Source organism: Protomyctophum parallelum (genome assembly GCF_964188405.1).
Source record: "Protomyctophum parallelum genome assembly, chromosome: 23".
NCBI lineage: Eukaryota > Metazoa > Chordata > Actinopteri > Myctophiformes > Myctophidae > Protomyctophum > Protomyctophum parallelum.
The window spans coordinates 19,773,571-19,834,518 of record NC_139715.1 but is presented as its reverse complement, the minus strand read 5'-3'; the positions used below and the strand labels follow the sequence as shown (position 1 = coordinate 19,834,518).

The 60,948-nt window shown below is 39.4% G+C and overlaps 2 protein-coding genes across 2 annotated transcripts; both read left to right on the top strand.

Moving 5' to 3' along the window:
* Positions 1–3,829: 3,829 nt before the first annotated feature.
* On the top strand, positions 3,830–6,450 carry LOC310854188 (C-X-C chemokine receptor type 2-like). Its single transcript, XM_083758727.1, has 2 exons — positions 3,830–3,887; positions 4,708–6,450. Exons 1-2 carry the CDS (start codon positions 3,881–3,883, stop codon positions 5,799–5,801), a joined length of 1,101 nt encoding a protein of 366 aa, XP_083614853.1. The 5' UTR covers positions 3,830–3,880; the 3' UTR covers positions 5,802–6,450.
* A 3,900-nt stretch (positions 6,451–10,350) lies between these two features.
* slc19a1 (solute carrier family 19 member 1) lies at positions 10,351–29,063 on the top strand. The gene is made up of 6 exons (XM_083758309.1): positions 10,351–10,415; positions 12,418–13,065; positions 21,825–22,635; positions 24,324–24,516; positions 26,426–26,567; positions 27,042–29,063. Exons 2-6 carry the CDS (start codon positions 12,772–12,774, stop codon positions 27,228–27,230), a joined length of 1,629 nt encoding a protein of 542 aa, XP_083614435.1. The 5' UTR covers positions 10,351–10,415; positions 12,418–12,771; the 3' UTR covers positions 27,231–29,063.
* The last annotated feature ends 31,885 nt before the right edge of the window (positions 29,064–60,948 follow it).

Sequence of the window (60,948 nt, the reverse complement as noted above, 5' to 3'; positions counted from 1 at the left end):
TCTGACTGACTGACTGACTGACACACACACACACACACACACACACACACACACACACACACACACACACACACACACACACACACACACATAGCTGATCACAGTGTCCACGAACAAGCCATTCTGGTTGGATTCTGCGATTATCAAGTTTGGCAGGAGGATGGAAACAGACAAGACTATGAATTACTCAGCGTTGGCCTGTAATTACATAAACACCTATGGGATGGCCATAGTAGTGATGCAACACATTGGCATGAGAGCACAACTATGTGTTTTATGGGTATGCGTGGGAGGGACAGAAGCATTATTACCTGCTCAACAAAATACAAACCATGGTAACGGACTATTAGGCGTCACCACCTACCCCGGCCTCCCGGCCGGGCGGCGCGGAGAGGAAGAAGGTCGTCTCTCTTCATTGTCTCTAGGCTATATGGCAAGTCTGCTTGGTCCCCTATCATTACTGATACTATTGATGTGAGGTTATCATTTCTCTCTCTGTGCTTGAATGTTTCTCACGCCAGTAACAAGGAATGTTCAAGTGAGCAAAGCACAACCATGTAGTTGTAATTCAGGTTGTGTGGAGTAATAGCCATTCTTCCAATTTATGGCTGAAAGCAAGCAAACATGTGTCTTGCTTGTAATTTCTGTCACACACACATTGTTCTTTTCTATGTGATGCAATGTGGATCTCACAGGTCAAGTGGATGACAGTGCAGTTGCTCCATTTTCTTTTTTCCCGTCAAGTACCTAAACCGCGTGTAACAATACATTATGTAATACATCATTGCATAATGAAGTGGTTATTACAGAATGTTTTTTGATGAACATGTATATGGTGCAGCCATTATGTAATAAGCAACCAAAAGCAATCAACAATCTATGAAATAGAATGCATGAAATGCATTCTAGCATGAAGTGTCACTGTATTCCTTAGCTCAATAGTAATTGTAATTGAGGATTCATCGACAGAAGCAATAACACTGAAGTGTTGACTCAATGGAAATGAGGGCGCCGTTTTTCCTTTGTTTGTCGATGGGTTCTCAGATTGCAGAGTGAAACATCTATGCTTGGGCGGCCATAACGGAATACTTCGCCTGGGAAACAGAAGGTCCCAGGTTCGATTGCCTGCCCCAGCTAACCCCAAGATGGGGTGCCATGATTATTATTCTTTTTTCCAGATTTGTGTTTATGAGTACTTCATTAGACCTTGGTGTGGTTGTTATGTGCAATGATGTCTTCCCTTTGTATTTAGGGTTTCTTGATATAGTGACAAGCATTATAAAAATAGCAGCATGCGAACTACAGTGAGTAGCCAATATACAGTATATATAGACTCACAGTTTCACCTGCATGGTAAAGTTACTTGAATGAAAAACAGAACATTGACTATAAACAAGTACATTTACTTATGCACTGTACTTAATTACAATTGAGGTATTTGTACTTTACTTGAGTATTTCCAATTTCCAATACTTTTACTTCTACTCCACTACTATCTTGGATCCAAATATTGTGCTTTTATTCCACTACATTTATATGACATTTTTAGTTACTAGTTACTTTGTAGATTGTGATTTTTATTACCAAGCATACATTAACCACTTCAGCCCTATAGGCCTACGGTACATTTAGGCCATTTGAAAATAGCAGAACTACTCGCGATGCAACGCATTGTGAGATTGTAGATCTGCTATTTTCAAAAGATTTGTATACATTTGAAAACTTGTGAAATGGGACATTCTGCATAATGAGAACCTTTACTTTTGGTACTTTAAGTACATAATTGATGCCAATACTCTTGTACTTTTACTCATGTTCATTTTAAATTCCGAACTTTTACTTGTAACAGAGTATTTCTACATTGCAGTACTCAAGTAAAACATTTGAGTACTTTTTATAGCACTGGACTTAACTGACTGTGTCCTCTATTGTCAATGAATTACCGGTAAGATGTATTTAGTATTTAGTATTTAGTATTTTTCTCCATTGTGTATTCCCTTTTGATCAGATCACATCCATGTCTGCTGTGATCTTGTTCATAGATGTATGGTCAAAATCTAGTTATTACTTAATCTCACATTCTGTGCAATCTCTTTAGGAGAGTCTTGCACACCAGCATGTCCTAACGCATGCTGCAGTGCAAATCAAACATACGTCAAACATTGTTTGTTGTTCGCAATGACTTCTCAATTTTGAGTGGTGCAACCACTCCCTTACGGAGCAATGTGGGTGGGTGCGTCTGAGCACGAAAACAGCATGGTTGTTTTTCACCACCTGTGCGCAACCTAACACACAAACACACACACGCACATATTAACTGTATATATGGTGAATTCGGGTGTGCCAGTACAGTACAGTGACAGTCCAGTACAGTACAGTAGAGGGTACACTAGAGGGACCCCCGCACGGTAACTCATTACTCATTTCACGGTAACTCATTTCTTTGTTTCTGACTTGGACAGCATAACAAGACACTATGGATTCTCCCCAAAACCTTCAAATGAGTAATTCATTCCTTATTTAAATGTTTGTTTAGCAAAATAATTGCTAAAATACACATGTTTTGGGCTTCCATGGGACAATTACGTTTTTGATTGATTGATTGAAATATTTATTAACAGTTTATAGAATTTACAGTACATTTTAAGCACAAACTCAATACAAAGACTGTTAACTGTGAGTGGACGACCCAATTAAGCATTACACTTGTTTACAACAGGGTCCACATTGTTCAATTCATCAAAACATTTAGAGACATACAAATAGACACTTCTATGTAGCTAAAGAACAGAACAGGAATTCATCATATAGGAAGCAAAAAGGGAAAAGAATTCATCATATAGGAAGCAAAAAGGGAAAAGATACATATACAGTGAGGGGAAATGGGGTGGGGGGGGGGATTCAGATTTTACAGAGGCCAGTTTCGAATTGCAGCCATCCGTAGGTGCCCTTTGAGAGCGGTTTTGAAGGAGTCAAGGGATTCACATGTCTTAATGACTGTTGGTAACAGACGCAACTCAATTGCTGGATTGTATAGATTACAACACCAAAACGAGAAACGTGCCATGTTCCACAAATGCCACGGTGACATCCTGAAGTGTAGGAACCTGGGGTTTTGTAAAGCATCAATCGATTGCCAAATGGTTTGCAACATGGAGAAATCACTGCGCTGTACTCTGTCTTGGTCATGATTGGTTCCGCTTGTTTGCTGCAAGAATTACTTCTCAGGAACAATAATACCTTATTGTTCATGTTGTGAGATGCAAGTATGCAACCTAGTGTGTTATAAGCCCATCCAATCTACTGTAAGGTTTTTATTCTTATTAGTCTTATAGTATGTATTGACCTACAGTAGGCTCATGTAATCTTCTGTATAGTAGGCCCATGCATCTTACTGTACTGTAGGTCCATGTGACCTATATTGTTCTGTAGATGTGACGCAACACATGCATTCATCATTAAGGGGAAACTGGTTTTAATAACTTAGATTATATATGTTGAGTATGTATGTTTGTCTGCTTATATCCATCACAACAGCATGCTTCTCAGGCTATAGCTAAGCACATTGGAAAAATATATAGGCTATTTAAAAGTTATCTCCTAATTTGTGATTTTATTGATCAAATTAATACAAATGAAATGATAAAAATAATGTCCCAAGCTTTTGAGATGAGATCAATACTGAAGAGTAGAGAATGATATTGAAATATTTGATGGAGAAAGTTCATGACGCATGAGTAGATGGAGGGATATTGGGGAAGTTAAATTGTGGCAACCGGTGTTGATGCTTAAAATGATGCCTATAAAAATCCAGCCCATTTGAATAGCATCTCTCTTCACGTGAAGACTCTTCTTCTCGTCTCAAATCCAACCTTACCCTATGAAAGGTTAGTCTCCAACTCATTGTTTTTTGTAAGTTGTTCAAATTAGAATTGATATGCAAAAATGTATTGGTGGGTTTCATTCATCGTCCCACATTTCTATTGGTCATTTTATACCTATAATATTATACCTTATAATAGTAAAGTAGTGAAAAAACGATGCTGCGACAGGTTGTGAGATAGTACATTTTACGTTTTTTGCAATATACTTTGACATGCCCAAAATATGCCAGGTTAAATGTGGTTAAATCTTATCTTTTTTAAATATTTAACCAATGAAAAGTATTAAGAAGAGCTTGTGACTAAATGATATATATTAGTATATATATTAGATATTTATTATCCATGTAACTTTCTTTAAGATTAAACATATTATATATATTCATGTGTTTTTGCACAGTTAAACTGTACAAGTCACTATAGGAGACGGGAAGATCCTCTCCCTTTGTCTCTCTCTCTGTAACGTGATGCCAGCCGGCAGCACATCAGGACAGCCACAGCAAGACTGTTTAATTATCTAAGAATAAGCTGTGCATGATTGGTTAGACGTTAGATAACTGACAGAGCTGCCTGGTGACGTTCATCTGTGTTATAAATTGAACTGAAGGAGGGTAACTCCTTCCAACACTCCTTCAGCTAACAAGCGCAAACACATCGATGTAAGCTTTGCATTGCAAGACCAATAAACAGACTAAACTTCTTCATTTCTATTGTCATTGTTGTTCGTAAGCCACAGCCTGGCCCTGTATTTACTCAACTGTTTTGGATTTAATTTGATGTGATGACCATAAAACCATATAATCGTATACCTCTCTTCTGTTCCCAGCCATGTCCATCACCTTTACCGTTGACTATGATGATTATGATTTGTACTATGGACCAAATGGCACCAACTACAGCAACGATACCACCTTCATTGTAGACCCTAGGACTTTAAGCTGTGAGGCCAGAGCTGTGGATTCTGTAGCAACTGTGGCCGTGTTTGCGGTCCTCGTCTGCATCTTCCTTTTAGCCATACCAGGAAATGTAATTGTGGCGTTGGTGATTGGCTCCAATCGTCAGTCTCTGACCCCATCCGATGTGTACCTGTTTCACCTGACCGTGGCAGATGGCCTCCTTGCTCTAACGCTGCCATTCTGGGCCGCGGCGTCGCTTCAAAGCTGGGTCTTTGGAGACTTCCTCTGCAAGTTCCTCAGCATTGTCATGGAAGCAAACTTCTACACCAGCATCCTCTTCCTGGTCTGCATCAGCATCGACCGCTACCTGGTCATTGTGCATGCCGCAGAGTTCGGAAAGGATCGCCACTGGCTTTGCAGTCGGGTGGCCTGTGCAGTGGTGTGGGTATTTGGTTGCACACTGGCACTTCCAGCGCTTTTTAACGATGCTTTCAAACCGGAGGGCTCGGATAAGCTCATCTGTGCTGAACACTTCGACGTTGAGAACGCTGTCTCCTGGAGACTTGCCACTCGGTGGCTCCGCCACATCCTTGGCTTCTTTATCCCGCTGGTTGTCATGGTGACGTGCTATGGCATCACCGTCGCACGGCTGCTGCACACACGTGGCTTCCACAAGCACCGTGCAATGCGGGTGATAGTGTCCGTGGTGATCGCATTCCTGTTATGCTGGACGCCGTACCACTTGACCGTGATCTTGGACACGCTCCTGAGGGCGGACGTGGTGCAGTTCACCTGCGCCACGAGGAACTCGGTTGACGTGGCTCTGTTCGTAAGCCACAGCCTGGCCCTGTTTCACAGCTGCATCAACCCTGTGTTGTATGCCTTCGTTGGAGAGAAGTTCAGGAAGAAACTAAAGGCGTTTATTCAGAGGACTCGCAGAACAGAGAGGCTCTCCGGAGGATCCAGGTATAGCAGTAGCAGGTCTACATCACAAACCTCTGACGGCAAAGGGGCTATCTTCTGAAACTACTCTACTACTCTAACTACTCTAGCCCCTCTCAACGTGGGGTCCAGCCCAGGGACCCTCAGGGTTCCTTGAGTATTAAACTTTACATAGAAATCAGACCAGTCTGAAGCGAGTGGTGCAACAGCACCCCCTATTGGTACTCTAAATATCGGGACATAGGGACATAGGTTGGGACATTGCTGTTCTTTGGAGTGGTTGCACCACTCAAAAAGAAAGACCAGGTGCACTTCCTCTGGAAACTGCCCTTTTCGGCAGTAGCCTTCTTCAGAGCAGACTCTGAAGAATGCTACTGCCGAAACGCGTCAGCGTTCTCAAATAAACATGAGAAATTGCAACTGAGTCAGTCTTGCATATTTTATTTTGGAGTGCCGCTTTTTCCATTTAGTTGGTTTATGAGTTATATTAAACTTTACATCTTTATTCCTTTTTTTCAATAATTCAATTTGCACCATGGTCACTTATCTTTTAAAGTTAATTGGCATAGCATGGGTGAAAAAGTTTAAAGTGAACATTTTTAAATGTCACGACTCACTTTTGTCCCCAACAAATCAGTTTTCTCACCACCTTTATTACAGTGAACTTTCACTATAATTCACCAGGAGTCATGATCTGCATCTGATGTTTTTTCCTTTTTTGTACAGTGTATTGTACATACAATGCTAGTAATACTAAGCCATTAAACACTTTGTCTGACTTATTATTATTCATTATGATGATTAATATTATATTATTATTGAGATTATGATGATGATTATTATGGGTGAATCAAACAGGGACACTGTAAACTATTTAATTTGTTAGTAATTTCAATTGCCTATAGCAAGACTTAAATACGCCTATATTTTTAATAGATAAATATAGGCCTAGTAGTTAGATCTAACATAACCTTTTAAGAATATATAAATATATTTTTGTGACTACAATGATTTGATCTTGACAGTTTAGCTTATTTTCTTTCACTGTTTATATTTGGATAGATAACAGACACTACTGATACCTTGCCAAGTTGCCTCGCCTTTTTTCATGCACTTGACTGGTAATTCATTGAAGATAATGGACAAAGGGGAGTGGGAATGGGACTGTGGGATAATACTGCCACCTAGCGATCATCTTTAGGTTAGGCCTCAGACCCCAAACTAAAGAATCTGTCCAGTTGGTACCATAGGAGAGATAAATGAGCATTTTTGGTGGTTTGGAGGGAATATTGTCGTGGCCAGTGGCCTTGTGGGGTTGGAGGGCACATCAGTTGTTACCATAACTAATTTAAAATTGTCTTTAGAAACACCTAGGTTTCTGTAGAAGGTTTGAATGTGCTCTACACCAAAGAGCCCAGAGTGGGAGGGCAGTTTGCTAACCAGAATTGTTGCTATGTTTGTAAAGAAGATATTCAAGTAGTTGGCCACATCAAGCTTGTCAGTGTGTCGTTCGATTTGATGTTTATGTAATTATGTTTGAAAACCTGGTTCTTAGTTTCTGACCGCAGCCTAGTTGATTGTTTAGTAGCTTCCAGAGCTCACGAGGATTGCTTTTGTTATCCTCTGCTTTATCATTGATAAAGTTACTTTTAGCTGATTTAGTCATGGTAGTTACAATGTTTCTTAGCTTGTTTCGTTGGGTTTTTAGGTTGTCCAACTGAGCTTAGAGATCACTGTCAAAGCTTTGACTTGCATTTTAGAATTGAGTAGATTAGTACCTATATGGGAGGTCAATATGTGACGTCACGTGACCTACTGCAAGAGCCTAGGGTGCGTTCGGAAATGCGCACTGGGAATGTGGTCAGTTTGTTGAGTGTGGTGGGCGGTGATGTCACAGAGTGCGTTCAGTCACATGCCTTATTTACGAACGACCACAGCTGTGACACATTCACACTGGACGACCCCAGCTTCAGGGTAGGGTCGCTCAGTGCGGGCACTCGGCACACCTGGTGCGCAGCGCACTGGATTTTCGAACGACAACGCACCGAGTGCACTGAATAAACGAACGACAAGAGAGCACACCAGTGCGTTCAGGGCGCATTTCCGAACGCACCCCTCTCACATATGGAAGCATAACGCTGCCAAAATTAAAATGAAATGGCAAATACGAAAAGTCAATTGAAATAAGAGAAATGCGATTTCATTTTCAAGTCATTAACGCATTTCTTGGTACAAAATTAAATCTAAAATGCAATAGCATTTACATTTAATCTACAGATGTGCTCAATCTATGACACAATTCAAACTATAAATAAAATATCATTTGAATTTCAAATTTCAAAAAATGCCAGCTAATTTGTGGCCAATATTAAAATGAAAATGCAATTTAGAGAATTCAAATGAAATAAGAGAAATGCTTTTTAACCTTCAGATAATGAACGCATTTAAAATTATACAAAGTCTTCCCATAAACAGATTTGCAGAGTTTGGAGAGAATGGGCTGCCCATAGAGACACCTTGTTTCTGAAAGTAAAATACATTATCAAATTTAAAATAATTCTTAGTAAGGACCTCGTTTGCTAAGTCCATGACCAAATCACTGGGAGGTGACTGGTCGTCTCTTGACTGCATATAATGTCGAAGGGCTTCTAGCCCTTCTTTGTGAGGTACATTTGTGTACAGACTAGTTACATCCATAGTGCATAAAATATCTGAGTCTGTTATGTCTTTGATAGAATTTAACTTATTCAGAAAATCGGTGGTGTCTCTCAAATAGGAGGGCAGTTTAAATACCAGGCTATTAATATGAGAATCAACAAACTGAGAGAGAGGTTCAGTTAGAGAACCATTACCCGCCACTGGGCGCCCTGGAACAGGTGTTGTACAACTCTTGTGGATTTAGAGTATAGCCTACAGGATAGGGTGTTATTACCATAAATTTGTACTCATTTTTGTCTCCACCAGGCCGAAGGCATGGGGGGAGAGTATGTTTTGCACTCGTCTGTCCGTCCGTGTGTCCGTCCGTGTGTCCGTCCGTGTGTCCGTCCGTGAGCAGCTCATCTCGGCCACCGTTAACCCGGTCGATGCCAAATTTTGCACACACACTCCCTGGATGCCAACGATGAACCTCTGCCCCAAACTTTCCAGAACGGCCTGTTATAGCGCCACCAGGAGGCCGCTTTGTGCAAAACAAGTTTTTGCACAGTACACCTACAGATTTTGTCCAAACATCGTGCAAATTGGTACACAGTCTCTCTAGAGCCATTCAACGAAACGGGTCTTTCAGATTTCTCAGACTCCATCCTGATTGGTTAAGATTGGCTTCCAAAGTTCACAGGAGTGCTCAGTTTCAAACAAAATGCTGCAAATCATGAACACATCGCGTGATTTCCGTGAAATTGTGCACACACATTCCCACTAGGCCGAGGAAGAAATGCCACATGAACAATTTCAACTCAGCCTCAAGGTGGCGCTATAACTGGCCGAAAAGTGTTTTTACCTCTAATTTACTTTTCTTGCCCTTTTATCCAACCACCAGATGAAGGCAAGCTGCAATGTCCCAGAAGGGCACTTTTTTTTGTCCTGTACAGGACTATAGCTCCGCCTTTATCGGCTCTACGGATAACTATAGACAGATCATTAGACAATTCTTGCAAAGCATTTCTCTCTTGGAAAGATAGATTAGAATGGCAATGGTCTCATTAAGGGGAAAACATAGAAGTCACATCTTGGTCAACTAACCTACAAAAAGTATTTACAGAAGGGTTAAATGCAGGAGGAACAAACTCACTTTTGGGCTTGAACTTCACACCTTAGAAAGCATGAGTGTATTTCAAACAGAAGGTATTTTTTGACTGGGGCCCTGGGGGGTCATATTTTGACAGCAGAAACTGCCTGTCATAATTTCACCTCCCTTCAGATAAGATTGGACAGTATTAGGATGTTGATATTCATTTTGTATTCATCTTTAGGGCCCCAAATCTATATTGCTTAATTTCCCCTCGGGATGAGGAAGGATGAATAAATAGTATAGTATTTATTTACTACTATGTATCTAGTATTCAACCATCTGGATTTGTAGCTCAAAACGTCCAACAGAGCGCACCAGTGGGAGAAGTGCACGGCATCATTTCTTTCACTGATAGGCTAGTAAGTAACTACCGTACAGGTACATGCCATACACACAGTGGTTCTCAAACAAACCTTTTCATGTCAAGGACCCCCAATTGACACTAATTAGCCCACGGACCCCATTTGAAAAGAGATGCCGGTGGAACCCAATAAGAGAAGATTTGTACGGTTCTAGCAGTGATTCTCAATCTCAACCATTTTAATTTCAAGGACCCCCCCCCCCCCCCCAGTTTGACATGCATTAGATTCCCATTTATATCTCTAAGACCTGTTTACTAGTACATTTCAATGTTAATTTAACTCTGAGTTATAGTTACAGACCTATTATCACCCATAAGCCATGGTCCATTTGATTACTATCTATCATTTAGCTGAGGACCCCCTGGAACTCCCTCAAGGACCCCTGGGGGTCTCCGGACCCCACTTTGAGAACCACTGCACTACATATCCCAGAATGCAACGCCGCGGATCAGCGCTTGCTCTCTCGGCTGCTTCAGTAGTTCAGTCTGTGCTCGGTCTGAATGGAGTAATGAACTGTTTTCAGCAACGCTGGTACTGCTCCGAGGTAAGGATCCAACTTCATTCCTTGGTCTTTTCGTAAAGTAATATCAAAACAATGCGAGCTCACTCACCTCATTGGGTGGCATGCTGCAAATTTGCGTGTAAAGGCACTTAAACAGTGAAAATGCTGTTTAATTTAACTCATCTGACATGAGTTAGCAGCACTACTAGCTTTGCCAATAACTAACTACAGTTTGTTTTTAAACCTGGGTCACAAAGCTGGACTTGCGATCCAGTAGTAAGAAGCTGTTGTCAACAACACAACAAAATTAAACGAAACAAACACCTATTCTATTCTTTGTTTTGCATGCCGACCAATGTGTTAGTCAGCAAGCTAAATCACGTGTGTCAACTCAACTTGTGTAACCCCGTTGTGTTTGTCAGTATAGATTCAGCACTGGTTACAATTTAGCCTCATATTTAGACTCTCGTAGAATCTAGTAGATGTATTTTCAATCTATGTCAGAATCGATAAATACATCTACTAGATTCTACAATACATGATCTACGAGAGTCTAAATCTTAGGCTAGTTACAACTATGTTAATGTATAATGCTACTAATGTGTTGTAACATATTATGCAAATGCATATTAAATTATTTATTACTATATGTGTATTTAATGCATGTATAGTTATTAGTATGTCTTTGTATTACATACCTGTCTTTAGTTTGTTCCGTTTAATTGACTATCTATACACACACACACACACACACACACACACACACACACACATACACACACACACACACACACACACACACACACACAAAAAAAAAACATATATACCGGTATATATAATTAATTAATTATACTTACATTTAAGTAATAATAGAAAGTGATGCATTCATGCTCATTTTCATCTGCAGTCTTGTTTAGCTTTTCTGTATTTCTGGGCAGGGGTACAACAATAACAGAACAACCAACCTGTGATAATACAGTACATCACTGTCCATGCAAGATGTTACAATAAAGAAACAGATTACTTTATACCCATATGAAAATGCACATATGAATTGAGTTAGTATTGAAGTTGATTTGCCTTAATCCATGCATCGTCTCCCTTAATCCAAAGCTTTCAAGTCACTGTTGTTTTTGAGGGGCACTATCCCGTCCTAAGTCCATCTTTGAGGGTCTGTGTAAACGCAAACATTGAAGACACAAGTGTGTGTGAAGTGTGAACACAAACATTGAAAACAAGTGTGTGTTTACTGTAAACACAAACATTGAAGACTAAAGTGAGGACGCACATTGTGATTGAGATTATGTATGATGATAAGAGCGCCCCTCACTTCACACAGGTGTGATTTCAAAGAATTGTATGAATTGCAATATCACAATATTTGATAACTTTTGTGTTCAACATGCTTCTTAACTTTTTGTTGTCATGAATGAGTCCATTCAGTGGTTCATGGATATTCATAAGCTCCTTTGGGGTCAACCAATTTTATTGAAGGATGTGTGTCAAAGTTGGGAATAGACTAGCGTTGCATCATAACAGGTGTGCATGCACTTTCAGTGTGACATACCGACGACTTGCAGGGGGTGCGCTTTGCTCTGTGAACTGCTACTTGAACTTCCACTTCAAGATTATTGTCACAGTCCCATAAGTTTACACAGGTGTAAAAGTGAGAGTGAAATGAACTGCCTGTACAAGCTAGGTTGATTTGCAGCTACAGAACATAGTAATCATGAGAGTAGATCATAAGAAAACAGGAGCATGCTCAAAAAGGAAATCCAAATGAGGCAACTATCTCTTGTGCAAGTAAGATATATCACTTGCCAGTAGATATTAATCTAAAACATGTAAGTGTATACAGTAACAGTACATACGTAACATAAGTGATGACGGTGCAACAGTAATGGGGGGAGAGAGAGAGCTAAATGCTATAGTGGCGGCATGTGGCAGACGCTTTAAAAGTGTAAAAACAGAACATTCATAGAGCAGAGTAACCATGTTGGCCATCATATGACTGACTAATCGACATTTTTGTTTTCTTTTACAGGGTCACAATGACATGAGACCCCCACCGGGCACCAGCTGATGGCTAGCTTGCTTGCAATCATTGTTGTCCCGGCGTGGAATGGAGCAAAGGTCAACCAACAGCCCCATGTAGCAGTTAGACTTCCCTTTCATGTCATTATGATCACTCTGCCTCCATATTGTGCATGTATGACACCAGATAGTCATGGCATAGTCATGGCATCAGAGATTGAACAAAGCCCAAACCTTTTTCTTGTGACTCATTAATTAATACACTTCCAATCCGGGAGCCAGAAAAACCCGACACCCATAACAAAATTTCACATGTTAATTTGTCAGCTCAAAGGGACTTGAAAACAAGCTCGGACCGACAACAATGGCGGAGGGTGAAAGTGAGAGCCCAGAGAGTGGGGACAGGCCAGGGGACGAGGAGGAAACGGAGACGGGTCTGAAGGAGCCTATGCACGTGGACCACCCGGGAGGAGAGCACGGCGGAGACCCAGAGACCTCCGGCGTCTCTCCGGGGGAGAAGGCCACGACGTCTCCCTGGACGTCACACTGGACGGTGCTGTTCCTGTGCTTCTATGGGTTCATGGCGTCCATCAAGCCCGGGGAGCCCTTCATAACGCCAAACCTGCTCAGTCCAGAGAAGAACTTCACCAGAGAGGAGGTCAGTGATATAACCAAATGGGAGAGAGTGTATGTCATTCTCAACATGGGGTTTCTCAGTGTTTTGTGCACATTTTGTGTTGCCTTGTTTTTGACTACACTTTTAGATTAGCCTCATCCATGCTGATTTTGAAAACCATGCCAGTATATTTCATTCCAGCTTTTCATTTTTCTATCCAAATATAATCCAGATTTATCAAATGTGAGGTCTTTGCTTTTTAATGGTGGTTTGTTGCAGTGTTAGCGGTTCACTATATAGGCTATTCACTATAATGGGTCCATATTGAGATCAGTTAATTAAATTAAAACTATAGAGTTGTCCGGATACCATCGAGTACAAGTACTTCATTTTCAGTACTCGCCGATACCGAGAACCGGTACGAGTACTTTATTTTAGTTGAGTAACCACTTATTTTACCCCGTTTTTCTCATAGATGCAGATGGATCTCCGGTCTACACTTGTCAATTGTCATTTATGCTTGTAGATCGGCTGTTTTGGAGGATTTGCTGCAGTGTTGGGTCAGACTTGCTCCCGTTGCATTGATCCTTCAGCCTAGTGTCAATTGGATGTTTTGGTACTCGGGTCAAAGTACTGAGTATGAGTACTTGAGGGTGGTATCGGCCCGAGTAACCAATACCAGTATTGGTATCGGAACGACTCTAATTAAAACATGTATGCATTTATTGTGCATTATTGAACATAGGAAAAGAGAAGGGAACCCGCACACTCATACTGTATGCTCCAAAAGATACATTTATTGACGACGTTTCGAGCCAAGGCTCTTCATCTGGTCAAACTCAACATGTCAGTGATCCACCCACTTAAATAGACACCCACGGGTCATGTTACTAGTCAGTGGGTGGAACCAGCACAACATGGTAGATGTTGATTAAATCCGAATGGATTCACGTTGTAGCAACAATCTATTCAGATCCCCTCCTCGCCTGGGGCATTTTACATGTTCAATCCCCTGATATCTAAGAGTGGCCACAGTGTGTTTAGCGGACAGAAAGTGCATTGCAACCAGGCTTTTAGGATCTTGGTTGCGGATGCTGCTTCTATGGACATGCATGTCTTTAATGTTATAGTGCCCTTGATGTCAAAGTTTTTACCCGTGAGTGGGTGCGTAAAAGTGTGGCTCTTAGTGGTGAAGTTGCATTGTGCGCAACGGCCGCATTTATAATTGCAGGGATCAGGGATTTGAGTCAAAAAGGAAGATTCTGGCGAGATAGGAGTGAGATCTGATTTGACAACAGTTTGTCTAATATTAGGAGGACCTTTTCCCAGGGCTGAATATTGCACAATGCATAGAGGACCGTTACTTGAGGGGGCGTCCCGTTTGAAGAACTTCCTCCTGTGTACAGTCGCTGAATCTGTCGCATGCCTTTTTTAGCCATTCATCAGGATAGCCTCTGCTTCTGAAGCACGCATCTAGGAGATCTGCCTGGAAACTGATTTCCCTTTTGTCAAAGGTGATAGTGAATTTAAGTGATTCATTACAGGAGTTGATATAGTCAAAAAACATTCTTAGATCATGTTCACTGCCACTCCATAATAGAGAAATGTCATCCACAAAGCGTCGCCAAAGTATTATGTGGGTTAGGAAGGAATTATTGGGCCCAAAGACTGAATCTTGTTCAAAAAGGCCCATATAGGGGCCTGCGTAATTAGGGGCCATACGGCTTCCCATTGCGGTGCCACGTGTTTGGAGATAATAGTCATTCTCAAACATAAAGAAATTCCTTGTTAAAACTAATTCGTCCAGCTCTCTAATGCAGTTTGTACTAGGTGAGAGGGTTTCACGTCGGTTCATATAATAGGTGAGAGCTTGCAATCCCCCTGTGTGTGGTATACAGGTGTATAAGCTCAACATCCAAAGTGGCCATGATAACTTCAATTTCCCCCACATTCTTTAGGTGTTAATCATGTCCATGGAGTCTCTTATATAGGCTGGGAGAGAAGTGACATCACTGACACTGGTTTAAAAAAATGATCGACATATGTGGAGATTTTCTCTGTGAGCGACCCGATTGAGGAGACAATGGGTCTGCCTGGAGGCGATTCAAGGTGTTTGTGGATTTTGGGCAGCGTGTATATGACTGGGGTGACAGGGTATTCAACTTTCATGAACTCCAATACATTTTTATCAATTTACTGATAGTTTTCCATGTATTTCTGTTTTGAACTGGGCTGTAGGACTGGATGGCAACTTTTTATAGAAATCTCCTAGTTGTCTTTTTATTTCATTTTGATAGTCCACCCGGTTCTGAATGACTACCGGTATAGCCGCAGCGCAGCTTTATCAGCGGGCTTGACAATCACATGCACATCATTTTTCAAATCAATCAAAGCATCTCTCTGTTCTTTAGAGAGGTTATTCATTGTTTTATATTCCCATTTTTTATTTAGGATTTGAGTTACATCTTTTTCCACCAATCTACAATAAGTCTCTAGAGAGGCGTTCTTGTTCCTGGGTGGACAAAAAGTAGATTTAGGGATGTTTTGCCCTGTTCACATTTTCATGAGTGCCATCTACCTGTGTGAGCTTATTGGAAGTGTGTTTGGGGCTAAATAATTCCATTAGTCTGAGAGTGCGGAAAAACTTGTGAAAATCTAGTCATTGCATTGTGTGGTAGGGACAAAAGAAAGACCTTTACTGAGGGCTAACTCACATCATGGGGTGCTTATGAATTTATTGGACAAATTGATCACATTCAGTGATCCAGTAGGGGGAAGGTTGCCTTTTTCCTCTTGCTCCTGTGACATTTTCCCCAGGGCCGTTTCTGCCTTGTTGGCCTCTTCGTTGTGGTCTCGACATTCCTCTGCGTCCTCCGCCTCGTCTGTCTAAAAAAGGTTCCCTCTGGTAGTGGACCCCATCACTGTATTCAGAGGCTGTGTTGAAGGAAGAGGAGTCGGAGATAGGATTTCTTCTTATGTCTTTGCTGATGTTGCCATTTTTATGGGTTCAGTGGAGTCTTGGTAGGAGTGCCGTATTGTACAAAAAGCATACAGAAACTATAGTAAAATACGCACATCACTTTGTGGAGGTGCTGGGTTCAAAAAGTCACGTTACTCTCTCTCTCTCTCAAAGTATCGGGCCGGTTCCCATCAGCGATTCTTTTATAATTTCTTTATTGCAATGCTGTATATATTTGAATTGTTGCCTAAGTAATAATACCTGATTATGTGAATCACTGTCTTAGATTCTATAATAATCATGATGTCCTTTAGCTTATTCCACTGTTGTGGATTTGAGAAATGTGTAACACTGTATTTAATGATATTTCATTAATTGATCCAATGACCATGTTGTGTTGGTTCCACCCACTGACTAGTAACGTGACCCGTGGGTGTCTATTTAAGTGGGTGGATCACTGACATCTTGAGTTTGACCAGATGAAGAGCTTTGGCTCGAAACGTTGTCAATAAATGTATCTTTTGGAGCATATGAGTGTGCGGGTTCCCTTCTCTTTTCCTATGTCACTTTTTGAACCCAGCACCTCCACAAAGTAATTTTACTATAGTTTCTGCATTATTGAACATGGCCACAGAATGTCACTGCACTGAGAGACACGCAGCTGCTGTATACTCTCCCACAGCTGCTCTTTTTTTGAGTGGTGCAACCACTCCCTTAGGGAGATGTGTGTGTGTGTGTGTGTGTGTGTGTGTGGCTGGGTAGCTGGCTGGGTGGGTGTCTGGGTATGAGCACGAAAACAACATGGTTGTTTTTCACCACCTAACGCACACACAAACGCACATATTAACTGTATGCTTTCGGGTGTGCCAGTACAGTACAGTGACAGTACTGTACAGTACAGTAGAGGGACCGCCGCACGGTAACTCTGTCATTTCTCAACCGTTTCGGACGTGGGGCGGCTCGCTGGAACCGGGCCGGCACCCTGGGCGCTGGAACTACCCCCCCTCCCCGGCTGAAGGGTGTGATTGTTTTTTTGGTTTTGTTTTTTACCACATTTTGTTGTTAAATAACATCATAAAACAGTTATTAACTTATTACCCTTTTCATGTCACTGTTGTACCTACTAGAGCTACAAGGGGTGCATGCACCACAGTTTGGGAACCCCTGTACAGTCATTTTCCACCCTGGGACTGGGGGGTCGGGGGTCGATCCCCGGCCGAGTCATACCAAAGAAAGAAATGGGACCCAGTGCCTCCCTGCTTGGCACTCCGCATCCAGGGTTGGGTTGGGGGTAAGACCTTGCGACATACTAGTGTCATGTCCAGGGGGGTGTGCTCAGAGGCGTCTGGGAAAAATGCGAGGCCCTGTGCGAACATTAATGAATGTTAAGAGCAGGCTATATGAAAACCTTTTATAAATTATACTATTGGTATTTCACACGGTTTTATGACGGTTTTATGGTGTTATTTAACATACACAAATGGCTAAATCTGGTTAAACGGCAGCTGTTGGAGAGTATACAGCAACTGTGTGTCTCTCAGTGCAGTGACATTCTGTGGCTATGTTCAATAATGTACAATAAATGCATACATTTAATTTAATTAGAGTTGTTCCGATACCAATACTGGTATTGGTTACACAGGCCGATACCACCCTCAAGTACTCGTACTCGGAACCGGCCTGATACTTTGAGAGAGAGAGAGAGAGAGCCAGAGAGAGAGAGGCCTTTCCCACTTCAGAGAAGAGAGAATTGACAAATTTATAAAGCACTCGGATGTTACTCAAAAGCAGTAGATTTCCTTGAAGCAAATTGCAATAATGTCTTGATAATCCCGTCTAGATCAGTTTTAACGCGGGCCCCCGCGGCTGATTGGGCCGCGGTTGGATCGATGATTTTTGTAATGGGGAGAGAGAGAGAAAGAGACCACCCCACCTGCTCCTTTCTGCCTCACTCCCTCTCTCTCCACCTCCTGGACGGACAGACAGACACCCACCACTCGTTTCACACAGGTGTGATTTTTTTCTTTACGACTCGACTTTGTGTCAAACCATGAGGCCCACAAAGGCTTAGATACTCTTTACTTTTTGTTGCAAAATAATGAATGTAAACTTTGCCTTTCTCTGATGTACCAAAGAGCCAGTGCAGATGCATTTATTACACATAATTAGGCACCGGTGTGGTAGTGTTGCACAACAAAAGTGCATTAAAGCTACACTGTAACCCTTTTCGACCCCAGATTTGTACCTGATTTCCTGTGCTGCACAAGTACTGCACAATCTTTGAAGATTCCAGATGTATGTCAATGTGTAGACATTGACATACATATGATATTTATTCTATTCTTGGCTACGTTTGGCAGGGATTAGAATCTTTTGTTTTACCATACATAATAGGAGGTTGGCCATATTGTGCGTGCGCGTGTGCGCACTGCACACTCATTACCACAAAGACTTAATGAATGAGCATGCAGAGCTATGTGTGGTCAGAGTTCACATTCCTACAAAGTGGTCAAGTGAAGGTATTAAAAGATTTGTCAGTGTTACGCTCTTACGTTGAGTGAGAACATGAAGAACAAAAATGCTGTAATATTTTTTGACTGGAAGGTTGGTTCTATTTACGTCCAATAAATAACTACATTAAAACATACTTTAAAATGAGTAACGACACAGAACTGAGTTTTTGGGGCTGTTAAGTATTATTTATTTCCAAACGGCAACTTCGCAGACAGATAATATGATCACACTCACATCCTACGAATAGAAGGCCCAAAATTGTGTTTGTTGTCATGATTTGTCACGACAAGAGTTGGCTTTGTCCAACGGTCCGCGGCGTAAACGGCGTCTTTAAATAAATACTTTTCTGAAAAGTCTGAGGAAAATGGACGGGGATTTATTTTCCGGGTCTCTCGAGGGGGCGGGACTGCGACGCTCTATACACACTATGGCCCTCATTTATCAATCGAGTGTAAAATCTGCCACAGATTCGAGTGCAGGTTTCGTAGTACACCCACGTCGCCACGGCATTTATAAAGTGATCGCAAACAGCTGATCCTTCCTTAATTTTGTTCTCACGTTAATAAATGTCACGGCTGAGATTTGATCTGGCACGCCCTAAGAAATCAAGCCTCGCCCTCGTTTTTGCGACATGAACAACGGCAATACGTTTCCTGAAACCATGGTTACATGAAAAAATAGGTTTCTCCCGTGCCTTGCTGCTCGCCTCACTCCCCTCTCTCATACACACGCACAGCACGCACACGCAACTTGCAAGCCCAACTAACTGGTGTGTTGTTAAACAAATAAAGAACGAACACCTGCATGAATTAAATAAAGCGTGCGTGCGGGGGGTGAGGCGGGCAGCAAGGGAAGCGAAGCGAGAGGAGAAACAGACAACTAAATAAAGTTGTAGGCCTACCCTGTGACCAACTTTATTTAATTCATGCAGGGTCCCTGTCTGTTTCCCTCTCACCTCGCTTGCCTTGCTGTCATGCACGCACGCACCTACATGACACATTAAATAAAGCTGTCTGTTTCTCCTCTCGCTTCGCTTCCCCCTCACCCCCCGCACGCACGCACGCACATATCGCTATTTGCAACTTTAACTGTGTGTTGTTAGTTGTATATTAAATTATTAAAGTATTTTTAATTTAATATACAACAAGATATATTAGTGAACGAAAACCTGAACCTGTGAACCATAATTAAATAACAAATAGGCACACACACGCTGCTGTTTTACAGGTGCTCCTCCTGTCCTGTCTGTCTGTCTGTCTGTCTGTCTGTCTGTCTGTCTGTCTGTCTGTCTCTCTCTATCACAGTGGTCCGTCCGTGACCAACTGACCATGCACGTTCCGACGTTCGCCAGTCTATTTAGATTGCCTCGCAGTCGTTAGTCACTGTTATATGAATGTGCAGCCAAAACCATAGCCTCATGTGGCTGGTGCATGGGCTGGCTGGGTAATATACCTATATCTCCGATGCAGTTCCCACTTGCGCTGGGAGCCTGGCACGGTACATTTGGCATTCGAGCGACGCGTCGGGTTTATTATATTGCACATACCGTAAGAAAGACATCGGCCTTCATGCTGTAGATTAGGCTACAGTAGGCTATACCTGCACGTTGGGACTCCGCAGCTGAGCTGCAGCATGGGCTGCTGCACTATACTCTCCAACGTCCCGTCATGGAAATATTTCAGCACAGACAGCCCAAATCCTCGCATGTACGTATGCGCTCATGCAAAACACTGTTTAAATGGCTTAAGCATCTCTTGCAACATTGTTTTTAATTGCGCGATTTTATCTCCTACTAATTTCATATGACACATGTATTCCTTAACATTTTTATTTATTTATTTTTTACATGTAGCCCATATACATTATGCATACCTTTTATATAAACATTTTAGGAGTGAATACATATATGTTTTGATGCCTGTGACAGCCTCTCAGCAGTTCAGACAAGGCTGCTCCGCTTGTGTAAAACAGAAAAACAGCGTACGCCAGCTCGCGACCAGACGTGACTATTTGTCCTACTCAAGTTCAATTTCAAGCTTTGCCGGAAATGTTAAATGCCGAAAATGTCGGTAATTTCGGCGTGCGCCCATATTTTGGCGTACGCACGGTTGATAAATGAGGGCCTATGTATAGACTAATCCAGGAACGAGTCTCATGGTCGCAGCTTACGTATTTCCTGTAGGCGGACTTGACGTAGCTGCGGGGTTTAAACCCTCACCAGGCGCATCTCTTCCACTACAGTGAACGAGTGAGTGATGTTAGTCTGCCTCAAACTTTACTCTTTTGCCTCCTTTTTACTAACACTAACATTACAAAGATGCCCAGAACATCGAGATGAACCTGTGTAGTTTATGGCTGCTCCAACAGTAGTGGCAACATAAAAAAATAAAAATAAACGGAATGTCAAAATATCCACAGCGGTGGCTGAGACCAGAGCCATTGAGTAATGGTTGAGACGAAGCAGTGAAAGATACATAACGTCAGGCTTACCCAATACCCAATCTTTCTGTTTTATGAACACAAGGCTGCTGTACTTTATACCTCATACTTTAAATGCTTAGTATGAGGTATAAAATACAGTAGCCTTGTGTTCATAAAACAGAAAGATTGGGTATTGGGTAAGACTGACGTTATGTATCTTTCAGGACCTTTCACTGCTTCGTCTCAACCATTTACCAAGGCCACAAAATTATTTGACACTGCTACTGAATCACTTTGTGCTTCAGTATGTTATATGCCCAGGACGTCTCCAGACATATTTATAATAACCCCCTGTGGTGCCAAGACATGTGAGTCATATGACTCAACAATACAAATAACTTAGGGCTGTTATCAAAGCAAACCTGGGCTTCCAAAACACCTGAACAGTGCCACAGGCTGATCACCTCCTTGCCACGCACCATTGATGAAATCAAGTATCGACTGTCTACATACTTTTCAGACGGTCGACATTTCTGAATTAAAAAAAATGTGTGGTTGTAAAATATTTGAATATTTTTAGATAGGATTTTTCGATTTCCATGAGCTGTATGCAAAAAGGTTTTATATATTGCACTTTATGTGCAATGAATTGAGAATATATGAAAGTTTCACGTTTTGAATTATAACACTTTTTTTTTAGAAGGATCTGTAAATCGCCAATGCCGTTTCCTGGCTCCTGAACAGCAGCACTGTATAATACTCATCCTTTTGTAGAAAGTCTATCAGTTCAGGATGCTTTCAACTTGTCAGTGAATAATGAGTGGTGAATACTTACTTAAAACAACTGGTGTGTAAGCGTTATCTTTTTCTAATTCCCTTGCAATGCTCTCGTGTTTTCTTTTATCAGGTAACCAACGAGATCAGCCCGGTGCTGTCCTACTCCTACATGGCCGTGCAGGTTCCCATCTTCCTGCTGACGGACTACCTGCGCTACAAGCCGATCCTGATCCTCCAGAGCCTCAGCCAGGTGGCCGTGTGGCTCCTGCTGCTCCTGGGCTCCAGCCTGCTGGAGATGCAGTTCATGGAGTTCTTCTACGGCGTCACCATGGCGTGCCGCGTGGCCTACTCCTCTTACATCTTCTCCCTGGTCAAGCCGGAGCTGTACCAGCGCGCGGCCGGCTACTCCCGCTCCGCCCTCCTCATCGGGGTGTTCAGCAGCTCGGTGCTCGGCCAGCTGTGCATGTCTCTGGGCAACGTGCGCCACACCACGCTGAGCGCCGTGTCGCTGGGCTTCGTCTGCTTCGGCCTGTTCCTCTCCCTCTGCCTGCCGTGGCCAAAACGCTCCCTGTTCTTCAACCGGAAGCACCGGCAGGAGGCCGCGTTGGCGGCAGCCAGCCAGGCAGAAGTGACCAAAACGAAGGCCGGCGGCGCCGGCGGCGAGGACGTGCTGTCGCCGGTGATGTCCTCGCCCACCTCCCTGTGTTCCGGCGCCTCCTCCTCCTGGGGGAGAGACTCTGTCCTGGTTCAGATGCTGGTGGAGGTGAAGAACGTGGTGAGGAGTCCGCGGCTGAGGCTTTGGTGCCTGTGGTGGATCTTTAACTCGACGGGCTACTACCTGGTGCTGTTCTACGTCCACATCCTGTGGAACAAGGTCTACCCGGCCACGGAGAACAAGCACGTCTACAACGGAGGGGTGGAGGCCGCCTCCACGCTGCTCGGTGAGATGTCCTGGAGCTGAGAGGGCCGTCGTCTTTTCAGCTTCCGGTCCAGGGAATTAAATTAGATGTTTTAGCTTAAAAAATGAAGACAAATAATCAATTTCTCTCGGCTCTTACCATTTTTATGACTCAGAAGATTAAGCATTTAAAACCAAAATAAGATTTATTTTGTCTATTGAAGTGCCTCTTTGATTATTGCTGAATGTGATGCCAGCTGTTTGGTTACAGTTACAGTAGATTGAAACTTTCAAGCTGCAGACTAGTTAGTTGCATATTGGTTTGTAACATTCTCTTTGGTAATTCATTTGAAATCAGGGTTAGTTGCCATTTGCCAATTAATGTAGGCTGACAGATAGCCATGTGCACTGTCTGACGGTACACAGCACTGTCAGTCTCATTCATCTGGAGTGATTAGGTCAGGTCTACAGATGGCAGGTGAACTGTACTTTAAATAGCCATGCAGACTGTTTGGCTATTATATAAAGACTATGTTGGCCAGCCCATCTAAAACAGATGCTTGCTTGCAAACACTGCAGAATGTGACTTCATAAAAAAACAGGCAATTCTTAACTCGCTATCTATGTGTCAAGAAGAGTTTAATAATTTGCAAGTTCTTCATATTGGCAAAGGTTTGCATTAAGCTTCCAGAATAAGACATTCCCCCTTTGAAAAACAGATCTAGACTCTTTCAGCATTGACCACACGTAAGAAATAAGGAGGCATTGCCATGAACACAGTATCGCACCCGATATACCGCAACTCCCATGCTTTGCTTTGACCCGTGCAGTAATCGGTTTTGTTCTGGCAAGGAACACGGTAGGTCATGAATAGCCTGGAAAGTGGAAACCAGACAAATATGCCACTGAAAAAAAAGGAAAGCCCTCTACTAAGTGATATTAGCCTGGCCATACCAGCCAGCTCAGCTGATCATTTCAATTATATGAACCACTTAAGCCCCATTTTGTATTTGTTAATACATGTTAGAACGGTTAAATGCGTCTTATTTTTTTTATTTTTTTTGTGCAACCACTCCCATACAGAGCACTGTGTGTGGATGGGTGGGTGCCTGGGTGGGTATGAGCACGAAAACAGCATGGTTGTTTTTCACCACCTGTGCGCAACCTAACACACACACACAAACACACACATATTAACTGTATATATGATGAGTATATTTGGGTGTGCCAGTACAGTACAGTAGGGTAGAGGGACCCCCACACGGTAGCTTGTAGATCTGCTATTTTCTTATTTTTGTGTGCTAATGCACTTTTCATCCCAACCTAAAGTGATGCCTGGAGGCAGATGCACAGCCACAAATGAGTGTGACAGGCCCTGCATATCACCCTTGTTGATACAAGGGTGCAAACCAAAACAACCAACCATCCAACAGTGGTTTAAAAAAATATATATATATATATTTTATCATGTAGTACCTACGTATGGAATGTGCTCCAGGGGCCACAAGAAAGCCCACAGGCCATCGATTGATTGATTGATTAGTTTATTAGACAGAATGTATAAACGTCAACAGAATACAGTAAACACTCCAAAAAGTCCTTGCGGTCTTGTTTCCATTCAGGCCCTATATATGCAATCAATTCACAGACACTTGAATATCTAGGTCAATTCCACATTGTGGCGGTGTTCTCCCATTCCCTGACCACCAGTGTGTTGTTCTCTCTCAACAGGTGCGATTTCGTCGTTCTCTGCGGGCTACGTGAAGATCCGGTGGAACATCTGGTCGGAGCTGGTCATCTGCGTCATCACGGCCCTGCAGGCCGGCCTGCTGCTCCTCATGGGCTCTACAGACGACATCTGGGTCTGCTATGTGTCCTACGCGCTGTTCCGGGGCTTTTACCAGTTCCTGGTGCCTATTGCAATGTAAGTGCATAGGGCTGTCGCTAATCATGACATTTTAATGGTCACCTAGATCAGGGGGTCTCAACGTTTTTGGCTAGGGACCCCCGGAAATGCTTTGGCCATGTCTCGTCATGCTGAACCCCTAATTGCTCCTGATGTGCAGGGTGGTGCCTTGCATGGTTTCCTCTGCCATCGGTGTATGAATGGGTGAATGCAATGCACAATCTATGTATGCTATATAAATGCACCATTTACAATGGAGAGAGTTCAAATGGAAAACTAAAATGTTAGCAAAGTAAAGCAACACCTCGAATTGTGCTGGCGAGAATGCAGGAAGATTGGTGATCATACCCACGTATTTTGGGATTGCCCCAAATTAGATACATTGTGGAGTGACATTCAATCTGAGAACAACATTTGTTCTCTTATTAATGATAGGCAGGGGAGGATTATCCAACGGGCCTGTTGGGCCCAGTTGAGCTAGGGGGGCCCCTGAGCTAGGGGGGCCCCTGAGCTTCATCCTCCGCGAGGCCGCGTTGCTGTCACAACGGAGGCTCAAGTTTGGGAGCCTCCAAAAAGTGCAAAGTTAATAACAGTTATTAACTTTGAACTTTTTGCCAGTAATGGGCAATAAAAGAAGCCCCAAATGTCCTAAACCAGTGGTTTTCAACTCATTGTGAATGAGGGACCGCTGGGGACCACTGTTGTGTTGGTTGTGGATATGGGCTAAGATTAGTGCTTTTGTATCACTTGCTATGCATCCCATGTGTATACAACATCCCACTGTGTCTCAACTCTCAACCAATGGTCCATTGACTAATAATTTCCTAATAATGACTCATCAGACATTCCGGTGAACTTCCCCCTCTTGAGATTTTAACTCTTTTTCTGTTGATTTTCTTGACCTCCCACTTCTCAATAATTGCATTGGTCATTCAGTTCACTGTTTCTCAACTAGTAGAAAGAAAATGTAAAAGAAAATCTACAAATCCTACATTACTAAATGCATGGTCAATACCTCCACGGACGACCTGTTGAAAACCCCTGTCATATTGTCACTCCCTTCACAGAGGAGACAGGTTGCTTTTCTTTACTGATGGTTTATTAAGCGCTTTCATCACTCGAAGACCAACGTCAAACTGGTGACACACAAAATAATAAAGACATGATCAGAATAATCGCCAACTATACAATACAAACATGATGATATGGAAAATGTGCTTGACAAATGAATGTACCTCGCTGGCTGCATAGCGATGTAAAGGGAATGAAGTTCATGGAATGCCCAAACAATCAATAAACTGTCGAACTGAAACAAAAGGTAAATCGATCAATTAAACTCATAAACAAATACAATATGGAACTTATAATGTAGACTGAGAACTCAAAATGTTGACACAAAACAATTAAACAAACCTTTTAAGCGACGTGTTCTCAAACAAACAAACAGCCTCCCTCTCACGGAAGCGACAACTCTGAACTAGTGAGCTTTACTCACATGACCATATAAGACCTGATGGCCGGAAATGACGTGAACGCAAACATCTGGTACTCGACTCAACAAAATAAACTAATTTATCAGTAAACAAAATAATGACAGAAATAATAACTACAGCAGCAGTTATACATATGATACATGTTACTGCAAGTGTTTAAACCCTCAGTTTATCCATAAGGCTTCCAGAGGGAGCTCTCCAAAAACAAGCCTTTACATGTTGGTGGCCCAGGGGCCCTTTATCTCTAGATCTGTCTACGAGTTGACAAACTTGACATACCATTAGAGCCAGCATTCTTTATACTGGGTGGGTGGGATTCCGGAGGGAATAGATATCAGAAACGATGTGTATCTATCTATTTCTACTCGGGGTTAAACTTTAATTTTGGAGCGTGAGTCTTCATGTCTTCATCTTATACAATTTGTACTTTGTAGCTTCCAGATAGCTTCGTCTCTCACCAAGGAGCTGTGTGCCTTGGTGTTTGGGATCAACACCTTTTTGGGAACCATCCTGAAGACCATCATCACCCTCATCATTGTTGACAAGCGTGGCCTGGCCCTGGATGTCCACACCCAGGTAACAATGCTACTAATTTAAAGGGATTATATTTCACTATATTTAAAATAAACATGATTGAGCCGTTCATGATCATAATCAAGGTTCAGAAGAGATAGGTGGATTTATTTTTAACAACTTCATGGGAAATCATTCATTCAGAATCTGTCCATTTGTTTTAAAGTTATTTTCACAAACATACAGATAAATAAGTGATTTCAATATAAATTGGTCTGTAGGTCTGAAAATGTTTAGGCTAGAAGATGAATAGTTTACACTACAGGTAATGCAAATTTGGCGATAATCAAGGTTATTATTACACATTGTATTTAGTCATCCAATTATGTAATAAATAAACAAAGAAAGCAATATAATTTTAGATCAAATGATAGAAGTTAAGCCAGATGCTACTGTACACATTATTAGAATGCAATATTATTATTCCTTATGCTTCACTAACACCATTATAATTTGTATATTCTTTTTCTTTTCCAGTTCCTGGTCTACTTTGTTTATTTTGCCGTGCTCACCGTCGTATACCTGGTTTGTGCTGCTGTGGTGATTGTCCGGCACTATAGAAACCAACCCAAAGGAGGTGACCAGGCCACACCCACAGAGCTTAGTCCTGTGCCAATAAATTCTGAGGCAGAACCGCTTTCTAACGGACAAAGAGGCAAGGATTGACCCTAACTAGTACTGTACCTTAAAATGCCTTGATTTCTGTCAACAAGAAGGGAACATGCAACCCTTAGATGGAGTGTTTTTATCTGTTAACAGAGCCTAAATCAAGTACATACTTATACAGTACTTGAGTGCCTTATATGGTACCTATTTTTAAAGTGTCCTCTTCCTGCACAATTGAATTCGGACCAATGTTTTTTTGTTTCGTTTTTTTATATACAGTATATATTTGTACTTGCCAAGTTTGCCAAGTACTTTTCTAATGCAAAGAACTTTCAGTCCAAATTGTGTTCACATTGGATTGTAGAAGAGGTTGCAGTTTCTCTGAAACTTGCCCTACTGGAATCAGTCGAAAGTCACTGAAAACTCAACCCTGGGCCCTATTTTAAACAATCTATTGCACATTATCTAAGTGACATTGCGCAAGCGCAAGTTTGGCATGTCCAACTCCACGTCTGCTAGTTAAACCGTGCATAAACCGGGCATAAAGTAAGACCTAAGGGTGTTATTTATACTACAACGTTTACAAGTCTTGCCAATAATTTGTCTACTTGAAGAAATTGCATTTCTTGTCTGAACTGTGCGGACAATATCTACATAATATGACATGTTAAATCCACAAAGCTGTAGATGATGGACGGGGCCCGCACACCACAGGTACAAAAAGACTTTCTTTATTGAGAAATCTGACAACGTTTCCATCTATTTGATCTTCAGGTTATCGGGTCAAATCCACAAAGCTGCTAAAACATGGGCGTTGCTCATCATAACCATCTGAGCAGCTATCAATTAACTGCTGAAAACTGAAATTTCCCATGCAGGACTAATGAGCTAATCAATGTGTAAAAGTGTTATAGGTGGAACCATAATTTTCTAGGCGGTATTGGGCATTTTTGTAAGACTGTACTTTTTTATTTTTTGCAACAAACGGTCATCTCTTAATGAAGATAGGGACCATTATGAAATGGTTGTGGCCGTGGGAAATGCATTCTTCCAGTGGCCATTCTGTTTTCTTTTTAGAGGTTCATGGTATTGGTTTAAGTATGGTGCGTTACACTCCCCCACCCACACACACACACACACACTGCTTTTGTTCACTGGTGTGTCGCAAGCTAATGACAACTCAGTCACCCTTTGAAAGTGGGTCAGAACGCAATATGTTACCAGCAGTGTTACCGACCTGAAACCAGCTGTGTGCAAAATTGCGTGGACAAAATCACAATGTTCATGAACTTGCCAGGGGTTCTCAACCTCAGGGGGGGTCGCCAATTTATTTTGGGTGGTCCCCAAATTATTATTATAATTTGTTTTTGCAACTGAATGGCTGGAAAATGGAAGTTTACATAGTACACATAGTACATGCATAAACTTTCCTTAACCCATTTTGGACTGAGGCCGATTCTAAAAAGCCCTCTGAATCCTGACCTAAGCTTTCTGAAAAACTACAAATATGTATAGCGGCATCAAAGTTTTTTAATTTTTTAATACAGTACAAAACCCCAAGAGGGGTTCCCGTCCAGAAGGGTTTAGATCACCAAAAGGCGTTCCCACCCAGAATGGGTTAATGATTATATCTGGTTTCAGTATTCATTTGATATATTTTCTCTATTATTAACCCATTCTGGGCTGTTTTAACTAAGCATTATGTAATACCTTAGCTATTGAAAAATAGCAGATCTACAAGCTCATAGCGCGCCAGTGTCGTGCTAGATCTTGTAGCTTGTAGATCTGCTATTTTTGAAAATTTGTGAAAATGCGGCACAAATCTTTGAATATATATTCTTTCAGAAGACTTTTTTAAATGTATTTCGACGTCAGGCCTAATTGGGTTATTTGGAGTCAGTTTGTATTGGCGGTGGGGAGGCGAGACATGGCCAAAGCATTTCCGGGGGTCAAAAACGTTGAGAACCCCTGTTCTAGGCTGTGTATGGGACAGTGAATACACCATACAGTAGACTTTGTTTAGAAAAATGTTGATTCAGCAGATTCTTTTTTTTTTTAAATATATACTGTACATTGTACAGTGAGTGTACAACATCCCTTAGGACTTGTAGATTGTGTGCACAGTGTTGTCTATTCGAACAGCATCTGACTTTACATAGGAAATATCTTTGTGTTGCCTTTACATTAGCTTGGAGTCAGTAACATTTGGCCATTGTCAAAGATCCTGCATACACCATTAAATCTTCAGTGTTCACTTGGCTCTTGAGAGTGTACAAATGTTGCCAAACGTTGAATGGAATTTAACAAAGATTTTGGAAAGGGGAGAATAACGGTTAATGCTGTGAAGGTCAGAAAACTCTGCCTAGTCATGTAGATACAAATGGATAAATGAACACTGAGGATTTTACTGTGTATTTTATTGCAGCGTGTTACGTTGTAAACTGCACACTATGGCAGTAAAGTGTAAGAGGAAGGAAAAAAACAGTTGTTTTTTATCAGTATATGCATATGATGGTGATGATTTGTGCCCCCATATCAGTTTAACCCATTCTGAGACCGATTCTTAAAAACGCCTCTAAATCCTGACCTAAGTTTTCTGAAAAACTTAAAATATTGATATAGCAGCATCAAATATTTAACATTTTTCAATACTGTACATACTGTACACTGTACAGAACCCATAAATGGGTTCCCGGCCTGAGGGGGTAAAACACCAAAAGGGGTTCCCGCCCTTAATCAACACAGACACTGCCTATACACTGGATGTTACCTCACGTTGTTTCATTTTGCTCCTACATTATACTTCATGTAGGAACAAAAGGGCTGCCACATATGGTCAATGTATGCTCCATTAAGAATCAAATGTTATCTTTGTCATGATTTTACAGTATGCTGTATACGGCATCAGTTCTTACTGCCTAGTGCCTACGCATGGAAATGCTTAAAACATAGAACAGTTGACTTCTGGAATAAATGCATAACCAGCCAACAGGGAGGGGACATACTGTATGACAGGGCCTTAGTGTTATAAAATAACACCACCCATTATATTTTCTATTTTTCTTTGCATTGCATATGACTGTGTCAATGTACAGCTATGTAAAAAAAACATCAGTGGAACCGGTTCACTTGCGGGATTAAATGACATAGTTACTTGATACAAGAACATCTCCCTAAAGCTGCATTTTGTGTACCATATTTTTGAAGGCCTGAAAATAAGAAAGAGAGTTTCTTTGATACATGACACCACCGAGTAATGTGACCGAACGTGCAGCTCAGCTGTCCATGTTGTTCAGACCCCCCTCCTTTCTGTTGTCAAATTCCAACACGACCCTTGTGAATAATCTTTACTCTGTTGAAAATTGCAGCTCTATAGCTTACAATGCATCGCATCGCATGCATTGTATAAGCTTGTAGATCAGCTAATTTCTTCACGGGACACTCGTGACCAAGGATAAATTCTAGCTGAATTCTAAACATCCAGTAACTTCTGAAGTGTTGATGAATCAACTTTACTTGAATGTGTGGGAGCATGGAAAGGTTATTGAATTGAAAATGGCATTTTTAGTCACAGTAGCTGATACAGGAATTCCACGATGTATTGTGTGTTAATAAGTATCTTATGTTCTCATAAAAGTTTAATTCAGATTTTTGGACTTAAAGCTGTAGGAAATACTTTTAATATAGTGGTTGCAAAAGTATTAATTGATTGCCTGAGTTCTTTGATGGGATCACTGGGGCCACTCATTAAAAATAAATTAATCTACAAAACTAGCGTAATTTGTATTGTTGATCTATTTCTACCTTATAGCACAACTTTCATTCAACTTTGACCCCGCTGTCACATGATGGAACTATTGTTTTGTGCTGCTGGCGTAGTATACTTGTGTCAATACTTGACATAAGTATGACTACGCCAGTTCAAATATGATTATTTTGGGGGGACCATAAAAAACTGTTTTTATTCAACGAGGAAAACAATTGACATACTAGTATGTCGCTTTTCATGGTTTTCGACGACCTACGTAATTTTTCATGGTTTTCATCATGATTTTCGTACATTTTTGTATCGTCAAAACCTGTCACTTTGTACGTGAAGACATTTGTAATGTGCCCCCTTGTGGCCCGTGGGGGGGGGGGTCCCCAGATATAAATGGCATTAAATTGGGGTCAGTAGCCTCTGCATGTCAAACTGGGGGTCCTTTTCAAATGGGGTCTTGCCCTGAACATTAATTTCAGGGTAAGACCTCGACCTCGCGCGTGCCGACTCGGCCCCCAGCCTGGTACCGTAGTCAAAATATGGCCCTTGAGGAAAATGTATTGGGGAACCGTGGGTTAGGGGTGTGGGTATAGGTTGTCGGTCTAATGACTTTCAGACCTTTGGTGTGTCGGAACTAAAGCCTATTGAGTACTATTACTTTTGGTACTTTAAATACATTTTGATGCCGTGATGTTGACTTAACAGGTTATTTCTGTATTGCAGTATTGATACTTTTATTTAAGTAAAACATTTGAGTAGTGATATTGAGACGAGAGCGTGGCTGCATGACATTGCAGTGGACATCTGACCATGATACACCAAAGAAGAGTGACTTCATGACGACTGTTTTCAGTGTCTGTGGAAAGCAGCGTGAATGAAGACCTGCGTTTAATTTAATTTGAATACAGCACATGTTCACAACACATATCAGTTTATTTCAGTTCACCGCTCCATAGACATTATGTTTATCTATGGATCACATGGCTCGGGAACGGTTTTCTCCCAAGGCTACTGTAGGCCTCACAGGACCTTTTCTGAGGTTAACATACACAATTAGCAGAATGGTTTACCAGCTGTACCACCTGTGGCATGTACTGTACTGTAGATCATACTCATTGACTTGAATCTAACTATTTATACAGTATGTGTGTTTTACCCTCAGGAAGATCCTGAACATGCCATGTGCATTCAAAATTGAACATTCAATATGAACACACATTTTATATCTAAACCTTGTTTGACCTGGCTTCCCTGTTTAGGGCCAGCTATTTATTTTAAAATGCTCATTTGTTAATTGTATGGTCTTCTTGCTCTCAACTTCAGTGTTCTATGTTTCTATGGCTTATTGTGTATATAGCAGCGGTGGCCGAACGGTTAGTGGAGCGGTCTTGATACCGGAAGGTCGTCAGTTCGTAATCCCCGGACCGGCACGTTAAAATTACCACCACTGAAGTGCCCTTGAGCAAGGCATTGAACCCCTACCATGAAATGTTCTATGAGCAGGGTGTGGCTGTAAACAAGCATTTAGAGCTTAGTCCACTTCCCTGGGTAAACAAAGAACTTTGCTTTGCTTTGCTTAGCATATAGTTTTTTGAGTTGTGCCTAACTGCTCCAATGACTGTGCATTGGAGCAGTTAGGCAGACACACACACACACACACACACACACACACACACACACACACACACACACACACACACACACACACACACACACACACACACACACTGTGTGTGTCTGCAATGACGCTGGTGACCTAAAGTGGCACTGTTGAGCAACCTAAAAGGGCTATTCACACAGCTCTATAACTATAACTTCAGCAAGTGTTGTTAAGCAGCCTGCACCGCTCAGTTCACACGGGTGTGATTTTTGTTATTGCTTGGCCCCTTACTCGTATAGCATTGCCATATTACTTTTATCTCATGCAATTAAAATGCAATTAATACTGAGTACTGATGTGGCTAATTTGTACACTATAACGGTTGAGGAATAAGTAATGACAAAGAACTGTCTCAAGTGGTCTTTATTTACACATGTCTCCACCAGGAGAGGTCAGGTTGTGGCCTCCTGGTGGCACTATAATAGGCTAATGTGAAAAGGGTGCCATTTGTTCTTACACCATTGATGGCAATTGGATGATTTGAGGCATTTTGTTCCAAAAATGTGTTTTGCAAAAATCAACCTGTTGGTGGCACTATAACAGGCCAATGTGAAAAGGGTGGGATATATTCCTCAGCCTAGTAAGAAAATGTGTGAAAGATTTCACCTAAATTGCACGCTGCGTTCATGATTTGAGGCTTTTGTTCAAAACGGGGCAATCTTGCAAACTTTGAAAGCCAATTATAGCCAATTAGGATGGAATATGAAATATCGGACAGATCCGACTTGAGAACATGACTATAGAGATACTGTGTAACGATTTGTGAGATTTTTGGACAGAATCTGGAGGAGTAATATAAAAAATGCAGGACAAAGGTTTGTCCTTGGCCTCTAGGGAGTGTGCATGCAACGTTTCACGCAGAGCGGTGCAGTTTTAGGTAAAAAATGTGAAAAGCTGCCTCATGGTGGCGCTATAACAGGCCGTTCTGGAAAATGTGGGGCAGAGGTTCATCGTTGGTATCCAGGGAGTGTGTGTGCAAAGTTTAACTGGGTTAACGGTGCCGGAGATTAGCTGATAACGGACGGACGGAAGGACACACAGACGGAGTGCAAAACATACTCTCCCCCCATGCCTTCGGCCTGGTGTCAGTGGTGGAGACAAAAAGCAGGACAGGGGGGGGGATACTGAGGAAAGGGAGAGACATGCAGACAACGGTGAGAGAGTTGAGTGGTAGTCAAAGTAAAAATAGTAAAAAATAGTAAATAGTAAAGTTAAAATAACACAGAATCATATTAATCAGATGTTTCTTAGCGCTGTTGAGGTCTTCTTTTGTATGCGAGTGTATCAGCCGGGAATCAAACCCTGGTCTCCCAAATGGAAAGCCAACACTAAGGCAAGTCAAAGGCAATTGCCTATTACTCAGGGGAGATATTAGAGTTTTGAGGTCGTCAGGCTGAGGCTGTGAGCCACTCTGCTAAAATAGCCTTCAGTTAATAAAGCTGAATAACTATAGCATTAAACTTTAGGGAGATGGGATTTGAACATGAACTCTCTGTGCTGAGAGTCTATCTGATCATCTGCCCCTACTACACCATCACTGAGTAAAAACTGCCTCTTCGTAAAATTGAAAGAATCGAGTCTTGAACATAGAATCACTTTGATCAGATGCTTTGAGTGCTCTTCAAGAGTTGTTTTGTATGTTAGTGTAACACCCAGTAATCAAACACAGGTCCCCTGCACTGAAGGCCAACATCTTAACCACTAAGCCAAAGCAACTGCCTATATGGCTCAGGGGAGATATGAGACTTTTGAGGTCATCAGGCTGAGGCTGTGAGCCACTGCTATACAATAGCCTTCAGTTTATACACCTCTACATGTTCAAATCCCTGTTCTCCTATAGCTTAAAGCTGGAGTTTCAACTTTACTAACTGAGGGCTAACACACACAATTACCAGGAGATGTTCACTGTGTGTCTGACTGATGGTACAATGGTCTAATGATCAGTCTCTCTGTGCGGACATTCCATGTTCAAGTCCCATTGCTCCTATATAGCACACTGCTTGAGTACTTTGAACTTCTCAAGGCTTGAATAAAAAATAAAAACTCAAAAGCACCAGGAGACATCTGATGAATGCCCTAAGGTGCCTTGGTTCAATGGTGTGGTGCGCTTGATCGGTTGCCTCTGCTACAGACAGTTGGCAGGTTCAAGTCCCATGTCATCAAGGTGCTGAAGCGGACCATCGGGAGACGGTGCTCTCTCCCCCTGTTTCCTGAAAAGTAACAGTTGGGGGTTATGTTTGAAAGAACCCTGTCCACCTAACATTTTACAGATAAGAATTAGGTCAAACGTTTCAAAATAAAATAGCAATGCATTTTGGCCCATCATCTGACAGAATAGTCTGTGTATTTGCATACTGGGCCCCGATTATAATGGTCGACAATGGCAATGTCATTTTTCTTGACTTTTGACAATGAAAAAACTACACACTATAGTAAACTCAATCCAAACTAATACTCAAACAAAACTAAAAGAAACTCAAACAAAACTAACAATCAACAAAAAACTCAAAAAATATTCAATATAAAAACTGAAACAACAAATCAAACAATTAGAGGTTCAAGCCTCTTGAATAACATTTTCACTGTCCTTCTGAAAGGTGCAGTGTTTGAACCTCCTAAAGTGTGCATTGTTTTTTAACCTCCTAATGGAACTCCTAAAGAACCTCTATATTCTGAAAGGTGGGTTAAGTCAGACATTCTCAACTGCATCACTTATGCCTGTGTGGCTCATGAGTAAAATCCAGTGTTTGTACACCAAAGGTTGCGAGTTCGAACCTGCCACAGGACATTTTCACTGTCCATTCTTTATTCTGACAGGCTGGTTAAATATAAGTTCCCGATTATACCTTACATGCCAGTGTGGCGCAGGTGATAAGCCTGGGGTTTATAAACAGAACATTCTGGGTTCAAATCCCCTGAAGAACATTTTCACTGTCCATCTAAATTCTAAAAGGCTGGTTAAATATAAGTTCCCGATTATACCTTACATGCCAGTGTGGCTCAATAGATAAAAACTAGGCTTCATAAACCAAACGTCATAGGTTCAAACCTCAAAGAAAACCAATACTCAACCAAAAGGTCAAACAAAAAACAAAACAAAAAAAAAATCAAACAAAACAAAAAGAAACTCAAACAAAACTAATAATCAACAAAAAACTCAAACAAAACTAAAAGAAACTCAATCAAAACTAATACTCAAACAAAACTAAAAGAAACTCAAACAAAACTAACAATCAACAAAAAATATTTAATATAAAAACTGAAACAACAAATCAAACAATTAGAGGTTCAAGCCTCTTGAATAACATTGCCACTGTCCTTCTGAAAGGTGCAGTGTTTGAACCTCCTAAAGTGTGCATTGTTTTTTAACCTCCTAATGGAACTCCTAAAGAACCTCTATATTCTGAAAGGTGGGTTAAGTCAGACATTCTCAACTGCATCACTTATGCCTGTGTGGCTCATGAGTAAAATCCAGTGTTTGTACACCAAAGGTTGCGAGTTCGAACCTGCCACAGGACATTTTCACTGTCCATTCTTTATTCTGACAGGCTGGTTAAATATAAGTTCCCGATTGTACCTTACATGCCAGTGTGGCGCATGTGATAAGCCTGGGGTTTATAAACAGAACATTCTGGGTTCAAATCCCCTGAAGAACATTTTCACTGTCCATCTAAATTCTAAAAGGCTGGTTAAATATAAGTTCCCGATTATACCTTGCATGCCATTGTGGCGCAGGTGATAAGCCTGGGGTTTATAAACAGAACATTCTGGGTTCAAATCCCCTGAAGAACATTTTCACTGTCCATCTAAATTCTAAAAGGCTGGTTAAATATAAGTTCCCGATTATACCTTGCATGCCATTGTGGCGCAGGTGATAAGCCTGGGGTTTATAAACAGAACATTCTGGGTTCAAATCCCCTGAAGAACATTTTCACTGTCCATCTAAATTCTAAAAGGCTGGTTAAATATAAGTTCCCGATTATACCTTACATGCCAGTGTGGCTCAATAGATAAAAACTAGGCTTCATAAACCAAACGTCATAGGTTCAAACCTCAAAGAAAACCAATACTCAACCAAAAGGTCAAACAAAAACAAAAACCAAAAGAAAAAAATCAAACAAAACAGCTGAAATAAAGTGTCATAAAAAAACTGAAATATCTCAATAAAAACTAAAAATAAACTGGTTCAATCAAATTAATGTGAAAAGTACAAAAATCACTTTGCTTAATATGTACATTTCTTAAGCTCCGCCCCCAGGAGGCAGGCTCATAAAGAAAATCCCGCCCCAGAGGCGGGTTCCCAAAAGAGATCCTCCCCCTCCCACCGGAGCCAAAAGAGGGCGTGAGGAGGGAGGCGGCCTGCCTCGGCACTTTGGCCTTAAAAAGCCAGAAAATGAAGGTTTGCTCTGAGCAAGATTCAAACCCACCACCTTCAGCTTGGGAGACCTATGCTTTCCTCTTGCGCCACTAGGCATTTCACACTAATAAGAATTTGGAGGTTGTATTTAAGTTGAAGGCAGAGGTGACAGGTCAAGGGATGAAAATCCTTTTCAGACACCTCTACCCCTTGCCAGAATGATTTAATCTAAAGGTGATGATCAGGGTTCATGACGACTCAACTGAGATTTAGGTTATTGTTTAAAACCATCTGTGGGAACATTTTTACTCTGTTTCCCACATTTACTCTTTCATTGAGCAAACAAGATGTTTAGTTTGCCATAATGTAATTACATTGCATACCAGTTATTGTCATCTCTTACTCTCAGTCTTAGTTTTAGATGACCAAAACTTTTGCACTTTTAATCAACCAGAAATATAATTGTTTTGTTTAATACATTACTTTTGCTGTTCTCACTCCAGACTTTATTTAAACAATTAAGTTGGATATAAAGTTTTCAACTAGTTTCTCAAACAGTGCTGTGACCACAGCACTTCTTTGATAAGCTGAAAAAAAATAAAAAATAAACTACTTTAAAGTGAGAACAAATGCACTATAGCCTGTTTATCAAAACCTAAAGTGTTTGTGATTAGTATATTTCTTTTTTACACTTACACATTTTTGTTAAAGAACATTTGCTGTTCTCACTTTAGACTGTTAAACGTCTTTAAAGTTTTCAACTCAAACAGTGCTGTTATGACCACAGCTCATCTTAGAATAGCTTATTTAATTTAAAAAGAAATACCACTTTATACACTCATGGCATGCAGCATGTCAATCAAATCAATTATAGGCTGAGCTCCATACTTGTGAACTGCATTCTGTTTTGAGCTAGTGACTCAAGGATACCTTTTTTAAATTGAATCCAACAAATTCCATTTAATGTATTTATTGCAACAAACACCAAACAATTAAATACAAAAACAAACAACAATTTGGGGTAAGAACAGGACTATGGAAATTGTATACATGTGACCATGGCAGAGTAAGAACAGCTCAGTAAATTCAACTTGATGGTATTCCATCTTGGGAATCCATTAAAAGTGCTAAGGTGACCACACTGTTGATGTGTTCCACAATGGCAAGAGTAGACAAGCCTATAAGTAGAACTCTGTTAGAACCACAATGGCTAGAGTAGACAAGTCTATAAGTAGAACTCTGTTAGAACCACAATATGAAGGTACAGATAAGGCAACATTTCTGCACATTTGGTCATCAACACTGATGTGTAGAGAAGGGAGGCCTGCGAAACATACATTAGGACCACCAAGTCCAAAAAGAATCAATGGCCTAAACTCAAAAAGTGCTAAAGCAATTACAAGCAGTTTCCTACTTTGCTCAGTCAGTGAAAACAAAGAAAGACCAAACAGGAAAGCTAGCATGGCCAGTAGGCTTTATAGGGGAGGGGCTAATCAGTGACTACTTACACCTGGGTAATTGGGGGAAAGGTTAAGTGTATGGTTATCAGAGGCATCTTCCATGCCTTTGTGGCATAAGTATAAAAACAAAGGTATATAAACCAAAAGTGATAGGTTCAAAACTCAAACATGACTCAATATTAAAACTAAAAGAAACAATACCATTGAAGATGTCAAACAACTCCAATTTATGAGTAAAATAATTTTCAACAAAAACGTACTGACTCAAAATTTATGTAATGTTCTCAACTGCATTTCTCATGCATATGTGGCTGAAGAGTAAAATCCAGAGTTAATTTCTGCGACAGAACATTTTCACTGTCCATCTAAATTCTAAAAGGCTGGTTAAATATAAGTTCCCGATTATACCTTGCATGCCATTGTGGCGCAGGTGATAAGCCTGGGGTTTATAAACAGAACATTCTGGGTTCAAATCCCCTGAAGAACATTTTCACTGTCCATCTAAATTCTAAAAGGCTGGTTAAATATAAGTTCCCGATTATACCTTGCATGCCATTGTGGCGCAGGTGATAAGCCTGGGGTTTATAAACAGAACATTCTGGGTTCAAATCCCCTGAAGAACATTTTCACTGTCCATCTAAATTCTAAAAGGCTGGTTAAATATAAGTTCCCGATTATACCTTACATGCCAGTGTGGCTCAATAGATAAAAACTAGGCTTCATAAACCAAACGTCATAGGTTCAAACCTCAAAGAAAACCAATACTCAACCAAAAGGTCAAACAAAAACAAAAACCAAAAGAAAAAAATCAAACAAAACAGCTGAAATAAAGTGTCATAAAAAAACTGAAATATCTCAATAAAAACTAAAAATAAACTGGTTCAATCAAATTAATGTGAAAAGTACAAAAATCACTTTGCTTAATATGTACATTTCTTAAGCTCCGCCCCCAGGAGGCAGGCTCATAAAGAAAATCCCGCCCCAGAGGCGGGTTCCCAAAAAAGATCCTCCCCCTCCCACCGGAGCCAAAAGAGGGCGTGAGGAGGGAGGCGGCCTGCCTCGGCACTTTGGCCTTAAAAAGCCAGAAAATGAAGGTTTGCTCTGAGCAAGATTCAAACCCACCACCTTCAGCTTGGGAGACCTATGCTTTCCTCTTGCGCCACTAGGCATTTCACACTAATAAGAATTTGGAGGTTGTATTTAAGGTTGAAGGCAGAGGTGACAGGTCAAGGGATGAAAATCCTTTTCAGACACCTCTACCCCTTGCCAGAATGATTTAATCTAAAGGTGATGATCAGGGTTCATGACGACTCAACTGAGATTTAGGTTATTGTTTAAAACCATCTGTGGGAACATTTTTACTCTGTTTCCCACATTTACTCTTTCATTGAGCAAACAAGATGTTTAGTTTGCCATAATGTAATTACATTGCATACCAGTTATTGTCATCTCTTACTCTCAGTCTTAGTTTTAGATGACCAAAACTTTTGCACTTTTAATCAACCAGAAATATAATTGTTTTGTTTAATACATTACTTTTGCTGTTCTCACTCCAGACTTTATTTAAACAATTAAGTTGGATATAAAGTTTTCAACTAGTTTCTCAAACAGTGCTGTGACCACAGCACTTCTTTGATAAGCTGAAAAAAAATAAAAAATAAACTACTTTAAAGTGAGAACAAATGCACTATAGCCTGTTTATCAAAACCTAAAGTGTTTGTGATTAGTATATTTCTTTTTTACACTTACACATTTTTGTTAAAGAACATTTGCTGTTCTCACTTTAGACTGTTAAACGTCTTTAAAGTTTTCAACTCAAACAGTGCTGTTATGACCACAGCTCATCTTAGAATAGCTTATTTAATTTAAAAAGAAATACCACTTTATACACTCATGGCATGCAGCATGTCAATCAAATCAATTATAGGCTGAGCTCCATACTTGTGAACTGCATTCTGTTTTGAGCTAGTGACTCAAGGATACCTTTTTTAAATTGAATCCAACAAATTCCATTTAATGTATTTATTGCAACAAACACCAAACAATTAAATACAAAAACAAACAACAATTTGGGGTAAGAACAGGACTATGGAAATTGTATACATGTGACCATGGCAGAGTAAGAACAGCTCAGTAAATTCAACTTGATGGTATTCCATCTTGGGAATCCATTAAAAGTGCTAAGGTGACCACACTGTTGATGTGTTCCACAATGGCAAGAGTAGACAAGCCTATAAGTAGAACTCTGTTAGAACCACAATGGCTAGAGTAGACAAGTCTATAAGTAGAACTCTGTTAGAACCACAATATGAAGGTACAGATAAGGCAACATTTCTGCACATTTGGTCATCAACACTGATGTGTAGAGAAGGGAGGCCTGCGAAACATACATTAGGACCACCAAGTCCAAAAAGAATCAATGGCCTAAACTCAAAAAGTGCTAAAGCAATTACAAGCAGTTTCCTACTTTGCTCAGTCAGTGAAAACAAAGAAAGACCAAACAGGAAAGCTAGCATGGCCAGTAGGCTTTATAGGGGAGGGGCTAATCAGTGACTACTTACACCTGGGTAATTGGGGGAAAGGTTAAGTGTATGGTTATCAGAGGCATCTTCCATGCCTTTGTGGCATAAGTATAAAAACAAAGGTATATAAACCAAAAGTGATAGGTTCAAAACTCAAACATGACTCAATATTAAAACTAAAAGAAACAATACCATTGAAGATGTCAAACAACTCCAATTTATGAGTAAAATAATTTTCAACAAAAACGTACTGACTCAAAATTTATGTAATGTTCTCAACTGCATTTCTCATGCATATGTGGCTGAAGAGTAAAATCCAGAGTTAATTTCTGCGACAGAACATTTTCACTGTCCATCTAAATTCTAAAAGGTGGGTTAAATATAAGTCCCAGATTGTACCTTACAGCCCAGCGTGGCTCAAAAAATAAATCTGAGGTTTACAACCCAAAGGTTCCTGGTTCAATACTCAAACAAAACTAATAATCAACAAAAAACTCAAACTAAACTAAAAGAAACTCAAACAAAACTAATAATCAACAAAAAACTCAAACAAAACAAAAAGAAACTCAAACAAAACTAATAATCAACAAAAAACTCAAACAAAACTAAAAGAAACTCAATCAAAACTAATACTCAAACAAAACTAAAAGAAACTCAAACAAAACTAACAATCAACAAAAAACTCAAAAAATATTCAATATAAAAATTGAAACAACAAATCAAACAATTAGAGGTTCAAGCCTCTTGAATAACATTTTCACTGTCCTTCTGAAAGGTGCAGTGTTTGAACCTCCTAAAGTGTGCATTGTTTTTTAACCTCCTAATGGAACTCCTAAAGAACCTCTATATTCTGAAAGATGGGTTAAGTCAGACATTCTCAACTGCATCACTTATGCCTGTGTGGCTCATGAGTAAAATCCAGTGTTTGTACACCAAAGGTTGCGAGTTCAAACCTGCCACAGGACATTTCCACTGTCCATTCTTTATTCTGACAGGCTCGTTAAATATAAGTTCCCGATTGTACCTTACATGCCAATGTGGCGCAGGTGATAAGCCTGGGGTTTATAAACAGAACATTCTGGGTTCAAATCCCCTGAAGAACATTTTCACTGTCCATCTAAATTCTAAAAGGCTGGTTAAATATAAGTTCCCGATTATACCTTACATGCCAGTGTGGCTCAATAGATAAAAACTAGGCTTCATAAACCAAACGTCATAGGTTCAAACCTCAAAGAAAACCAATACTCAACCAAAAGGTCAAACAAAAAACAAAACAAAAAAAAAATCAAACAAAACAAAAAGAAACTTAAACAAAACTAATAATCAACAAAAAACTCAAACAAAACTAAAAGAAACTCAATCAAAACTAATACTCAAACAAAACTAAAAGAAACTCAAACAAAACTAACAATCAACAAAAAATATTCAATATAAAAACTGAAACAACAAATCAAACAATTAGAGGTTCAAGCCTCTTGAATAACATTTCCACTGTCCTTCTGAAAGGTGCAGTGTTTGAACCTCCTAAAGTGTGCATTGTTTTTTAACCTCCTAATGGAACTCCTAAAGAACCTCTATATTCTGAAAGGTGGGTTAAGTCAGACATTCTCAACTGCATCACTTATGCCTGTGTGGCTCATGAGTAAAATCCAGTGTTTGTACACCAAAGGTTGGGAGTTCGAACCTGCCACAGGACATTTTCACTGTCCATTCTTTATTCTGACAGGCTGGTTAAATATAAGTTCCCGATTGTACCTTACATGCCAGTGTGGCGCATGTGATAAGCCTGGGGTTTATAAACAGAACATTCTGGGTTCAAATCCCCTGAAGAACATTTTCACTGTCCATCTAAATTCTAAAAGGCTGGTTAAATATAAGTTCCCGATTATACCTTACATGCCAGTGTGGCTCAATAGATAAAAACTAGGCTTCATAAACCAAACGTCATAGGTTCAAACCTCAAAGAAAACCAATACTCAACCAAAAGGTCAAACAAAAACAAAAACCAAAAGAAAAAAATCAAACAAAACAGCTGAAATAAAGTGTCATAAAAAAACTGAAATATCTCAATAAAAACTAAAAATAAACTGGTTCAATCAAATTAATGTGAAAAGTACAAAAATCACTTTGCTTAATATGTACATTTCTTAAGCTCCGCCCCCAGGAGGCAGGCTCATAAAGAAAATCCCGCCCCAGAGGCGGGTTCCCAAAAAAGATCCTCCCCCTCCCACCGGAGCCAAAAGAGGGCGTGAGGAGGGAGGCGGCCTGCCTCGGCACTTTGGCCTTAAAAAGCCAGAAAATGAAGGTTTGCTCTGAGCAAGATTCAAACCCACCACCTTCAGCTTGGGAGACCTATGCTTTCCTCTTGCGCCACTAGGCATTTCACACTAATAAGAATTTGGAGGTTGTATTTAAGGTTGAAGGCAGAGGTGACAGGTCAAGGGATGAAAATCCTTTTCAGACACCTCTACCCCTTGCCAGAATGATTTAATCTAAAGGTGATGATCAGGGTTCATGACGACTCAACTGAGATTTAGGTTATTGTTTAAAACCATCTGTGGGAACATTTTTACTCTGTTTCCCACATTTACTCTTTCATTGAGCAAACAAGATGTTTAGTTTGCCATAATGTAATTACATTGCATACCAGTTATTGTCATCTCTTACTCTCAGTCTTAGTTTTAGATGACCAAAACTTTTGCACTTTTAATCAACCAGAAATATAATTGTTTTGTTTAATACATTACTTTTGCTGTTCTCACTCCAGACTTTATTTAAACAATTAAGTTGGATATAAAGTTTTCAACTAGTTTCTCAAACAGTGCTGTGACCACAGCACTTCTTTGATAAGCTGAAAAAAAATAAAAAATAAACTACTTTAAAGTGAGAACAAATGCACTATAGCCTGTTTATCAAAACCTAAAGTGTTTGTGATTAGTATATTTCTTTTTTACACTTACACATTTTTGTTAAAGAACATTTGCTGTTCTCACTTTAGACTGTTAAACGTCTTTAAAGTTTTCAACTCAAACAGTGCTGTTATGACCACAGCTCATCTTAGAATAGCTTATTTAATTTAAAAAGAAATACCACTTTATACACTCATGGCATGCAGCATGTCAATCAAATCAATTATAGGCTGAGCTCCATACTTGTGAACTGCATTCTGTTTTGAGCTAGTGACTCAAGGATACCTTTTTTAAATTGAATCCAACAAATTCCATTTAATGTATTTATTGCAACAAACACCAAACAATTAAATACAAAAACAAACAACAATTTGGGGTAAGAACAGGACTATGGAAATTGTATACATGTGACCATGGCAGAGTAAGAACAGCTCAGTAAATTCAACTTGATGGTATTCCATCTTGGGAATCCATTAAAAGTGCTAAGGTGACCACACTGTTGATGTGTTCCACAATGGCAAGAGTAGACAAGCCTATAAGTAGAACTCTGTTAGAACCACAATGGCTAGAGTAGACAAGTCTATAAGTAGAACTCTGTTAGAACCACAATATGAAGGTACAGATAAGGCAACATTTCTGCACATTTGGTCATCAACACTGATGTGTAGAGAAGGGAGGCCTGCGAAACATACATTAGGACCACCAAGTCCAAAAAGAATCAATGGCCTAAACTCAAAAAGTGCTAAAGCAATTACAAGCAGTTTCCTACTTTGCTCAGTCAGTGAAAACAAAGAAAGACCAAACAGGAAAGCTAGCATGGCCAGTAGGCTTTATAGGGGAGGGGCTAATCAGTGACTACTTACACCTGGGTAATTGGGGGAAAGGTTAAGTGTATGGTTATCAGAGGCATCTTCCATGCCTTTGTGGCATAAGTATAAAAACAAAGGTATATAAACCAAAAGTGATAGGTTCAAAACTCAAACATGACTCAATATTAAAACTAAAAGAAACAATACCATTGAAGATGTCAAACAACTCCAATTTATGAGTAAAATAATTTTCAACAAAAACGTACTGACTCAAAATTTATGTAATGTTCTCAACTGCATTTCTCATGCATATGTGGCTGAAGAGTAAAATCCAGAGTTAATTTCTGCGACAGAACATTTTCACTGTCCATCTAAATTCTAAAAGGCTGGTTAAATATAAGTTCCCGATTATACCTTGCATGCCATTGTGGCGCAGGTGATAAGCCTGGGGTTTATAAACAGAACATTCTGGGTTCAAATCCCCTGAAGAACATTTTCACTGTCCATCTAAATTCTAAAAGGCTGGTTAAATATAAGTTCCCGATTATACCTTGCATGCCATTGTGGCGCAGGTGATAAGCCTGGGGTTTATAAACAGAACATTCTGGGTTCAAATCCCCTGAAGAACATTTTCACTGTCCATCTAAATTCTAAAAGGCTGGTTAAATATAAGTTCCCGATTATACCTTACATGCCAGTGTGGCTCAATAGATAAAAACTAGGCTTCATAAACCAAACGTCATAGGTTCAAACCTCAAAGAAAACCAATACTCAACCAAAAGGTCAAACAAAAACAAAAACCAAAAGAAAAAAATCAAACAAAACAGCTGAAATAAAGTGTCATAAAAAAACTGAAATATCTCAATAAAAACTAAAAATAAACTGGTTCAATCAAATTAATGTGAAAAGTACAAAAATCACTTTGCTTAATATGTACATTTCTTAAGCTCCGCCCCCAGGAGGCAGGCTCATAAAGAAAATCCCGCCCCAGAGGCGGGTTCCCAAAAAAGATCCTCCCCCTCCCACCGGAGCCAAAAGAGGGCGTGAGGAGGGAGGCGGCCTGCCTCGGCACTTTGGCCTTAAAAAGCCAGAAAATGAAGGTTTGCTCTGAGCAAGATTCAAACCCACCACCTTCAGCTTGGGAGACCTATGCTTTCCTCTTGCGCCACTAGGCATTTCACACTAATAAGAATTTGGAGGTTGTATTTAAGGTTGAAGGCAGAGGTGACAGGTCAAGGGATGAAAATCCTTTTCAGACACCTCTACCCCTTGCCAGAATGATTTAATCTAAAGGTGATGATCAGGGTTCATGACGACTCAACTGAGATTTAGGTTATTGTTTAAAACCATCTGTGGGAACATTTTTACTCTGTTTCCCACATTTACTCTTTCATTGAGCAAACAAGATGTTTAGTTTGCCATAATGTAATTACATTGCATACCAGTTATTGTCATCTCTTACTCTCAGTCTTAGTTTTAGATGACCAAAACTTTTGCACTTTTAATCAACCAGAAATATAATTGTTTTGTTTAATACATTACTTTTGCTGTTCTCACTCCAGACTTTATTTAAACAATTAAGTTGGATATAAAGTTTTCAACTAGTTTCTCAAACAGTGCTGTGACCACAGCACTTCTTTGATAAGCTGAAAAAAAATAAAAAATAAACTACTTTAAAGTGAGAACAAATGCACTATAGCCTGTTTATCAAAACCTAAAGTGTTTGTGATTAGTATATTTCTTTTTTACACTTACACATTTTTGTTAAAGAACATTTGCTGTTCTCACTTTAGACTGTTAAACGTCTTTAAAGTTTTCAACTCAAACAGTGCTGTTATGACCACAGCTCATCTTAGAATAGCTTATTTAATTTAAAAAGAAATACCACTTTATACACTCATGGCATGCAGCATGTCAATCAAATCAATTATAGGCTGAGCTCCATACTTGTGAACTGCATTCTGTTTTGAGCTAGTGACTCAAGGATACCTTTTTTAAATTGAATCCAACAAATTCCATTTAATGTATTTATTGCAACAAACACCAAACAATTAAATACAAAAACAAACAACAATTTGGGGTAAGAACAGGACTATGGAAATTGTATACATGTGACCATGGCAGAGTAAGAACAGCTCAGTAAATTCAACTTGATGGTATTCCATCTTGGGAATCCATTAAAAGTGCTAAGGTGACCACACTGTTGATGTGTTCCACAATGGCAAGAGTAGACAAGCCTATAAGTAGAACTCTGTTAGAACCACAATGGCTAGAGTAGACAAGTCTATAAGTAGAACTCTGTTAGAACCACAATATGAAGGTACAGATAAGGCAACATTTCTGCACATTTGGTCATCAACACTGATGTGTAGAGAAGGGAGGCCTGCGAAACATACATTAGGACCACCAAGTCCAAAAAGAATCAATGGCCTAAACTCAAAAAGTGCTAAAGCAATTACAAGCAGTTTCCTACTTTGCTCAGTCAGTGAAAACAAAGAAAGACCAAACAGGAAAGCTAGCATGGCCAGTAGGCTTTATAGGGGAGGGGCTAATCAGTGACTACTTACACCTGGGTAATTGGGGGAAAGGTTAAGTGTATGGTTATCAGAGGCATCTTCCATGCCTTTGTGGCATAAGTATAAAAACAAAGGTATATAAACCAAAAGTGATAGGTTCAAAACTCAAACATGACTCAATATTAAAACTAAAAGAAACAATACCATTGAAGATGTCAAACAACTCCAATTTATGAGTAAAATAATTTTCAACAAAAACGTACTGACTCAAAATTTATGTAATGTTCTCAACTGCATTTCTCATGCATATGTGGCTGAAGAGTAAAATCCAGAGTTAATTTCTGCGACAGAACATTTTCACTGTCCATCTAAATTCTAAAAGGTGGGTTAAATATAAGTCCCAGATTGTACCTTACAGCCCAGCGTGGCTCAAAAAATAAATCTGAGGTTTACAACCCAAAGGTTCCTGGTTCAATACTCAAACAAAACTAATAATCAACAAAAAACTCAAACTAAACTAAAAGAAACTCAAACAAAACTAATAATCAACAAAAAACTCAAACAAAACAAAAAGAAACTCAAACAAAACTAATAATCAACAAAAAACTCAAACAAAACTAAAAGAAACTCAATCAAAACTAATACTCAAACAAAACTAAAAGAAACTCAAACAAAACTAACAATCAACAAAAAACTCAAAAAATATTCAATATAAAAATTGAAACAACAAATCAAACAATTAGAGGTTCAAGCCTCTTGAATAACATTTTCACTGTCCTTCTGAAAGGTGCAGTGTTTGAACCTCCTAAAGTGTGCATTGTTTTTTAACCTCCTAATGGAACTCCTAAAGAACCTCTATATTCTGAAAGATGGGTTAAGTCAGACATTCTCAACTGCATCACTTATGCCTGTGTGGCTCATGAGTAAAATCCAGTGTTTGTACACCAAAGGTTGCGAGTTCAAACCTGCCACAGGACATTTCCACTGTCCATTCTTTATTCTGACAGGCTCGTTAAATATAAGTTCCCGATTGTACCTTACATGCCAATGTGGCGCAGGTGATAAGCCTGGGGTTTATAAACAGAACATTCTGGGTTCAAATCCCCTGAAGAACATTTTCACTGTCCATCTAAATTCTAAAAGGCTGGTTAAATATAAGTTCCCGATTATACCTTACATGCCAGTGTGGCTCAATAGATAAAAACTAGGCTTCATAAACCAAACGTCATAGGTTCAAACCTCAAAGAAAACCAATACTCAACCAAAAGGTCAAACAAAAAACAAAACAAAAAAAAAATCAAACAAAACAAAAAGAAACTTAAACAAAACTAATAATCAACAAAAAACTCAAACAAAACTAAAAGAAACTCAATCAAAACTAATACTCAAACAAAACTAAAAGAAACTCAAACAAAACTAACAATCAACAAAAAATATTCAATATAAAAACTGAAACAACAAATCAAACAATTAGAGGTTCAAGCCTCTTGAATAACATTTCCACTGTCCTTCTGAAAGGTGCAGTGTTTGAACCTCCTAAAGTGTGCATTGTTTTTTAACCTCCTAATGGAACTCCTAAAGAACCTCTATATTCTGAAAGGTGGGTTAAGTCAGACATTCTCAACTGCATCACTTATGCCTGTGTGGCTCATGAGTAAAATCCAGTGTTTGTACACCAAAGGTTGGGAGTTCGAACCTGCCACAGGACATTTTCACTGTCCATTCTTTATTCTGACAGGCTGGTTAAATATAAGTTCCCGATTGTACCTTACATGCCAGTGTGGCGCATGTGATAAGCCTGGGGTTTATAAACAGAACATTCTCGGTTCAAATCCCCTGAAGAACATTTTCACTGTCCATCTAAATTCTAAAAGGCTGGTTAAATATAAGTTCCCGATTATACCTTGCATGCCATTGTGGCGCAGGTGATAAGCCTGGGGTTTATAAACAGAACATTCTGGGTTCAAATCCCCTGAAGAACATTTTCACTGTCCATCTAAATTCTAAAAGGCTGGTTAAATATAAGTTCCCGATTATACCTTACATGCCAGTGTGGCTCAATAGATAAAAACTAGGCTTCATAAACCAAACGTCATAGGTTCAAACCTCAAAGAAAACCAATACTCAACCAAAAGGTCAAACAAAAAACAAAACAAAAAAAAAATCAAACAAAACAAAAAGAAACTTAAACAAAACTAATAATCAACAAAAAACTCAAACAAAACTAAAAGAAACTCAATCAAAACTAATACTCAAACAAAACTAAAAGAAACTCAAACAAAACTAACAATCAACAAAAAATATTCAATATAAAAACTGAAACAACAAATCAAACAATTAGAGGTTCAAGCCTCTTGAATAACATTTCCACTGTCCTTCTGAAAGGTGCAGTGTTTGAACCTCCTAAAGTGTGCATTGTTTTTTAACCTCCTAATGGAACTCCTAAAGAACCTCTATATTCTGAAAGGTGGGTTAAGTCAGACATTCTCAACTGCATCACTTATGCCTGTGTGGCTCATGAGTAAAATCCAGTGTTTGTACACCAAAGGTTGGGAGTTCGAACCTGCCACAGGACATTTTCACTGTCCATTCTTTATTCTGACAGGCTGGTTAAATATAAGTTCCCGATTGTACCTTACATGCCAGTGTGGCGCATGTGATAAGCCTGGGGTTTATAAACAGAACATTCTCGGTTCAAATCCCCTGAAGAACATTTTCACTGTCCATCTAAATTCTAAAAGGCTGGTTAAATATAAGTTCCCGATTATACCTTGCATGCCATTGTGGCGCAGGTGATAAGCCTGGGGTTTATAAACAGAACATTCTGGGTTCAAATCCCCTGAAGAACATTTTCACTGTCCATCTAAATTCTAAAAGGCTGGTTAAATATAAGTTCCCGATTATACCTTGCATGCCATTGTGGCGCAGGTGATAAGCCTGGGGTTTATAAACAGAACATTCTGGGTTCAAATCCCCTGAAGAACATTTTCACTGTCCATCTAAATTCTAAAAGGCTGGTTAAATATAAGTTCCCGATTATACCTTGCATGCCATTGTGGCGCAGGTGATAAGCCTGGGGTTTATAAACAGAACATTCTGGGTTCAAATCCCCTGAAGAACATTTTCACTGTCCATCTAAATTCTAAAAGGCTGGTTAAATATAAGTTCCCGATTACACATTACATGCCAGTGTGGCTCAATAGATAAAAACTAGGCTTCATAAACCAAACGTCATAGGTTCAAACCTCAAAGAAAACCAATACTCAACCAAAAGGTCAAACAAAAACAAAAACCAAAAGAAAAAAATCAAACAAAACAGCTGAAATAAAGTGTCATAAAAAAACTGAAATATCTCAATAAAAACTAAAAATAAACTGGTTCAATCAAATTAATGTGAAAAGTACAAAAATCACTTTGCTTAATATGTACATTTCTTAAGCTCCGCCCCCAGGAGGCAGGCTCATAAAGAAAATCCCGCCCCAGAGGCGGGTTCCCAAAAAAGATCCTCCCCCTCCCACCGGAGCCAAAAGAGGGCGTGAGGAGGGAGGCGGCCTGCCTCGGCACTTTGGCCTTAAAAAGCCAGAAAATGAAGGTTTGCTCTGAGCAAGATTCAAACCCACCACCTTCAGCTTGGGAGACCTATGCTTTCCTCTTGCGCCACTAGGCATTTCACACTAATAAGAATTTGGAGGTTGTATTTAAGGTTGAAGGCAGAGGTGACAGGTCAAGGGATGAAAATCCTTTTCAGACACCTCTACCCCTTGCCAGAATGATTTAATCTAAAGGTGATGATCAGGGTTCATGACGACTCAACTGAGATTTAGGTTATTGTTTAAAACCATCTGTGGGAACATTTTTACTCTGTTTCCCACATTTACTCTTTCATTGAGCAAACAAGATGTTTAGTTTGCCATAATGTAATTACATTGCATACCAGTTATTGTCATCTCTTACTCTCAGTCTTAGTTTTAGATGACCAAAACTTTTGCACTTTTAATCAACCAGAAATATAATTGTTTTGTTTAATACATTACTTTTGCTGTTCTCACTCCAGACTTTATTTAAACAATTAAGTTGGATATAAAGTTTTCAACTAGTTTCTCAAACAGTGCTGTGACCACAGCACTTCTTTGATAAGCTGAAAAAAAATAAAAAATAAACTACTTTAAAGTGAGAACAAATGCACTATAGCCTGTTTATCAAAACCTAAAGTGTTTGTGATTAGTATATTTCTTTTTTACACTTACACATTTTTGTTAAAGAACATTTGCTGTTCTCACTTTAGACTGTTAAACGTCTTTAAAGTTTTCAACTCAAACAGTGCTGTTATGACCACAGCTCATCTTAGAATAGCTTATTTAATTTAAAAAGAAATACCACTTTATACACTCATGGCATGCAGCATGTCAATCAAATCAATTATAGGCTGAGCTCCATACTTGTGAACTGCATTCTGTTTTGAGCTAGTGACTCAAGGATACCTTTTTTAAATTGAATCCAACAAATTCCATTTAATGTATTTATTGCAACAAACACCAAACAATTAAATACAAAAACAAACAACAATTTGGGGTAAGAACAGGACTATGGAAATTGTATACATGTGACCATGGCAGAGTAAGAACAGCTCAGTAAATTCAACTTGATGGTATTCCATCTTGGGAATCCATTAAAAGTGCTAAGGTGACCACACTGTTGATGTGTTCCACAATGGCAAGAGTAGACAAGCCTATAAGTAGAACTCTGTTAGAACCACAATGGCTAGAGTAGACAAGTCTATAAGTAGAACTCTGTTAGAACCACAATATGAAGGTACAGATAAGGCAACATTTCTGCACATTTGGTCATCAACACTGATGTGTAGAGAAGGGAGGCCTGCGAAACATACATTAGGACCACCAAGTCCAAAAAGAATCAATGGCCTAAACTCAAAAAGTGCTAAAGCAATTACAAGCAGTTTCCTACTTTGCTCAGTCAGTGAAAACAAAGAAAGACCAAACAGGAAAGCTAGCATGGCCAGTAGGCTTTATAGGGGAGGGGCTAATCAGTGACTACTTACACCTGGGTAATTGGGGGAAAGGTTAAGTGTATGGTTATCAGAGGCATCTTCCATGCCTTTGTGGCATAAGTATAAAAACAAAGGTATATAAACCAAAAGTGATAGGTTCAAAACTCAAACATGACTCAATATTAAAACTAAAAGAAACAATACCATTGAAGATGTCAAACAACTCCAATTTATGAGTAAAATAATTTTCAACAAAAACGTACTGACTCAAAATTTATGTAATGTTCTCAACTGCATTTCTCATGCATATGTGGCTGAAGAGTAAAATCCAGAGTTAATTTCTGCGACAGAACATTTTCACTGTCCATCTAAATTCTAAAAGGTGGGTTAAATATAAGTCCCAGATTGTACCTTACAGCCCAGCGTGGCTCAAAAAATAAATCTGAGGTTTACAACCCAAAGGTTCCTGGTTCAATACTCAAACAAAACTAATAATCAACAAAAAACTCAAACTAAACTAAAAGAAACTCAAACAAAACTAATAATCAACAAAAAACTCAAACAAAACAAAAAGAAACTCAAACAAAACTAATAATCAACAAAAAACTCAAACAAAACTAAAAGAAACTCAATCAAAACTAATACTCAAACAAAACTAAAAGAAACTCAAACAAAACTAACAATCAACAAAAAACTCAAAAAATATTCAATATAAAAATTGAAACAACAAATCAAACAATTAGAGGTTCAAGCCTCTTGAATAACATTTTCACTGTCCTTCTGAAAGGTGCAGTGTTTGAACCTCCTAAAGTGTGCATTGTTTTTTAACCTCCTAATGGAACTCCTAAAGAACCTCTATATTCTGAAAGGTGGGTTAAGTCAGACATTCTCAACTGCATCACTTATGCCTGTGTGGCTCATGAGTAAAATCCAGTGTTTGTACACCAAAGGTTGGGAGTTCGAACCTGCCACAGGACATTTCCACTGTCCATTCTTTATTCTGACAGGCTGGTTAAATATAAGTTCCCGATTGTACCTTACATGCCAGTGTGGCGCATGTGATAAGCCTGGGGTTTATAAACAGAACATTCTCGGTTCAAATCCCCTGAAGAACATTTTCACTGTCCATCTAAATTCTAAAAGGCTGGTTAAATATAAGTTCCCGATTATACCTTGCATGCCAGTGTGGCTCAATAGATAAAAACTAGGCTTCATAAACCAAACGTCATAGGTTCAAACCTCAAAGAAAACCAATACTCAACCAAAAGGTCAAACAAAAAACAAAACAAAAAAAAAATCAAACAAAACAAAAAGAAACTCAAACAAAACTAATAATCAACAAAAAACTCAAACAAAACTAAAAGAAACTCAATCAAAACTAATACTCAAACAAAACTAAAAGAAACTCAAACAAAACTAACAATCAACAAAAAATATTCAATATAAAAACTGAAACAACAAATCAAACAATTAGAGGTTCAAGCCTCTTGAATAACATTTCCACTGTCCTTCTGAAAGGTGCAGTGTTTGAACCTCCTAAAGTGTGCATTGTTTTTTAACCTCCTAATGGAACTCCTAAAGAACCTCTATATTCTGAAAGGTGGGTTAAGTCAGACATTCTCAACTGCATCACTTATGCCTGTGTGGCTCATGAGTAAAATCCAGTGTTTGTACACCAAAGGTTGGGAGTTCGAACCTGCCACAGGACATTTTCACTGTCCATTCTTTATTCTGACAGGCTGGTTAAATATAAGTTCCCGATTGTACCTTACATGCCAGTGTGGCGCATGTGATAAGCCTGGGGTTTATAAACAGAACATTCTCGGTTCAAATCCCCTGAAGAACATTTTCACTGTCCATCTAAATTCTAAAAGGCTGGTTAAATATAAGTTCCCGATTATACCTTGCATGCCATTGTGGCGCAGGTGATAAGCCTGGGGTTTATAAACAGAACATTCTGGGTTCAAATCCCCTGAAGAACATTTTCACTGTCCATCTAAATTCTAAAAGGCTGGTTAAATATAAGTTCCCGATTATACCTTGCATGCCATTGTGGCGCAGGTGATAAGCCTGGGGTTTATAAACAGAACATTCTGGGTTCAAATCCCCTGAAGAACATTTTCACTGTCCATCTAAATTCCAAAAGGCTGGTTAAATATAAGTTCCCGATTATACCTTGCATGCCATTGTGGCGCAGGTGATAAGCCTGGGGTTTATAAACAGAACATTCTGGGTTCAAATCCCCTGAAGAACATTTTCACTGTCCATCTAAATTCTAAAAGGCTGGTTAAATATAAGTTCCCGATTACACATTACATGCCAGTGTGGCTCAATAGATAAAAACTAGGCTTCATAAACCAAACGTCATAGGTTCAAACCTCAAAGAAAACCAATACTCAACCAAAAGGTCAAACAAAAACAAAAACCAAAAGAAAAAAATCAAACAAAACAGCTGAAATAAAGTGTCATAAAAAAACTGAAATATCTCAATAAAAACTAAAAATAAACTGGTTCAATCAAATTAATGTGAAAAGTACAAAAATCACTTTGCTTAATATGTACATTTCTTAAGCTCCGCCCCCAGGAGGCAGGCTCATAAAGAAAATCCCGCCCCAGAGGCGGGTTCCCAAAAAAGATCCTCCCCCTCCCACCGGAGCCAAAAGAGGGCGTGAGGAGGGAGGCGGCCTGCCTCGGCACTTTGGCCTTAAAAAGCCAGAAAATGAAGGTTTGCTCTGAGCAAGATTCAAACCCACCACCTTCAGCTTGGGAGACCTATGCTTTCCTCTTGCGCCACTAGGCATTTCACACTAATAAGAATTTGGAGGTTGTATTTAAGGTTGAAGGCAGAGGTGACAGGTCAAGGGATGAAAATCCTTTTCAGACACCTCTACCCCTTGCCAGAATGATTTAATCTAAAGGTGATGATCAGGGTTCATGACGACTCAACTGAGATTTAGGTTATTGTTTAAAACCATCTGTGGGAACATTTTTACTCTGTTTCCCACATTTACTCTTTCATTGAGCAAACAAGATGTTTAGTTTGCCATAATGTAATTACATTGCATACCAGTTATTGTCATCTCTTACTCTCAGTCTTAGTTTTAGATGACCAAAACTTTTGCACTTTTAATCAACCAGAAATATAATTGTTTTGTTTAATACATTACTTTTGCTGTTCTCACTCCAGACTTTATTTAAACAATTAAGTTGGATATAAAGTTTTCAACTAGTTTCTCAAACAGTGCTGTGACCACAGCACTTCTTTGATAAGCTGAAAAAAAATAAAAAATAAACTACTTTAAAGTGAGAACAAATGCACTATAGCCTGTTTATCAAAACCTAAAGTGTTTGTGATTAGTATATTTCTTTTTTACACTTACACATTTTTGTTAAAGAACATTTGCTGTTCTCACTTTAGACTGTTAAACGTCTTTAAAGTTTTCAACTCAAACAGTGCTGTTATGACCACAGCTCATCTTAGAATAGCTTATTTAATTTAAAAAGAAATACCACTTTATACACTCATGGCATGCAGCATGTCAATCAAATCAATTATAGGCTGAGCTCCATACTTGTGAACTGCATTCTGTTTTGAGCTAGTGACTCAAGGATACCTTTTTTAAATTGAATCCAACAAATTCCATTTAATGTATTTATTGCAACAAACACCAAACAATTAAATACAAAAACAAACAACAATTTGGGGTAAGAACAGGACTATGGAAATTGTATACATGTGACCATGGCAGAGTAAGAACAGCTCAGTAAATTCAACTTGATGGTATTCCATCTTGGGAATCCATTAAAAGTGCTAAGGTGACCACACTGTTGATGTGTTCCACAATGGCAAGAGTAGACAAGCCTATAAGTAGAACTCTGTTAGAACCACAATGGCTAGAGTAGACAAGTCTATAAGTAGAACTCTGTTAGAACCACAATATGAAGGTACAGATAAGGCAACATTTCTGCACATTTGGTCATCAACACTGATGTGTAGAGAAGGGAGGCCTGCGAAACATACATTAGGACCACCAAGTCCAAAAAGAATCAATGGCCTAAACTCAAAAAGTGCTAAAGCAATTACAAGCAGTTTCCTACTTTGCTCAGTCAGTGAAAACAAAGAAAGACCAAACAGGAAAGCTAGCATGGCCAGTAGGCTTTATAGGGGAGGGGCTAATCAGTGACTACTTACACCTGGGTAATTGGGGGAAAGGTTAAGTGTATGGTTATCAGAGGCATCTTCCATGCCTTTGTGGCATAAGTATAAAAACAAAGGTATATAAACCAAAAGTGATAGGTTCAAAACTCAAACATGACTCAATATTAAAACTAAAAGAAACAATACCATTGAAGATGTCAAACAACTCCAATTTATGAGTAAAATAATTTTCAACAAAAACGTACTGACTCAAAATTTATGTAATGTTCTCAACTGCATTTCTCATGCATATGTGGCTGAAGAGTAAAATCCAGAGTTAATTTCTGCGACAGAACATTTTCACTGTCCATCTAAATTCTAAAAGGTGGGTTAAATATAAGTCCCAGATTGTACCTTACAGCCCAGCGTGGCTCAAAAAATAAATCTGAGTTTTACAACCCAAAGGTTCCTGGTTCAATACTCAAACAAAACTAATAATCAACAAAAAACTCAAACTAAACTAAAAGAAACTCAAACAAAACTAATAATCAACAAAAAACTCAAACAAAACAAAAAGAAACTCAAACAAAACTAATAATCAACAAAAAACTCAAACAAAACTAAAAGAAACTCAATCAAAACTAATACTCAAACAAAACTAAAAGAAACTCAAACAAAACTAACAATCAACAAAAAACTCAAAAAATATTCAATATAAAAATTGAAACAACAAATCAAACAATTAGAGGTTCAAGCCTCTTGAATAACATTTTCACTGTCCTTCTGAAAGGTGCAGTGTTTGAACCTCCTAAAGTGTGCATTGTTTTTTAACCTCCTAATGGAACTCCTAAAGAACCTCTATATTCTGAAAGATGGGTTAAGTCAGACATTCTCAACTGCATCACTTATGCCTGTGTGGCTCATGAGTAAAATCCAGTGTTTGTACACCAAAGGTTGCGAGTTCAAACCTGCCACAGGACATTTCCACTGTCCATTCTTTATTCTGACAGGCTCGTTAAATATAAGTTCCCGATTGTACCTTACATGCCAATGTGGCGCAGGTGATAAGCCTGGGGTTTATAAACAGAACATTCTGGGTTCAAATCCCCTGAAGAACATTTTCACTGTCCATCTAAATTCTAAAAGGCTGGTTAAATATAAGTTCCCGATTATACCTTACATGCCAGTGTGGCTCAATAGATAAAAACTAGGCTTCATAAACCAAACGTCATAGGTTCAAACCTCAAAGAAAACCAATACTCAACCAAAAGGTCAAACAAAAAACAAAACAAAAAAAAAATCAAACAAAACAAAAAGAAACTCAAACAAAACTAATAATCAACAAAAAACTCAAACAAAACTAAAAGAAACTCAATCAAAACTAATACTCAAACAAAACTAAAAGAAACTCAAACAAAACTAACAATCAACAAAAAATATTCAATATAAAAACTGAAACAACAAATCAAACAATTAGAGGTTCAAGCCTCTTGAATAACATTTCCACTGTCCTTCTGAAAGGTGCAGTGTTTGAACCTCCTAAAGTGTGCATTGTTTTTTAACCTCCTAATGGAACTCCTAAAGAACCTCTATATTCTGAAAGGTGGGTTAAGTCAGACATTCTCAACTGCATCACTTATGCCTGTGTGGCTCATGAGTAAAATCCAGTGTTTGTACACCAAAGGTTGGGAGTTCGAACCTGCCACAGGACATTTTCACTGTCCATTCTTTATTCTGACAGGCTGGTTAAATATAAGTTCCCGATTGTACCTTACATGCCAGTGTGGCGCATGTGATAAGCCTGGGGTTTATAAACAGAACATTCTCGGTTCAAATCCCCTGAAGAACATTTTCACTGTCCATCTAAATTCTAAAAGGCTGGTTAAATATAAGTTCCCGATTATACCTTGCATGCCATTGTGGCGCAGGTGATAAGCCTGGGGTTTATAAACAGAACATTCTGGGTTCAAATCCCCTGAAGAACATTTTCACTGTCCATCTAAATTCTAAAAGGCTGGTTAAATATAAGTTCCCGATTATACCTTGCATGCCATTGTGGCGCAGGTGATAAGCCTGGGGTTTATAAACAGAACATTCTGGGTTCAAATCCCCTGAAGAACATTTTCACTGTCCATCTAAATTCCAAAAGGCTGGTTAAATATAAGTTCCCGATTATACCTTGCATGCCATTGTGGCGCAGGTGATAAGCCTGGGGTTTATAAACAGAACATTCTGGGTTCAAATCCCCTGAAGAACATTTTCACTGTCCATCTAAATTCTAAAAGGCTGGTTAAATATAAGTTCCCGATTATACCTTGCATGCCATTGTGGCGCAGGTGATAAGCCTGGGGTTTATAAACAGAACATTCTGGGTTCAAATCCCCTGAAGAACATTTTCACTGTCCATCTAAATTCTAAAAGGCTGGTTAAATATAAGTTCCCGATTATACCTTGCATGCCATTGTGGCGCAGGTGATAAGCCTGGGGTTTATAAACAGAACATTCTGGGTTCAAATCCCCTGAAGAACATTTTCACTGTCCATCTAAATTCTAAAAGGCTGGTTAAATATAAGTTCCCGATTATACCTTACATGCCAGTGTGGCTCAATAGATAAAAACTAGGCTTCATAAACCAAACGTCATAGGTTCAAACCTCAAAGAAAACCAATACTCAACCAAAAGGTCAAACAAAAACAAAAACCAAAAGAAAAAAATCAAACAAAACAGCTGAAATAAAGTGTCATAAAAAAACTGAAATATCTCAATAAAAACTAAAAATAAACTGGTTCAATCAAATTAATGTGAAAAGTACAAAAATCACTTTGCTTAATATGTACATTTCTTAAGCTCCGCCCCCAGGAGGCAGGCTCATAAAGAAAATCCCGCCCCAGAGGCGGGTTCCCAAAAAAGATCCTCCCCCTCCCACCGGAGCCAAAAGAGGGCGTGAGGAGGGAGGCGGCCTGCCTCGGCACTTTGGCCTTAAAAAGCCAGAAAATGAAGGTTTGCTCTGAGCAAGATTCAAACCCACCACCTTCAGCTTGGGAGACCTATGCTTTCCTCTTGCGCCACTAGGCATTTCACACTAATAAGAATTTGGAGGTTGTATTTAAGGTTGAAGGCAGAGGTGACAGGTCAAGGGATGAAAATCCTTTTCAGACACCTCTACCCCTTGCCAGAATGATTTAATCTAAAGGTGATGATCAGGGTTCATGACGACTCAACTGAGATTTAGGTTATTGTTTAAAACCATCTGTGGGAACATTTTTACTCTGTTTCCCACATTTACTCTTTCATTGAGCAAACAAGATGTTTAGTTTGCCATAATGTAATTACATTGCATACCAGTTATTGTCATCTCTTACTCTCAGTCTTAGTTTTAGATGACCAAAACTTTTGCACTTTTAATCAACCAGAAATATAATTGTTTTGTTTAATACATTACTTTTGCTGTTCTCACTCCAGACTTTATTTAAACAATTAAGTTGGATATAAAGTTTTCAACTAGTTTCTCAAACAGTGCTGTGACCACAGCACTTCTTTGATAAGCTGAAAAAAAATAAAAAATAAACTACTTTAAAGTGAGAACAAATGCACTATAGCCTGTTTATCAAAACCTAAAGTGTTTGTGATTAGTATATTTCTTTTTTACACTTACACATTTTTGTTAAAGAACATTTGCTGTTCTCACTTTAGACTGTTAAACGTCTTTAAAGTTTTCAACTCAAACAGTGCTGTTATGACCACAGCTCATCTTAGAATAGCTTATTTAATTTAAAAAGAAATACCACTTTATACACTCATGGCATGCAGCATGTCAATCAAATCAATTATAGGCTGAGCTCCATACTTGTGAACTGCATTCTGTTTTGAGCTAGTGACTCAAGGATACCTTTTTTTAATTGAATCCAACAAATTCCATTTAATGTATTTATTGCAACAAACACCAAACAATTAAATACAAAAACAAACAACAATTTGGGGTAAGAACAGGACTATGGAAATTGTATACATGTGACCATGGCAGAGTAAGAACAGCTCAGTAAATTCAACTTGATGGTATTCCATCTTGGGAATCCATTAAAAGTGCTAAGGTAACTACACTGTTGATGTGATCCACAATGGCGAGAGTAGACAAGCCTATAAGTAGAACTCTGTTAGAACCACAATATGAAGGTACAGATCACAAAGGCAACATTTCTGCACATTTGTGAGTCAGTGCAAACAAACAAAGACCAAACAGGAAAGCCCAGCATGGCCACCAGGCTTTATAGGGGAGGGGCTAATCAGTGACTACTTACACCTGGGTAATTGGGGGCATGGAGACAGAACTCTGCACCATGCATCTCACATGCCTTTGTGGCATAAACATAAAGACAAGGATTTATAAACCGAAAGTTGTAGGTTAAAAAATTAGTCAATATAAAAACTGAAACAACAAATCAAACTAAACATGTCAAATAACAAAACAAAAGAAATATGCAGAAAACAAAAATCATCAACCAAAACAATCCAAATGCCTAACCAAAAAACCTAAATGCTTTTCAAAGCAAACTTATATCATACAACCTCTAATCATTAGGGTTAATTATGACAACAAATGAGATTTAGCTTGGAACTACTTTATTCTGTACTCACATTT

Excerpts from the sequence above, each read along its gene's own strand:
- slc19a1 (XM_083758309.1), top strand. The coding sequence starts at position 12,772 with ATGGCGGAGGGTGAAAGTGAGAGCCCAGAGAGTGGGGACAGGCCAGGG. Across the intron at positions 22,636-24,323 it reads GGCCGCCTCCACGCTGCTCG|GTGCGATTTCGTCGTTCTCT; the intron begins GTGAGATGTCCT and ends CTCTCTCAACAG. Across the intron at positions 26,568-27,041 it reads CCCTGGATGTCCACACCCAG|TTCCTGGTCTACTTTGTTTA; the intron begins GTAACAATGCTA and ends TTTCTTTTCCAG.